The sequence below is a fragment of the Dipteris shenzhenensis genome, chromosome 27, assembly GCF_047967505.1.
Source record: "Dipteris shenzhenensis isolate YYH24624 ecotype China chromosome 27, Dip_SZ_1.0, whole genome shotgun sequence".
NCBI lineage: Eukaryota > Viridiplantae > Streptophyta > Polypodiopsida > Gleicheniales > Dipteridaceae > Dipteris > Dipteris shenzhenensis.
Genome location: NC_141622.1, coordinates 40,235,368 through 40,307,456, shown reverse-complemented (window position 1 = coordinate 40,307,456; position 72,089 = coordinate 40,235,368). Strand labels below are relative to the sequence as shown.

Below are 72,089 nucleotides of genomic sequence, written 5' to 3'. Positions count from 1 at the left end.
AATTGAGGTTGCTGGTGGTAAACATGATGCAAAAATGGTACTCAAAATGCTTATGAAAAAACTATTTGAATCAACTGCAATCTAAACTACTGTGATGAAGATAGAACTATAATATAATCCAATTTGATACAAGTCTTATGTGGCAATAGATGCCAGGAATAGCCAATAAGGCTTTACAATGAAGTCGGCATGTGAGTACAAAACCAAATAATGTGCAATCTGCCCACACTAGACAATCCACCAATACCTCTTCGCCAAGTAACAATGATTGTATTTCTTCCAATGTTGGAATTTGCCATTGAATGGCAACACTTTGGACCAGATTCTTGTATCCCCCTCCTAGTCCACTCAGGATGACTTGAACCATCTGTGCAGACTTTAGAGTCTCTCCTACTCTGCTGCACGTTAATTGTTGTAACCCTTGATCATCAGTTTTACATAAGCATGACCAATTTCATTGTTGTTTTGAAAACTTTGGTTCATCTGGTTTCTCAATGTAAGAATCCTAGATGTGTTCTTAGACTCATAAAGAGCTGCAAACATATCCCATGCTTCTTTGGATGTCATGATTGTAATAAAGCCATCCAAACATGACATCTTGCATAATTTGTTTGATTAAATGATATCCATATTTGTCTTTCTAGTCCCAATCTTCCTGTGCTCTAGTAATGGTAGGATCTACTACAGGTGTGGGCACAGTTGGTGTAGGTTTAGACCCTTCTACATGTGGTCTAGTAGTGGTGGGAGTTGCTGGAGGTGCACTAGATGGTCTAGGTGTAGACCCATCTGTATACTCCCAATGGGTTGCATTTGATATTTCCATGTGCCATAGTTGGAGTTATCTAACTTAGGAGATGCCTCCAAATTGAGGTTGTTAGTGATAAACATGATGCAAAAATGGTATTCAAAATGCTTGTGAAAACATTGTCTGAATAAATTGCAATCCAAACTATTAGTGAAGACAGAACTATAATATCATCCAATTTTATACAAGTCTTATGTAGCAATAGATGCCCGGAATAGCCAATAAGGGTTTACAATGAAGGCATGTGAGTGCAGAATGAAATGATGTGCAATTTGCCCCCACTGAACAATCTACCAATACCTCTTCACCAAGTAGCAATGATTGCATTTCTTCCAATGTTGGAATTTGCCTTTGAATAGTAACACTTTAGACCAGAATCTTGTATCCCCCTCCTAGTCCATTCAGGATGACTTGAACCATCTCTGCAGACTTTAGAGTCTCTCCTGCTCTATGGCAAGTTGATTATTGTAACCATTGATCATCAGTACATAAGCATGACCAGTTTCATTGCTCTTTTGAAAATTTTGATTTATCTGGTTTCTCAGTGTAAGAATCTTGGATGTGTTCTTAGACTCATAAAGAGGTGCAAACATATCTGATGCTTCTTTGGATGTCATGATTGTATTAAAGCCATCCAATCATGACATCTTGCATGATTTGTTTGATCAAATGATATCCATATTTGTCTTTCTTGTCTCAATCTGCCTGTGCTCTAGTAATGGTAGGATCTATTGCAAGTGTAGAAATAGGTTGTGTAGGTTTAGCCCCTTTTGCTTGTGGTCCAATAGTGGTGGGAGTTGATGCAGGTGCACTAGATGGTCTAGGTATATACCCAGCTATACTCCCAATGGTCTCTATTTGATATTTCCATGTGCCATAGTTGGAGTTGCCTAACTTAGGAAATGCCTCCAAATTGAGGTTGCTAGTGGTAAACATGATGCAAAAATGGTACTCAAAATGCCTATGAAAAAACTATCTGAATCAACTGCAATCTAAACTATTGATGATGATAGAACTGTAATATAATCCAATTCGATACAAGTCTTATGTGGCAATAGATGCTAGGAATAGCCAATAAGGCTTTACAAAATGAAGGCGGCATGTGAGTGCAAAACGAAATGATGTGCAATCTGCCCACACTAGACAATCTACCAATACCTCTTCGCCATGTAACAATGATTGTATTTCTTCCAAGGTTGGAATTTGCCATTGGATGGCAACACTTTGGACCAGCTTCTTGTATCCCCCTCCTAGTCCACTCAGGATGACTTGAACCATCTTTGCAGACTATAGAGTCTCTCCTCTTCTGCTGCATGTTGATTGTTGTAACCCTTGATCTCATCAGTACTACATAAGCATGACCAATTTCATTGTTGTTTTGAAAACTTTGGCTCATCTCGTTTCTCAGAGTAAGAATCCTAGATGTGTTCTTAGACTCATAAAGAGCTGCAAACATATCCCATGCTTCTTTGGATGTCATGATTGTATTAAAGCCATCCAAATATGACATCTTGCATGATTTATTTGATCAACTGATTCCATATTTGTTGTTCTAGTACAATCTTCCTCTGCTCTAGTAATGGTAGGATCTACTACAGGTCTAGGCTCAGTTGGTGTAGGTTTAGACCCTTCTACATGTGGTCTAGCAGTGGTGGGAGTTGCTGGAGGTGCACTAGATGGTCTAGGTGTAGACCCATCTATATACTCCCAATGGTTTGCATTTGATATTTCCATGTGCCATAGTTTGAGTTTCTAACTTAGCAGATGCCTCCAAATTGAGGTTGCTCATGGTAAACATGATGCGAAAATGGTACTCAAAACGCTTGTGAAAACATTGTCTGAATCAACTGCAATCTAAATTATTGGTGAAGATAGAACTATAATATAAACCACTTTGAAACAAGTCTTATGTGGCAATAGATGCTAGGAATAGCCAATAAGGCTTTACAATGAAGGCATGTGAGTGCAAAATGAAATGATGTGCAATCTGCCCACTCAACAATCTACCAATACCTCTTCACCAAGTAACAATGATTGCATTTCTTCCAATGTTGGAATTTACCTTTGAATGGTAACACTTCAGACCAGATTCTTATATCCCCCTCCTAGTCCATTCAGGATGACTTGAACCATCTCTACAGACTTTAGAGTCTCTCCTGCTCTGGTGCAAGTTGAATGTTATGACCCTTGATTATCATACATAAGCATAACAGTTTCATTGCTGTTTTGAAAATTTTGGTTTATCTGGTTTCTCAGTGTAAAAATCTTGGATGAGTTCTTAGACTTATAAAGAGCTACAAACATATGCCATGCTTCTTTGGATGTCATGATTGTATTAAAGCCATCCAATCATGACATCTTGCATGATTTGTTTGATCAAATGATATCCATATTTGTCTTTCTTTTCTAAATGTGCTTGTGCTCTAGTAATGCTAGGATCTATTACATGTGTGGACATAGGTTGTGTAGGTTTAGACCCTTCTGCTTGTGGTCTAGTAGTGGTGGGAGTTGATCCAGGTGCACTAGATGGTCTAGGTATTTACCCATCTATATTGCCAATGGTCTCCATTTGATATTTCCATGTGCCATAGTTGAGTTGTCCAACTTAGGAGATGCCTCCAAATTGAGGTTGCTAGTGGTAAACATGATGCAAAAATGGTACTCAAAATGCCTATGAAAAAACTATCTGAATCAAATGCAATCTAAACTATTGATGACGATAGAACTGTAATATAATCCAATTTGATACAAGTCTTATGTGGTAATAGATGCTAGGAATAGCCAATAAGGCTTTACAAAATGAAGAAGGCATGTGAGTGCAAAACGAAATGATGTGGAATCTGCCCACACTAGACAATCTAGCAATACGTCTTCGCCAAGTAACAATGATTGTATTTGTTCCAATGTTGGAATTTGCCATTGAATGGCAACACTTTGGACCAGGTTCTTGTATCCCCCTCCTAGTCCACTCAGGATGACTTGAACCATCTCTGTAAACTTTAGAGTCTCTCCTGCTCTGCTGGAAGTTGGTTGTTGTAACCCTTGATCATCAATACTACATAAGCATGACCAATTTCATTGTTGTTTTGAAAACTTTGGTTATCTAGTTTTTGAGTGTAAGAATCTTGGATGTGTTCTTAGACTCATAAAGAGCTGCAAACATATCCCATGCTTCTTTGGATGTCATGATTGTATTAAAGCCATCCAAACATGACATCTTGCATGATTTGTTTGATCGAATGATATCCATATTTGTCTTTCTAGTCCCAATCTTCCTGTGCTCTAGTAATGGTAGGATCTACTACAGTTGTGGGCACAGGTGGTGTAGGTTTAGACCCTTTTGCATGTGGTCTAGCAGTGGTGGGAGTTGCTAGAGGTGCACTAGATGGTCTAGCTGTAGACCCATCTGTATACTCCCAATGGTTTGCATTTGATATTTCCATGAGCCATAGTTGGAGTTGTCTAACTTAGCAGACCCATAGTTGGAGTTGTCTAACTTAGCAGATGCCTCCAAATTGAGGTTGCTAGTGGTAAACATGATGCAAAAATGGTACTCAAAATGCTTGGGAAAAGATTGTCTGAATCAACTGCAATCTAAATTATTGGTGAAGATAGAACTATAATATAATCCAATTTGAAACAAGTCTTATGTGGCAATAGATGCTAGGAATAGCCAATAAGGCTTTACAATGAAGGCATGTGAGTGCAAAATGAAATGATGTGCAATCTTCTCACTGAACAATATACCAATACCTCTTCACCAAGTAACAATGATTGCATTTCTTCCAAAATTGGAATTTGCCTTTGAATGGTAACACATTGGACCAGATTCTGATATCCCCCCTAGTCTATTCAGGATGACTTGAACAATCTCTAGAGACTTTAGAGTCTCTTCTCCTCTATTGCAAGTTGATTGTTGTAACCCTTGATCATTAGTACATAAGCATGATCAGTTTCATTGCCATTTTAAAAATTTTGCTTCATCTGGTTTCTCAGTGTAAAAATATTGGATGTGTTCTTAGACTCATAAAGAGGTGCAAACATATCTGATGCTTCTTTGGATGTCATGATTGTATTAAAGCCATCCAATCATGACATCTTGCATGATTTGTTTGATCAAATGATATCCATATTTGTCTTTCTTGTCTCAATCTGCCTGTGCTCTAGTAATGGTAGGATCTATTGTAGGTGTAGAAATAGGTTGTGTAGGTTTAGCCCCTTTTGCTTGTGGTCCAGTAGTGGTGGGAGTTGATGCAGGTGCACTAGATGGTCTAGGTATATACCCATCTATACTCCCAATGGTCTCTATTTGATATTTCCATGTGCCATAGTTGGAGTTGCCTTAGGAAATGCCTCCAAATTGAGGTTGCTAGTGGTAAACATGATGCAGAAATGGTACTCAAAATGCCTATGAAAAAACTAGCTGAATCAACTGCAATCTAAACTATTGATGATGATAGAACTGTAATATAATCCAATTCGATACAAGTCTTATGTGGCAATAGATGCTAGGAATAGCCAATAAGGCTTTACAAAATGAAGGCGGCATGTGAGTGCAAAACGAAATGATGTGCAATCTGCCCACACTAGACAATCTACCAATACCTCTTCGCCATGTAACAATGATTGTATTTCTTCCAAGGTTGGAATTTGCCATTGGATGGCAACACTTTGGACCAGCTTCTTGTATCCCCCTCCTAGTCCACTCAGGATGACTTGAACCATCTTTGCAGACTATAGAGTCTCTCCTCTTCTGTTGCATGTTGATTGTTGTAACCCTTGATCTCATCAGTACTACATAAGCATGACCAATTTCATTGTTGTTTTGAAAACTTTGCTCATCTCGTTTCTCAGTGTAAGAATCCTGGATGTGTTCTTAGACTCATAAAGTGTTGCAAACATATCCCATGCTTCTTTGGATGTCATGATTGTATTAAAGCCATCTAAATATGACACCTTGCATGATTTATTTGATCAAATTATATCCATATTTGTCGTTCTGGTCCCAATCTTCCTCTGCTCTAGTAATGGTAGGATCTACTACAGGTCTGGGCACAGTTGGTGTAGGTTTAGACCCTTCTGCATGTGGTCTAGCAATGGTGGGAGTTGCTGGAGGTGCACTAGATGGTCTAGGTGTAGACCCATCTATTTACTCCCAATGGTTTGCATTTGATATTTCCATGTGCCATAGTTTGAGTTGTCTAACTTAGTAGATGCCTCCAAGTTGAGGTTGCTCATGGTAAACATGATGCGAAAATGGTACTCAAAATGCTTGTAAAAACATTGTCTGAATCAACTGCAATCTAAATTATTGGTGAAGATAGAACTATAATATAATCCAGTTTGAAACAAGTCTTATGTGGCAATATATGCCAGGAATAGCCAATAAGGCTTTACAATGAAGGCATGTGAGTGCAAAATGAAATGATGTGCAATCTGTCCACTGAACAATCTACCAATACCTCTTCACCAAAGTAACAATGATTGCATTTCTTCCAATGTCGAAATTTACCTTGGAATGGTCACACTTTGGACCAGATTCTTGTATCCCCCTCCTAGTCCATTTAGGATGACTTGAACCATCTATATAGACTTTAGAGTCTCTCCTGCTCTACTACAAGTTGATTGTTGTAACTCTTGATCATCAGAACATAAGCATGACCGGTTTCATTACTGTTTTGGAAAATTTGGTTCATCTGGTTTCTCAGTGTGAAAATTTTGGATGTGTTCTTAGGCTCATAAAGATCTGCAAACATATGCCATTCTTCTTTGGATGTCATGATTGTATTAAAGCCATCCAATCATGACATCTTGCATGATTTGTTTGATCAAATGATATCCATATATGTCTCTCTTGTCTCAATCTGCCTGTGCTCTAGTAATGCTAGGATCTATTACAGGTGTGGACATAGGTTGTGTAGGTTTAGACCCTTCTACTTGTGGTCCAGTAGAAGTGGGAGTTGATGTAGGTGCACTAGATGATCTAGGTATATACCCATGTATACTTCCAATGGTCTCCATTTGATATTTTGATGTGCCATAGTTGGAGTTGTCTAACTTAGCAGATGCCTCCAAATTGAGGTTGCTGGTGTTAAACATGATGCAAAATGGTACTCAAATTGCCTATGAAAAAACTATCTGAATCAAATGCAATCTAAACTACTGATGAAGATAGAACTATAATATAACCCAATTTGATACAAGTTTTAAGTGGCAATAGATGCCAGGAATAGCCAATAAGGCTTTACAATGAAAGCGGCATGTGAGTGCAAAACAAAATGATGTGCAATCTACCCACATTGGACAATCTACAATACCTCTTTGCCAAGTAACAATGATCGTATTTCTTCCAATGTTGGAATTTGCCATTGAATGGCAACACTTTGGACCAGGTTCTTGTATCCCCCTCCTAGTCCACTCACGATGACTTGAACCATCTCTGCAGACTTTAGAGTCTCTCTTGCTCTACTGGAAGTTGATTGTTGTAACCCTTGATCATCAATACTACATAAGCATGACCAATTTCATTATTGTTTTGAAAACTTTGGTTATCTAGTTTCTGAGTGTAAGAATCCTAGATGTGTTCTTAGACTCATAAAGAGGTGCAAACATATCCCATGCTTCTTTGGATGTCATGATTGTATTAAAGCCATCCAAACATGACATCTTGCACGATTTGTTTGATCAAATGATATCCATATTTGTCTTTCTGGTCCCAATCTGTCTATGCTCTAGTAATGGTAGGATCTACTACAAGTGTGGGCATAGTTGGTGTAGTTTTAGACCCTTCTGCTTGTGGTCTAGTAGTGGTGGGATTTGCAAGAGGTGCACTAGATGGTCTAGGTGTAGACCCATCTATATACTCCCAATGGTTTGCATTTGATATTTCCATGAGCCATAGTTGGAGTTGTCTAAGTTAGTAGATGCCTCCAAGTTGAGGTTGCTAGTGGTAAACATGAGGCAGAAACGGTACTCAAAATGCTTATGAAAATATTGTTTGAATCAACTGCAATCTAAATTATTGGTGAAGATAGAACTATAGTATAATCCAATTTGAAACAAGTCTTATGTGTGAATAGATGCTGGGAATCGCCGATAAGGGTTTACAAATGAAGGCATGTGAGTGCAAAATGAAATGATGTGCAATGTGCCCACTGAACAATCTACCAATATCTCTTCATCACCAAGTAACAATGATTGCATTTCTTCCAATGTTGGAATTTGCCTTTCAATGGTAACACTTTGGACTAGATTCTTGTATCCCCCTCCTAGTCCACTCAAGATGATTTGAACCATCTCTACAGACTTCAGAATCTCCATTAGGGGAGAATTAGGGTCTCCAAATGGCCCCCAATTAGTGTTTCCTAATTTCAAGCGATTAGTGAGGTATTTGAGGTGTACTAATGGGAGTGCTCCTTTTTGTGGGCCAATGCCATGTTGAGGTGGAGGGTGGGTAGACATACAAACAGCCCCTATCGGCTACTCGTCTTACATGGCCATCCCCTCCCCCTCAACCCATGCTTGACCCTCCTCCCATATGTACCTCCCCCAAACAACCCTACAAGTCATTCAAGAGGCAGTGGGCCCTTTTGGGCAAAATTTCCCCCCCTCTCAACTTGTTATAGGCCTACCTCCTCCTCTTCTCTGGTCTAGGTCTATTCTCCCTCCATTTTTCAAATGTGGGAACTCATTTGGCAACTTCTCTACCCCCTCCTGCTCTGGTCCACTATCTTTCTCCCTCTCTAGCACCTCTTGTAGTAGCTGCTCATTCTCTCTCCATTCCTATCTATAGCACCTCCTACAGTAGTAGCAATTGCTCATCCCCCTCTACTCTTTCTCCCTCCATTTCTAGCTATAGTACCTCCTGTAGTGGTTGCTCATCCCCCTTTGCTTTCTCTCCCTCCATTCCTAGCTACAACACCTCCTAGAGTAGTTGCTCATCCCCTTTACTCTTTCTCCCTCCATTCCTAGGCTACAACACCTCTTGGAGCTTCTCTCAACCTTCACTTGCACCCTCTATACCTTCTCCCTCTCTCTCCCTCTATCGAAGCTGCTCTCTCCCTCCAAGCTGCACTTTCTAGTCCACTATTTCTATTGTGACCTCTATACAAGCATGGTGAGGAGACCATACATGTGCTCTGTGTCCCACAAGAGCAAAAATGCACTGGGTGAATGGGCGCCTTGCACCTACAGCTTGAATGATTGGATAGACAATCATGAGAGGATCTGCCAAGGGTCCACATAAGCTTCCCAAGAGCAAAAGAGGTGATCTTTTGCATGAATGGAAGGGCCGCATCATGAAGTTTAATCTTGGGAAGAAAGAATGTCTTGCAAAGGTGCAAGACATCTACATGGGGAAGGACATGAGCCTTCCTCCATCAAGCAATCAATCGACAATACCATCACATTGTATATCTGCATTTTGTGTAAGATTTTGAAGTGTAATGAGTCAGTTTGAAATTGTAAGCACCAGTGTAATGAGTCAATTTGAAATTGTATTTTGAAATAGCACTTGTGCATAGCAGATGTATTTCCTTCAAACTTTGAGGGGTGGGAACTAGTCAAGTGCTTCTTAGGTAAGTTTACTGCTATTCATGAGGATTTAGGAAGGCAAATGCATGTTGGAGAGAAGTCCTCTGCTTTGAAAAAGAGAAATATCTATTGGTATAGTGCCAAGTACATTACTCCAAGGATGGCATCAGGCTATGGCCATCTTCAATGCATTGCAACACCACAACTTGAAGACATGGATTGCAGCATGGCGGACACAAGAACAATGCAATCATACAAGGAAAATGTTGCAAAGGATGTGGGCATGGCCATGAAGTTTACATTTGGCTCTAAATGGGTAAGGTTGTCTTGGTTTATGCCTCTGCACATTTTTGCTTCTTGTTTTTAGAATACCCAGATGCACAGAACAAAAACAATGTGGTCATGCAAGTGCCTACATGAGAATTCCCTTGAGGAATTGCTTGGGGTGGATTGGGGAAGCAGGTCAGGTGAACAAAAGAGTGATCTGTTTCAATGCCATGTATGTAAGGAAAATTTAGTTGTCAAGTACCACATCTCCCACCAAATGTTATATTTTGCTTTCCAATATAGGCCCTAGAAGAAAACAGGTGGCAATTGGCTCCCCCTTGACTCTAACGACGATGATAATACAAGGGTAAGTTTATGTATTGGTTCTCATTTAGGAGATGTCAAGAATGTGACTATCACATCATAGTGGACTCTCAGGGACGTGCAGGAACACCTATTGGTCATGGAGGATGGCATGTCTGAGTCCTTTCACTTTACCTTAAATGGTGAAAAGGTAGGAAAGCGTGCAGAGAAGTGCATGCATAGTGCCACTTTTATCCCTCTTGCAATATTGAAGATTGTAAACAATGTGGGGTGGAACAATTGTGGATTTTGACATTTTCCAATTAATAGTGGTGCAATTAATTTTGATGTTTTGAATGGTTTTGTTTCATGTCAATGTCAAGTTTTTCCCAAAAAATTATAATTCCTTTTATTATCTATATTTAGAACATTTGGTTATATATAGGTTATAAAGTTACTTTAGTTTCAAAGTTTCACTATCATAGCCATAGTTCTCCTAGCTACCAAACTACCATGGATTCTGCTAGGTCTGCTTTCCACAATTTCATCACCCATACCCCATTAGTTGATAGAGAGAAGGAGTTATTTCTAGTCTTTGATAAGAGCATAGATGTCCTAGGCACCTACTTGGGAGCTCAAGATGATTTTAAAGACCTCATCAAGTACATGCAAGACCACATCACGAGTTTTGCATATCAACTTGATGAGTCTATAAAAGGATGGGTCCCAATTGATTATTTGAAGTACTTATTCAATCAAGAACCCAGGTTGATGAAGCATTTAGATCGCTTTCAAGCCCAGATCACACCCCTAGGGTTTAGGGAGGTGAACACTGATGACCTCCTAGCATGTGGAGTCATCAAAAACACATAGGATGCACTCCGATGATCAATGTAAATAGAAGTCCTTTCATGGCTCTTGTTATTTCTTCACATGAATATTACAACATAATAGGTTCCTATCTTGGGAAATGACCTTTATTTTCCTTCTCCAAGGAGGGACAAATGGAAGAAGAGGCCTTGACCTTAAGCCTTGCCCCTGTCCCTGCCCTTTCCAATCCTCTTATTTCTGTAGATGAGCCCAACATCTACAATGAAGAGCCCATAGATAAAGAAGCTAAGGAGTGGGAAGCTACATTGGCCCTAGAAGTGCTCCAATAACCTCCTAAACCCCATTCTACTTCTCAAATTCCATCCACCTCGGGCACCACCTCTATTGACCCTGCAACACTGATATGGTTTCCTACTCCCCTTCTTGTCGATGGAGAACAATACCTCTTTCTCGATGACATTGAGGTTATGTTTGGTCTTCGGGAGGATGAAGCTCTTGGTGTCCTGTGTGGATACGAGGTGGACATGACTATGCAAGAACCTGGGTTCTTGGGAGTAGATGATTCAATAGAAGAGCTTCTTGCTTTAACACTAGCCAAAATCAAAGATGCAGAGACATCAATCTACTCCGACCTACCTGATGTTCCAGAAGAAGCCTCCACATCTCACTCCGAATAGCAGGAGGCCTCTGGATCCATCCTCATTGACAAAGAGAAAGGGCTTCAACATGACGACTCCATAGTGGTAAGAAACTATGAGCTTTGAATTTCTTCTCTCTTGGTATAATTTTGCTTTAACAGAATTATAATGTAATGTTGGACTATTGCAAGAGACATTTGAGGATGACCTATTGTCATCCCGACAATGCCTTGTTCGAAGTAGCTTTGGTCAAGATCACTCACTAGCACATTACCTTGGCCAAACAAAAGGGGGCTTTGTGTGGTTATCAAAAAGTTTTCTCCACATGGCACTGATGACCTCCTGAAGTGCAAGGCCTTGTCACGAGTGATTGGTCATGCTGACATCAATCACAATGCTGACAAGGTCATTTTGGTGAACCGCATGGCTCACCTCAATGCTTTTGGAACCAACTTTCAAGATATGGCATTGACGGTAGCAGCCATGTCCCTAGCCAGCAATGACAATAGCGTTGACTCTCTATCAACTATGAGGCCCGGATGTTGAGATCCCACTCACACAGGAAATGGCAAAATGAAGACGTCAGAGTAGACAAAGACTTACCATAGCTTCAAAAGTTCACGGAACCGGAAGCAGCTTCTCAAGTATAAGTTTTGGACCACTTTGCATCCACTGAAAGTGTCAGAACTACAAATGGTGTCCTGAATATGGAGATCCAACACACAAAATCCTCGCAGGCAATGAATTTCGTCACTTTTTGCAGGAGTTGTAACTTTTCACTGAAAACTCGGATGATAGAGATGTTAGAAGTGAAAATGTAGCTCTCAATATGATCTACAACTTCCTTAAAGACTTCAAGTCAAAATTATATCTCTAACTCTAGATATTTACGCCACTACATATGTGTGTCTAAGAAGATTTGCTTATATCCCGCGCTTCAACTTTGCAACCCAGTAAAACAAATGCCCAAGAGGATTTTGCCCCTTTCTCTCCAACTGCTATAGAAGCTCCAAAATATATAGCTCCTCCTGCTGAACAAGGATCTTTGGGATGCACCACTCTCTCTCTAGGCTAAAGGCTGCACCGAGCTGCTCACGCTACCACCAGGCTCTACTGCCAAGCTCTGATACCAGTTGTGAGGACACAATGGAAGCTGAGAGGGTGAGAGGAAGCTTGAGAGACACAAGTTTTTGGTGGGTGCAGAACACCCTAATCTTCTATTTCATCCATATATATATGTGTTTGAGTATTTACATAACCGGGGTTAAGGTACAGTGGCCTTTAACCCCCACACTTGGCTCCCTCTTGAGGACTTCCAAGCAGCACATCTCCTTGTCTTCTTGACATGTTGAACCGTTTTTATAAGCCTTGAGACCTCTACCTTATCACGCTTGAGAGTCCTGGCCTCTAGACATCTATAAAACCAGTCGAACATTTCGTCTAGTGCATTGCTTCACGCGATACCACCCCTGTGCCTTGTATTCTTGAAGTATGCTTCCTTTGCTCTATAGTGCGATTTCTCCATTCCTTGAGTATTCCAAATGGACAGAGGGCCCCATTGCTCCATAAACCATGGTGCATGTGCATAAAGAATATGCTATAAAGAAAAGCATTGTATTAGAAACATAAACTGACTCAAATTTAAAGCACAAAATTTCAACCTAAGGAGGATTATCATGTTATGTGTAATATGTGACTCCCCCCCATGCTTCTACCATCAATGATATGAATTCTCCTAATGCTATCTTGAATCTTTCATAATATAAAATAAAGCTCATCTATTTGACCTTGTCTAAGAAACTTTATAAATACATCAAGCTTTGTCTACAGTTTTGCTCTCAATGTAGCAATTTGCAGATGTGAAGCTTGATTTGTAGTACACTCACACAAAGCTTTCCAGTACTCCCATGAAGTCCATTAGTGAGAGTAGTTCTTCAACTTTTGCAATGCATTGTGCAGATAGTTGCTGTGGCCTCAAATTTCAAGCATAAACTAGATGGAGATAGAGTAACTAATCAAGTATACGTAGTTCAGCATGCAAAGTACACACATGTCCCCGCTCCAATGGAATTGGTAGAATGGGGTTCCACTTAGGATCCTTTTTATGACGATCAGGGGCTGCACTTTGGTTGCAAGAAAGGATGCCATTTTTCCACTATAGGCTTCCCTTTTGCATCTTCTGAGAGTGGGTGCAATACAAGCATGTCCATTTTGCATTTGCACCTGTATCACAACCATACAAGCGCTTGAGGGTCTTCAAATCACCAGCTAGATGCCATTCAACTTGAAATGTTCCATGCCCATCCACTATTAATGTTTGCCCTGCCTCTTGTCTTTGAATAATCAACGGGATGCCTTTTCTCTCCAAAACCCACTTCAATGTCTCGTGGCACTCCTTTGGGGTCTCAAAGGTTGCAAGCCACCATATGTCATTCTCAGATTGGACTAAGAAGCCCTTCTCAACTTCCTCATCCCTTTGAGCAAAATGCAAGGCGTCCTTCATAATACAAATGCTCACTCTCTCTAGCTTGTGCTCTTTTACCAACTGAGCTTCATCTATTTTTATAACAAATACTAGCTTGCCATCGGTACAATGAAAGAGAAATACAGTAAGGATATAGAAATGAGAAGAAATAAAGTTGAATGCGAAGAGGGAATTTCTCTTACCTTCTTCTCTCATCCCATAGAATTGACCATGGCTCTCTGCAAATTATCTACATCCACGTAAACATTATTGAAAGCATTCATCTCAAACGTTTGGATGCCAGATTTCTTTTTACTCTTCCAAGTCAATGTGCCACTTACATAATGGTATCCTCCAAGCTTTTCTCTATCACATTGGTTTGTTTCTTGACATGCAAGCCTTATAGACCATGGTGTTGGCAATGGCATTATAGATATCTTATACTTTTCCTCCATAGCAGACTTGAAAATTTTAAAAATAGAGTTGTAAGCTTCACGACTTACACCAGCAGTATCACAAGCTCCAAGCACCTCCTTTGCTTGCACAAGGCCCTTGAAGTCCTTCATTACCTCTCTAGCAACTTGTTCACGTAGCCCTTTTTGTCTAGGGTCCTTCAACACTTCAATGACATCACTTGGATTTATTAAACTTCTTAGAACATATGAAGGATCACTATCATCCATTTCCATTGTTCCCATCACATCCTCCATGAAACTCCTAAAGTAGAGTACAAATGAGTCTTAGTGGAAACACTGCAACACCATGAATATTTTGGAGTAAGAAATTTCATTGAAAATTTGGGGAACTAACCTTGCCGCATGTATTCTCCTCTTTTGGGCAGCACTATTGGTTGACAATGCATCCATAGATTGCAATTGTCTTTTCCTCTCCTTCAGTCCTAAAGGTGTTCCCTTCAACTTTTGTACTCGTTCTATCGACTTCTCTCAATCCTTCTCCATAGCATGTTGAACTTAGCCATAGATAGAGCTTTCCAAATCTTGTTTGCTTTCAGCGAGCTTCGGAATTAATTCTTCTAATTCTTGTCACTCCAAGTCCAATGCGCATGCTTTGTCCACTGAGTTCTTTGTTTTGCAATTGGAGATCCTGCATACGATTATGCATTGCCACAATAGTAATGTTTCCCAAATGTGCAAGTTCTTCTACTTGGGCTCTCTGCACTTCGCTTGCTTGCATAGCCAATGTCTGAAAACGGTTCAATCGATTGCAATAACCGAGCAATCTAGCATATCCATTGCCAACAAACCGAACAACATCATGCACTATATGAAAAGGAGGACTCTTTTGGGTGGCGGGGTCTAAAGGATACAAGTTTCCATCCACCCAAAGGTCAAGATGCTTCTTCCCTTGCAATCAAAGACTGTGGGGCACACTTTGAGGAGTTACACTATATCCCAAATGGCGTGTGCTTGCATATTGTGCCGTTAGTTGTAGGTTCACATGGTACTTGTTGGATATGTCCTTAAATGGTACCATGAGTACTCAAAGAGAGGTATCAGTGATGTAGGCTAAAATGTAGGGGAGAGCTAGCAACGATGGAGCAATGAGAGGGAGAGAGTAGCAAGGAAGAGGGAGGAGGAGAAGCAGATCAGGGCAAGAGGAAGAGGAGGAGGAGAGTAGGGCGACAGGTGTAGAAGGGAGGGAAGGAGCTACTGCAGAAGGGAGGAGGAGGGGAGAGATGCTATAGGAGGGAGGAGGAGGGGGGAGATTCTGCAGGAGGGAGGAGCAGAGGAGAGGGAGCTTGGGCGGCTAGAGAAGAAGGGGAGAGGAAGGAGGGAGGAGGAGCCAAAAGGAGGAGGAGGAGGGGAGAGGGGAGGGAGGAGGAGGAGAAAGATGGAGGAGGGGAGGGGAGGAGGGAGGGGGAGGGGGAGGGAGGGAGAGGCAGAGGGAGGGAGGTGGAGGGAGGGAGGGAGGGAGGAGGGAGGGAGGAGGAGGAGGGAGAGAGAGAGAGGGAGGGAGGGAGAGAGAGAGAGAGAGAGAGAGGGAGGGAGGGAGATTCAAAATTTGAAATTCAAATTTCAAAAAATTGTCCCCTCTCCTCATTGATGGGGGGAGAGATGGGTTAAAACGTGGGCTTAACCCACCTAGGTTAGGCTTGTTAGGCCTCTTTGGGACCCTCCAAGCCCCTTGCATTAGCCCACTAAGCATTCCCTAATCCAGTCCTTATGAGACCCTTTTGAGACCCCAATTCTCCCCTAATGTCTTGCTCTGCTACAAGTTGATTGTTGTAACCCTTGATCATCAATACATAAGCATGACCAGTTTCATTGTTGTTTAAAAACTTTGGTCCATCTGGTTTCTTAGTGTAAGAATCCTTGATGTGTTCTTAGACTCATAAAGAGCTACAAACATATCCCATGCTTCTTTGGATGTCATGATTGTATTAAAGCCATCCAAACATGACATCTTGCGTGATTTGTTTAATCAAATGATATCCATATTTGTCTTTCTTGTCCCAATCTGCCTATGCACTAGTAATGGTAGGATCTATTGTAGGTGTGGACATAGGTTGTGTAGATTTATACCCTTTCGCATGTGGTCTAGCAGTGGTGGGAGTTGCTGCAGGTGCACTAGATGGTCTAGGTGTAGACCCATCTATATACTCCCAATGGTCTCCATTCGATATTTCCATGTGCCATAGTTGGAGTTGTCTATCTTAGGAGATGCCTCCAAATTGAGGTTGCTAGTGGTAATCATGATGCAAAAATGGTACTCAAAATGCCTGTGAAAAGACTATATGAATCAACTGCAATGTAAACTATTGGTGAAGATAGAACTGTAATATAATCCAATTTGATACAAGTCTTATGTGGCAATAGATGTCAGGAATAGCCAATAAGGCTTTACAATGAAGGCATGTGAGTGTAAATTGAAATGATGTGTAATCTACCCACTGAAGAATCTACCAATACCTCTAAAAACTCTAAAACCTACTCATAGATCCATATATCGTTGGGTTTTAGGACATGTTACGATGTGAAACCAAATGTGAGCAAAGGGAATGACTTTGAGTAGGAACTAGTCGAAAATTTTTGGGCATGGCTTTGATTGGATGCTTTAGATTTGTCTCCTCTATGTATAAACTAATATACGCTAATCTAGAGCTAGACCAACCGAGTGATGAAAAGCAAAAAATAGTTTCTTTTCTTTTAGGTGCGAGTTAAACGCGTCGATTTAGAGGCTTCAATATGTGAGTGGATTTGATGCCAATGCTAAAAACTGTGTGATGCAAGTGTAAAAATTTGCACCTAATGTGATGACCATGTAGAGCTCAAAAAATCTAGAGATTTTTGTTTTTAGAGTGCCCTGAAATTCTTCCTAGATCAAGAGATATCAGTTAGGTGGAAGGGCAAACAAGGATGAAATGGCACTATGGTGATGTGGGAGGTGGATGCACATGCAAAGTGCAAAGTGTGCCTATGAGGAGGCGGTTGGCACTGGGTAGTAGCTATATTGATGACATGGCACTGTGACATGGAAAAGGATGTGGCAAGATGGCATGGCTTGATGATGTGGCCGTTGAGTTGGTAGTGCTGATGTGGCCTTTGATGATGTGGCACATGATACGTGGATGCTTATGTGTCATCGAGGTCAGCTAATGATGTGGTGACATGGCACTCCGGCCAACTGTGCTAACGTGGCAATTGTGCCATTTGGTTGATGAGTTAGTAGATAAGGGTGAGGTGGCACTTGGGTTGCCATGTGTCCAATGGTTGACCAAGCCTCAATTGACCAAGTGGGTAAGGTGCCACGTGTTATTGGGAGGTCCAACCCTTGGTGATAAGGGGTATCTTTGAAATCTTAGAGATGGTGATGAAGATGGAACAGAATCTTTGCAGATTCTGTCAAGATTTCATCACAGGCTTTGTTTCGAATGCCCGTTGACCGCACCTTATTGAGTTTTGCCTCTAGCGATGGCATTTGCTTTGAGTCGAGCGCCTTGTCTTCATCGAAGTCCATGGACGGTAGCCCTTTGATAGTTGTTGTGAAGCCATTTCTCAAGAGTCTTGCCCATCCGTTGTGGAAGAAGATTTTTAATACAATCTCGGGCAAGACGATCGCCATTTTGGGAATTGCCTGTTGTTCCAGCCAGCTACACCTTCGAGCTCATGACTTCCATCTGTTGCGTAGTACTTAGAACTGCCATGTTAACGCTATTTTTTCTATCTACTCTCAGTTCGACCAGTTCAAAGAGTAGTTTAGATCATGACGTGCTTTACTATATGCACGTAAAGAAGTGGATGACCCAACTCTTACTATCAGTCGCCAACTCTGCGTATGGTTCGACAAGTAGATGGGTGCAGGAGAGGCACGATTAGCTACTATTTTCCGGCTCCAATACGTATGGATTACTATAATGATGCAGAAAAAGTGAGGGAATGAAGCCTAGCATGCTGGTGAGCAAAGCAGCATTTGCACCCAGATCGTCAGCCCCAATAGATCACCTTGATGCAGCTATATTTCTAGTTGTGTTTTGCTCATTGCCATGCACTCTGTCAACTCTTACAAATATAGACAGCTACTATGAGCCCCCGGTACATGAATTGAGCGAGGATGCACGTTTTCACTTGCACGTCGACCAAGCATACGGTCCATTTTTTCCACCTCAGAACCTCCTTACGAGTAGACTCCCCATGTTCGGACTCTCCTTGTGTTTGAGATCATTACTAGACTGACAATGCCCACTTTAGTTGTACACAGCTCCCACTTTTGTTGAGAAAACGTATCAACCATACGTTTTCATGCACAGTCTGGCTTCTTCCGGCTATGTATACGACTCTTTATTGATAATAGAAACGGGAACATTACGCTGATGATTGAAGAACGTTGCACTATAGTTGTGGATCTACAGAAGACAATATAAAAGAGGATGATAATGCTTTGTTCCCATTTTGACTTGAAGCTTCATCAAGCTCCTCTGCTGCTACATGAACATGGTGCCTTGCCGATGTGTAGTTCTATCCATGTTTGGGTTTGTTGCAAAGGCTTTGCCATTGAGAAATAATGCCTCGGGATCTCATGGGCAGGTAGAATTGGATGATGTTGGGCTTCCGATTACTAGAGGTCAATGATGTTGAGCTGTTGGGCTCTAACGTCCAAGCCAGATTGATTTTTACGTAGCTTTGTCCTTATCACAACCACAATATGCCTTGATTATGACGACACCAGGTCACACACATATATTCTGTTCCATATGTTTCTCTTGAATCTTGGAAGTATACTCTCTGAAACACGAGCCCGAGAAGATGTTTTGGTTACTCGAGCTGAGTCAAAAGGGTCGTTCTACACTTGATTATAGTTTATCATAGGACCAAGTCACTAGACACGTCCTCTTTGAATCCAAATGTTTTTGATTTCTACTTTGACGATGAATCATTGCATGAGAGGTTTAGAATTCCCTAACACTTTGGAGTCCTTCCCCTAAGGACTTACTACTATTTAGTTTTCTGCTATGCAAGTTTCATGAGCCTGTTGGGAGGCCTTATCTTCTTAATTGGTTGAATTTTTGGGCTTATGGAAGATAGAAGATTCATTAGGAGGACATAAGCGTTTAGCTTAAGCATGATTAGAATTTGGCTATTAATGATCTAGCTTCAGAACTACTATGTTGTAAAAATAGTTACTTTAAAGCTCTTTCCCTACAATAACTAGTTTTCTTTTTTAAAGAAGGACTTGCGAGGGACTTTCCCATTATAAAATAATCATGGTCATTTTTGAAGAGATCCTTTAGGACATTGTGGGGTAGAACTGATTAATATAATGACTAGTTCATCTCAGACTCGATCAAGTAGAAAAAAAGGTAGATCAATTGTATTACTTTAGATTAATTATTGATGGGCTACAAGCTTGTGTATATGTATATAAAATCTTGGGCTTGAGTCTACTCTATTCCTCGGTGGAATTGCTTTATACCGTCCTTGTAATTTTTTACTACAACGAATGGAAATGACTAGTACAGTTACTTTCTATGCTTATCATTGACTGGTCAGACTTGTCTATTGGTGATGAGAACTATACCTTTTCATGATTACTCAAGCAGAAAAATGGAGGAAGATCCCCCTTGAGAAATTTTACATTTGGGAATTTTTGACACTATGCTACACTTGGCATGTTCTTGGGCAATCTCCTTTATGGTTTGAGGTTGCTTCCTGGGGCAATCTCCTTTATGGTTTGAGGTTGCTTCTTGGGCTATTACTTTGTATACTTTATGCACAACACATGCATGCATTCCAAAAAAGTTTTTGCATATTATTTTATGTTTTTGGATTAATTGAATAAGATTTTGAACAAGCAATTGGAGTTTGGGATGCTATCATTTTTGTAGACTTGCTTTTTATTTCCTCAATGATTTTGTAGAAAATATGTTGCTTCTTACTAAGAAGAATTAAGATAATGAGGATTTTGCATAACAAGATTCTTACAATATGACCAAGTGCATGATCATCTACCTTTTAACCATTAAAAATCACTCTGATATAAGATATTTAATCTACCTAATGTTTGTCATTTTACATTCGATGAAAGTAAGCATGGGTTAGAATACATAAAGATTCTTTCACTACTTCCAAGATAAATGGGCTTGGAATCTTTTGCAAAGTGTGAATATAAAGCTTGAATTGAGTTTTCTACTATAAATAATGGTGATCTAGTTAGGTAATGAAATTTCCATTTTGTTATTGTAGGCATACTTAATGTCAATCATATTTCGTATCGATGAGGTAGCTACATATGCATACAAACAAAGTAATCGTTTCTTAACTTGTGTCGACATCAATTGCTATTATGAGCTAACAAAAAATTCAACTAGCAACTTGAAAATATTTATGCTCTTTGTTGGAAATATTGGACTATTATGGTTCATATAATACATGCATGTCGAGATAGGTTGGGTTAACTTAACTTGTGAATATTTTGTAAAAGAATTTATTTGATTATTATTGTCTTGCTAGTGGATATAATGAGGCTGTGGGGGTTAAAGGTCACTGTGCCTTTACCTCGGTTATGTACAATACTCAAACACATATATAAATGAATGAAAAGAAGATTAGGGTGGTTCTGCACCCACCAAACTTGTGTGGCTCTCTGTCTCTCTCTCTCCTTCTTCCGTTCTTGCTTCCGTTGAGAGCACTCTCAACTGGTATCAGAGCCCGGGTGATCTAGCTGAGCGTGCGTGAATGCTTTGAAGCTCAGTAGCTCTGTGGGAGGAAGGAGAAGCTTTGCGGGAAGCTTTGTGGGTGACTTTACTTGCATCCGAGTGTGTAGAGACCTTGGAGGAACCTTTGGAAAAGTCACTTTGGCTTTGCGAAGTGGTTTTGAGAGCCTGTTAAGAGCTTTCAAAGAAAAAGTTGTTTTTTGAGCTTTTTCCTGTTCCGTTCGATGACAGAGACTCCATATTGACTTGTAGAGGTAACTATTGCTTGCTTTTGGTGTCCACATTACTTCAGGAGCTTGGAAACACCTTCATTCTTGAATCTGGGATCATTTCAGTGGATTTCTGACTCACTGTGTCAGTTCCTGCGTTTTTTGCCTGGGTGTTGGAACTCAAGTTTGGAGCAACCATTTGCAGATCTGTCAGTTCCGGTGGACTCAGGAGGTCCTAAAACTTCTATGTTGCTCATCATTCGCACTCCGGTGGAGTTTACAAACAGCTCTGTTTCCAAAAACGTTTTACAGTCCGTGTGTTGGACCCAGTGATTGAGACCACGGTTTCCAAAACCGTCTGTCCCATTGCGTTTCGGACGCCCAAAAACCCCTACCTATCAGTTCTTGCGTGATTCGGTGGAGGATTTTCAGAGTTATAAATCTCTGTGTATTCGATTTCGTCTCTCTGTTATGCATTTTTCATACTAAGGTTTTGAAACCTTAGATTTATGCCACATGGCAGTGGATAAGTGTTGACTCCCATTTCTCACTCATCGGTTGGGATTTTGGAGTTCTGGCAGAAGAGAGATATTTGTAGATTTTCTTGCCGAGTCCGATTATGCAATGGCGCCCATGTTTTGAGGCATCTCAGGTTCTATTTTCAGTAGCGGTCATTACCGTGGGACTATGATTTCTTGAGCATACCTTATGCAGATCACTCTGGTTGCAGTTTGAGCAGTGTGTGCTCATTCGTGGTATGCATTTGGTTGCAATGGATGATTTATAGGCCATTTGGATGCATTGCGGTCCTTATTGGATGCGCTAATAGGCCCAAATTGCCTTGTGGGATGCTATTTTTTTATGGACGCTTTGCACATGGATGCTATTTTATGCTGAGGGACAGCTTTGAAACATTGCAGGTGATGCACTGATAGTGCTATGCTCTCTTGGATGAGACATTATTGATGCATATACCAGTGGACAGTGTTTATGCTTGAGTCATTTGGCACTTATTGGCATTTTCTTTTGGGCCAGATTTGCTCATATGGATGCATAGTATATGCACATGAGTCAGATGCTTTGAGCTTTGAGTTTTTTTGTGATATTTCAGTCTATTGTGGCATACACATTTGGGTGCACCTGGTATTTGGTGTGATTCTCTCTTGCAGGGACTAGCATTTGGGATTTTGTTTCATTTGCATCATGGCATCCTCTTCCATGCCTGAAAAGGAGTTTTTCAGCATTAAAAAGTTTGATGGGACAAACTTTTCTTTATGGAAAGAACAAATAAGGGATGTGCTTATTCAAAAGAAGCAGATTAAACCTTGGCAGGGATTGAAGCTAAGCCTGCAAATATGTCTGAGGATGATTGGAATGAGTTGGATGCATTAGCAAAGTCTACTATTAGACTTCATCTTGCAGAGTCAGTTTATTTCACAGTAGTAAATGAGCAAACTACGTAAGATTTGTGGAAGAAACTGTGTGCCACTTATGAAAAGGAAATTGCCTCTAATAAAGTTTACCTCATGAAGAGGTTGTTTGAGCTGCAGATGAAGGAAGGGGTCTCCATTGCTTCTCATTTGAATGAATTCAATATTATTTTCAGCCAGCTTCAGGCTCAGAAAATGAATTTTGATGCGGAGACTAAGGCAATATTTCTCTTATGTTCATTGCCATCCTCATGGGATACCTTCCGTACAGCTGTCAGTAACTCTGCACCTGGTGGAGTACTGAAATTTGATGATGTTGTGGGTAGCTTGTTGGCCGAGGAGATTAGACGGAAGTCTATGGATGGCAACAAGCAGGATGCAGCCTTAAATGTGCAAAGGGGCAGATCACAATTTAGGGGGAAGTCCCAAGAAAGAGGGAAGTCTCGTAGCAAATCCAAGGCATGGAACATTGAGTGTTACCATTGTGGCAAGAAGGGCCATATGAAAAAGGATTGCTACAAACTGAAAAGAGAGCAAAAGAATAAGAAAAAGAATGCAAATTGGGGTGCAAATCAAAAGGAAGAGAGTCCAAGGGAGGACAAAGGAAAAGTGAAGATCGAGGAGATCAATGCAGTCACACATGATAGTGACAATGACGTTCTCTTCATGTCTAGTTTATCTGCAGAGTTGCTTACCACTTCACATGATGCATATTCCCAGGATTGGATTTTGGATTCTGGTGCTTCATTCCATGTTACTCCCCATAGGGAATGGTTCTCCACTTATGATAGTGGAAAGACAGGTTGTGTGCATCTTGGAAATGACTATGCATGTGACATAGTGGGAGCAGGTGACATAAAGTTTTCTTTTGCAAATGCGTATGCATTTATTTTGAAACATGTGAGACATGTGCCTAAGCTAACCAAGAGTCTTATTTCAGTGGGTCAGCTAGATGATGCTGGCTTTCACACCACTTTTGGCTTTCAGAGTTGGAAAATTTAGAAGGGCTCGATGCTTTTGGCCAGGGGTGCCAAGTGTGGGACTTTGTATCCCTTACATGTATCAGGGGTATTTGATCATGTTGTTGCAATAACCGAGCAGCCAAGCACTTCTTTGTGGCATTGCAGGTTGGGGCACATGAGCCAGAATGGAATGAAACTCTTATGCCGTTTGGGTTATGTACCGCATTTGAGTTTCTCTGATTTTGAATTTTGTGAGCACTGTCTCTATGGGAAGCAGACTAAATCAGCCCATAAAAGAAGGGGAAAGAAAGAGTTTGAAAAGCTTGATTTGGTGCATTCAGATGTATATGGTCCCATGCCTACACGGTCATTAGGCGGGGCTGAATACTATGTGACATTCATTGATGATGCAACTAGGAAAGTGTGGGCTTATGCTATAGCTTGGAAGAGTGATGTGTTCGAGGTATTTCAGAAATGGCTAGCCTTGGTTGAGAATCAGTCAGGTAGAATGCTTAAATGCCTACGGACTGACAATGGTGGAGAGTATCTCTCTCATGACTTTCAGCATTTCTGTGATACACGTGGGATTAAGAGGGAGCTCACATCCCCTCGTACTCCAGAGCAAAATCCAGTTGCAGAAAAGATGAACCGTACCATTCAAGAAAGGTTGCAATGCATGCTTTCCAATGCAAATCTTTCTGGTGGTTTTTCGGCTGAGGCAATGAAGACTGCAGTGCATGTGATCAATAGATCACCTAGTAAGAGTTTGGATGGTGGTATTCCTGAAGAGGCATGGAGTGGCAAGAAGCCCTCTTACTCTCATTTGCGTATATTTGGGTGTGAGGCATATGCACATGTGCCAAAAGAGCTTCGAAAGAAGCTAGATCCTAAGTCTAGGAAATGCATCTTTCTAGGTTATGGTGAAAGTGGAGAGATGGGCTATTGTCTCTGGGATCCAGAAGCAAAGAAGATCATATGCAGCCATGATGTGGTCTTCAATGAGAAGAAGATGCATAAGGCACCCATGAGGGATGTGGAAATGAGGAGAATCACTTTCCAGGATGTGAATCCACCTACCTATGTTGATAGACAGCAAGCTGTCCATGCACCAAATGTGCAAGAAATGGTACCACCAAGTACTCCCACAGGTATACAATCAAGGGTAGATGATGGATCATCTATTGGTGGAAATGATGAGCCAAATGTAGCTGATATGCAAGTGGGACAGCAAGCTGAAATGCCATTGAGAAGATCATCTAGAGTGTCTAGACCGCTTGATAGGTTTGTTCTAGGGGTAGACTATGTGATGCTTACTGATTGCGGGGAGCCTTCTTGCTACAAAGAGGCTATGATGCGTGAGGATCAACGCAAGTGGGAGTATGCTATGCAATCAGAGATGAGTTCACTTATGAATGGGACTTGGTTTCTTTGCCACATGGAAAGAAAGCATTGCCATGTAAATGGGTCTACAAAATGAAGGTCACAGGTGATGATGTGCCTAGGTACAAGGCCCGTTTGGTTACTAAAGGGTTCAAGCAAGAGAAGGGTGTGGACTTTGATGAGATATTCTCTCCGGTTGTGAAGATGACCACACTTAGATGCATGCTTGGACTAGTGGCAATAGAGGATATGGAGCTTATGCAGATGGATGTCAAGACAGCTTTCTTGCATGGGGATTTCATGAGGAAATTTACATGGTGCAGCCGGAAGGCTTTGAAGAAAAGGGCAAAGAGCATTTAGTTTGCAAGCTGAAGAAGAGTCTCTATGGTCTTAAGCAAGCACCTAGAGAATGGTATCAGAAGTTTGAGGCTTTCATTCGGTCCCAGGGTTTTAGAAGGAGTGAAATTGATCACTGCCTCTACACTAAAAGGGCTAAGGATAATAGCCTGATAATCTTGGCACTATATGTGGATGATATGCTATTGGCTAGCAAGAACACTTCTAGATGCATTAAAGGCCAAGTTGCATGAGGCCTTTGATATGAAGGATTTGGGACTTGCAGGTCATATTCTTGGTATGCGCATCACGCGTGATCGGAGTAGGAAACTCCTTTGGCTTTCACAAAAAGAGTATGTTACAAAAGTATTGCAGTGTTTCAATATGGAGGGGGGGAAGGCAGTGAGTACTCCATTGCCTCCATATGTGAAACTGAGTCATACAGATAGTCCCAAATCAGAAGAGGAGAGGGCCATGATGGCCAAGGTTCCTTATGCATCAGCGGTTGGGAGTCTTATGTATGCTATGATAGCTACTAGACCAGACATTGCATTTGCAGTGGGAGTTGTTAGCCGGTATATGGCTGATCCAGGAAAGAGGCATTGGGAGGCAGTTAAGTGCATCATGAGGTACATGAAGGGTACCAAGGAGATGTGCATCTGCTTTGGTAAAGGAGACATGCGTGTACTTGGGTACACAGATTCAGACTATGCAGGGCATGTGGATAGTAGGAGATCCACTTCTGGTTATGTGTTCACTTTGCAGGTGGTGCAGTGTCGTGGATGTCTCGCGCACAGAAGTGCGTTGCTTTGTCTACCACAGAGGCTGAGTATGTTGCAGCCACAGAGGGTTGCAAGGAGGCTATATGGCTTGATCGGCTAGTGGGAGATTTGGGGATTCATACAGGTGTACCGACATTGCATAGTGATTCCATGAGTGCTATTCAGCTAGCACGGAATCCAGTCTTTCATGCAAAGACCAAACACATTGAGGTCAGGTACCATTTCATCAGGGAGGTACTTGAGGACAAGCGCATAGAGCTTGTCAAGGTTCATACAGATGATAATCCTGCAGATATGCTGACGAAGAGTCTACCTAGTCAGCGGTTTGAGTATTGTCGTGTATTGATGGGCATTGGATAGTATGCTCACTGGTTGTTCTCCCTTAAAGGCACATTGTCCTTTAAGTGGGAGGTTGTGGGAGTTAAAGGTCACTGTGCCTTTACCTCGGTTATGTACAATACTCAAACACATATATAAATGAATGAAAAAGAAGATTAGGGTGGTTCTGCACCCACCAAACTTGTGTGGCTCTCTGTCTCTCTCTCTCCTTCTTCCATTCTTGCTTCCGTTGAGAGCACTCTCAGAGGCCCCTTAGGCTTGAACATGAAATAGGGTTCTACCACTATCCATTATCAATTTTATTGATTCATGATTTAGTGCATATCAATGTCTTCCCATACAAGTTAAAAATGCTTTTATGGTTTGTCATTTAAGCTACCAGAAAAAAGTGGCACCAGTTTGTGATTGCATCTATCCATTATCAATTCTATTGATTTATGATTTAGTGCATATCAATGTCTTCTCATACAAGTTAAAAATGCTTTTATGGTTTGTGATTTAAGCTACCAGAAAAAAGTGGCACTAATTTGTGATCGCATGATCTACTAAGTTACTTTCAATGTTCATCATGATTTTTTTTTGCTTAAAGTGCCTAACTGAATGCTTATAGTAACTATAGATGGACGATCATGGCATAGTATTTGGTTGTATCACTTTTAATTATCACATTTGATCTTTTTCCCCACATTCAATAATTGGTCATGCTTTTCCTCCTTCGTGTATGCTTCCCTCTTCTTATTTCTTTTTACAAGTCCTCTTTTCAATGAGTCTCCTTCAAAAGTAGCTAGTATGTAACTCACTCTTCCAATGTTTTCTAGCCAAATAGATGACATTTGAGTGTAATCTAGAATAGCTTGATGATATTGTGCAACATAATTCTCTAAGATAAGTGGGAAGAACCATCTTGTATAGATATATATAATCCATAGATCATCCCTAATGACCTTGAAGAATATCTAGTCTTGGTTATGTGCAAGAAGGCAAAGATCTCGAGGATTTTGAGGAGGATGCCATCGTACTCCCATCTACACTAGGAGACCTCAGTTTTAGTCAAAGATGATACGATGTACATGCAAGAAGGCAGAGATCCTGGATCTCCAAGAGGATGCTATCATAATCCCATATACTCTAGGAGAACTCATCGTTAGTTAGAGTTTGGACAATGTGCATATTGGAACCACTGTCACATAGTATGGGAGGTTTCTATTGGACATGCACCACCCACGAGTTACTCATTTACAATGGGATACAATGATGGTCATGATTGAAGGGATATACATGTTGCCCTCATGCAGGTGGCCATAGTATGGTGGACTACATCATAAGATCTCTTCACTTCATAGATATATGATCTTTATCCATTGACTTGTTAATTCCCCAGCTTATTTAGGACACTCACAGGGATCCCTTCATCTACATGATATCAATTGGAGTTTTGACCACTCACTAGATCATATAGATGGTATCTACCTTGCCCCACTATCTTAGAGAAAATATATAAGAAACTCGACATAGATGCCAAAGGTCTTCTCCTTGACATCGCTACATAGCACTCTTTTCCTTGTACCATCAAGCACATAGGAAAGCCACTCATACCTCAAAATAGTTCGTATGTTGACGAGTGCAAATCAATGGCATGATTAGACCAAACAAGGACACTTTGACCAAGAACAAACCAAAAAATGTTATCATCTCCCCACCTAGAGGTAGTCCTAACATCGTCAAATGTCTATGGGAAGAAAGAGCATGCAACGATGTGCACGTTTGTGGTCTCTTTAGCCAGAACCACATATAATAGGCATGTTCATTTGTACTATAGTGACTTTGATTTATGTCTAGAGGTGAGAACCAAAAAAGATTGCTAATCCTCCAAACCCTCATACCCCTTCATCCAGACAGGTATCTGGCCTATATGTGGGTTTCCATGTGTATCCATGTGTTAACGGTAGCCCCCTCTCTGGGCTTTGTTGTGTCTCAATGTATACAACAAGATATTTTCCCCAAAAAGTCTTAGCAAAATCGACTAGTGAGGACTACTATGTCCCATTTACATTCCAAATCACGTGTCAAAGCACTAGTGGTCCAACATGCTGTGTACCCCTATTTGGGATTCCCTGTGGTGGATAATCACCCTCTCGTCTCTATACACTAGCTTCCATGACCTTGTTTATGCTTGATTGGTGCCTTATACGTTGGTTCTTTGTTTCAAGACATCTTGACTCATTTAAGCATCTTTGAATTTGAAGATGGTTGAATTTGAAGATGGGGACTTCTCCCACGAGTCTTCTTTCCCTACTCATGAAAGGTTTCAAGAAATCTTGTCTCATTCAAGCATCTTTGAATTCAAGGATGAGATAATTCTCCCATGAATTGCCTTTCCCTACCCTCCGTATGTTCTTACTTTGCGTTCCAAGTTTGGATTTGAAGATGAGAGGCTTCTCCCATAAATCATATTTCCCTACCCTCAATGCATTCAAAAATGTGTGTTCTAGCGGCATTTAAGAGATCTTTCACTATATGTAATGGGTTGATTACATTGTCTTTTTGCCCAACCATTTTTAGGTCCAAGGCTTCGTTACTCCTATTTTCTACCTTAAAAGTTTTTTGAATTACCCCTTGGGGTTTGTGACCATTTACCACCTTCAACCAAGTCTTGGTTCCTTTTCCATTTGGCCATCCATTTTCTTGGAATCCTCCATTACTTGCCCTTAAGCTTTCTTCACTTCCTCTAGAATCTTTTTTAAACATGTATTTTATTATTACAAAGAATCTAGAGTCTTTGATTCAAACTCACTCTTTTCTTGTATGTGCTTTGAGCTTGCTCTTTCACTTTGTTTTTAAGCTTTGCATTTTCCTCCACCATCCTGTGTCCATGAGGATGATCATCATCTCCATGCACAAGGTGATAGAATCCCTCATTTTGTTTTTTCTCAAAAAAATGAAGCTTCTATTAACGCTTGAAAAATACCATACAACTCAGTTGCCAAAAGGAGCTAATTACAAGAGAAAGAACTAGCTACGGTCAGAAAATAAGCAACCTGTTTCCTAGAGAACATAGCAAACTGCCTAGGGAATATTCAGAACAAGGGCTCACAACCAAGGTGGGGGTTTATACATCCAACAGATATCCTCAGTGGAAAGGGTGTAGAAGACCTCTGCATGCCAAGCCTTGCACAACCACTTACGTCTTGTAATAGTCACTCTCGATCCTGGAGTACCGTACTCTCAAACGGCACACAAAGTGAAGTGAATGTCCTACCAGATGGCAAAAAGGATAGCAAATGGAGTGATTTGCTGACCTCCCAGCACTTGACTGCACCATGTGACCCACATGTTCTAGGCAGTGATGATGGGTACCATCTCCCAAACATTGTCCTCTCATGAGGGCGTCGGGCGTACACGGAAAGGCAAACACTCTCGATCTTGGAGTATCGTGCTCCCAAATGAGCACACAAATTAAAGATAATGTCTTGCTAGATGGCAACAAGGATAGCAAATGGAGTGATCTACTGACCTCCCAGCACTTGATTGCATCGCACGCGACAAAGGCAGCAATGCATCATCAGTCTCTATCTAGAAGACCTGTTGGCCATAGACTCTATATGGTGGAGAGGCCGGGTCAATCGAGAAGGCATGCCTTCCCTCTGTGAGGCATGCGACCATCCCCCAAGTGAAGTCATGATGTATCCGTTGTGTGTGGGCCACAATCCTAAAGGATGCCATCCAAATCCGCTGGGCTATAGGACATCCCCATAGGCAATGGGGTATCATCTCCAGAACTCCCTCTGTGCAGCAAAAGCATCTACCATCTACACGCATTTGCTCTAGCCAAGGGCCAATAGGCAATCCCCATGGGCCAACAACCAAAAAAAAAAGATCTTTCATGGTCTCATGCTAGTCCAAAGACGAGGCCACGACTAAGAGACCACCTCCCAAGGAACCTCTTGCTCAACCCAATGACGCTCCCTTGAGGGTGTCCAAGCATCTACCTCTAGAAGACGATTGCCTATGCGAGTTTTATACGAGAAGAAAGGGCACCTGCTCTACCCTACTTGCGTGCCCTACTCTAGCTGGCCAAAACAACTCCCCTAGGTTACATTGAATATCACGGAGTGGCCGACCCTCCCATAGCCACAAATGCCAAAATGCTCCCTCCAAGAATGACAGGAATGTGTCCGAATCAATGTGACATCTCTTGCCTACCGCCCACTACTCTGATCCGCTGCCACTCCTAACCATCCAGACAATCCTCACCTATCTCAATCTGTAGCAGGTCTCCATGCTCTACTTTGTAAAACATGCGGTGAAAGGGAACAAGGGTTTCTTGAAAAAAGTGAACCCTAAGAGGTACCACTGTCTATGAATTGTAGACCAACTATGAGGGTTCAGGGACTGTGTAGCCCTTCCAACCAAGAGGTGGGAATCACTAAGTCAATCTTTGCTATTCGTGTACCTACCCCCCTCAAATGCGAGAGGTTTGTCCTCTAATCTCTACATCCCTATGGACCTAGCTCCAAACTCTAAAAGATCTAGCCACGCCATTGTCCCACTGCATCCATCCAATATGCGTCCGCTTGCCTAGCATACACCCCTCTTTGTCATGGACCTCTGGGTGCCAAATGATCAGCAGCCTCTCGAAGTCCTCCCTATAGGAGTGGCTGCACTAGATGAGCCCCCCAGCCAGCCACCACTGCTAGACTCTAAAAAGGCTCCTCATGAGGAGGGAGCCCTTCCTTGTCAAGAGCGTCTCTAAAAAGTGCCACTTGTGGGACTGCTGCCACTATCCACCCATGCTATAAGTGTTCTAGAAGCCCCCCACTGAAGAAGCTTCTAGGGCTGCAAAGTTGGGGTGAGACCACGTACCACCAACTCATCCAAGAGGGCTCTACTTTGCATCTTCTTATCAAACCTCCTCATGTCTGCCTTCATTTTATTGGTACAGTCCCAAACTATTAAGGTATATGCCTCGAGTTTAGACATAAGCTTTAATGTACTCGTGCCTCATTCCATTTGCCACTCTTGTCATGTTGCAATTGGAATAGAATCTTCTACAAGTGCAAAAAGCAAGGACACAAAAATTCAAATGTACCTCACTATGTTGAGTGAAAAAGGATCAATGTCTTACCTATGGATGAAAATCCACAATTCCATCATCTTTGGTTTAAGGGTTTTTATCAAGCTCTATTTTTGCCTCCTTTCTAATTCATTTTTTATATGGCTTTCTTTTGCAAGGAGGTACCCTGACGTCAAGTTGCCATCTTTGGAGCTCCAACTTGAGAAAGGATTGGCAAAAGAGATGTTGAGAAATGAAATAAAGAAAAAGGAGTTTGGAGAAGGGATAATGAACCAAATGATTAAAATTTGAGGGAAAAAAAGTATGCAACTCTAATGTGTTAAACCCTAGTGATGGAAAGCCATGATTCAATTAAGAAAGCAATGATACAAATTTAGGAAGGCTGGGCTAGATGTCAATAATGAACCATGGTTTCATTTGAAGTAAAACAATATTTTTTGCCACTAGAAAAGACTAGTGAGGAATGAATGAGAGGAGAAAAACAAATACCATGCTAAGGTGATTCAATAAGAAATAAAATGAAGGTATAGTGTAGGGTTAAAGCAACTAAGGCTTGACAAGGTTGACCAAATCTTTTAATGTAGCTAATTTAATGACTGAGGCCTTTGAGGGTTTTGCTTTCTCCCTATTCCCTTGAAGGTATTTTTTTGTTGGGTCATTAAAAAAGGTTAAATTGAATATTGGGATATATATTGCAAATATCGGTATAGTTGCTCATTTTTGTCTTACGCTTCAAGAGGATTGCGGTTTTGTGCCCCTCAATAAGTCACGGTGGTATAAAAAATTGTTTAAGATGAGTGGTGTATATATGCAACACGTTGACTATGTATGTTTTATGGCTAAGCCTATGGTAGATGAAACTGCAAGTAAATTTGTATGGGGGTATGGATGGGCTGAATAGGGACGATGCGGATGTGGTTGTCATCGAGCATGCATTGATTAGAACTAGCACGACATTATTTTCACATTTTTTAGCAAGCTAGTACAATTAAGCTGATTTGCAAAATAACATGTCAGCTTAAACATTGCGCTCCATTTTTAAACCACATCACCGCAGCCTTGTGAACCTTGAACTTCCAAAAAGGAGGTCTCCAATAAGCAATATAGGACATAGTTTACAAGATGTTCCTCTCAAACCTTTGAGAAATAAATTTTCCTTTCCCGATTCAATTCCATTGAAATATCCAAAGGAACCACTTGTAAGATAATAAACATTACAGGTAGTTCCTAAATTTTTATGGTCGTCATTACTTCCTAGGCCACATCTAAAAGAGGTGCAATATTCACACAGTGATATGCTTAGAAGTTAAACATATCTGTTACAACAGGCATAGAATGTACTCATCCCTTATCAAGCTACAGTATTAAAACTCTGTTTTTAACGAGCTTTGTTTTAAGAACCCAGATGGAAGCTTTTAATTCTTCAAACTCCACACAGCTGTTTGACTATTTGACCATTTGATTTTGTTTTGCTGTTTGTTTGTTCTTTTCTTAAGGAAGGGGGCAGAGAGGGTTTGGGTGGTGGTGGTGGGGGGGGACGAGTTATTTTGGTGGGAGGGGTGGAGACGACTTATTTTGCCTCTTGAGAAGCGCACAATCCTAGATTGAAAATTATACAACGCGCTCACTTCCTCCACTCAATTTTAACAGATACTAGAACGGTAAAATTGTAAGAATGCGAGAGCCAATTTTGAAGCTTTCGGGAAGTCTTTGACCAATATAAACAGACAGATGATTAAAAGGACTAGTGTGGTCTTTTAGCTCATTGTAACTAATAACAAAACAAAGTCATCGAGTCCAAGAGCCAAGAGCCGCAGGAGCTTGGACTAGCTAAACTGTCATGGATGTCAAGTTCATCAGCACCTAGAGTTGGGGGCAGACAGAAAACTAATCAAAATGTCAGCTCAGTGCAACTTTCGTATTGGGAAATCAGCACATCCACTCCTATGGCAGAAACACTTTTCATTAATATTCAGGAAAAGTTTTAGAAAAAGGCTTAAAAATGTCCACATTATCTACATCAAATGCCTCAATGTGAAAGGCAGTGACAATAGTAGCAGCTTGCCAGCGCAATTCTGATCTTTGCAAAATACATTAAAATGTGGAAATGCTGGTGAAGGCAAACCTGATTAAGTAGAAGATTAAAGTGAAACACTGGGAGCTGAAAGTATGTAAGTCTTGTCATTTGAGTATGTAAGTCTTGTCATTTGAGCTGCTGTTTAGCTCGCTTTTAAAGAAAGTGGTTGGGTGCCAAGGAGGTCAGGATCAGGTATAAATCCATACGGTGTTTTGGAAGGGTCCATCTTTCGAAATGTGATAGAGATCCTGAAGCCAAATCCCTTTGTTAGTACCAAATTAACTTCATGACATCAGCACTACTGGAAGAATAATTACCCCCCTTTGCCTGCCCTTGCTTCTCCTGTTGCCTCCTCTCTGACCCTGCCCGCAGTCCCATTAACGAGTGTACCATTGCTAATCTTCTTTCCACATTCCTTATCTGCCTTCTTGTCTTCTCTCACTTACCTTTCAGCCTCGTCCATTCCCTTGCAAGAGGTTCACATGCACAAATGCACAAAGTAGTGGTATTAACATGCACATATCCTCTTCCTTCGTCCTCTCTGCCCCTCTACATGCCCACGGTCCTTTAAGCCTCCCATGCCCCCAGTCTTACCATTGCTAAGCTTCTTTCTACGTTCCTTGTTGGGTTCGCCTTCTTGCCTTCTCTGATCACCCTTCACCTTACCCATTGCCTTCAATCGCTGCACCATGCACATATGAACAAAGCAGAAGCAAGTATTCATCCCTTGCAAGAGATAATATGCACAAAGAAGAAGCGAGTATTTATAAGAGTAGTTACAAACTTTAAAGGCCAACGATAGATGAAACAAGGTAGAGAATGCACGATGCTGCCCCAAAACAGGTGGAAGTATAGAACTGGTGGTTTCCCAATCCACACTATCCTTTAAGATGAATGAAATAGAAGGGGTCCATATAGAAACATATGCAATGGTATGGTTATGTAGGCTAGTCCTAGTTTGATTAGTCTAGTCTATTTTGTTTCCTCACATCTCAGTTTCATAGATCCCAGGAGTAGTACTTTCATTCACAGGAGCTTGTAGGATCGAATGAAAGAGAGAGAGTGCAGGTAGCAAAGCGTCGCACAAGTCTTAGCCGTCACGTCAAACTTGGATAATAGGAAAAAGAGAAGTACAAGTTACAAGTACCTAGACCTAGGACTAAGTGTCCTAGGTGTCACATAGGACTAAGTCTCCTATGTGGCCTAAAAGACACTAACACTACAAGTGCCTTTATTTATACCTACAAGGCACATACCATGGCCTATAAGACATCACTAGAACCACCAGAAGATGGCCTACAAACCCCCCTCCATGGGATGGGCTGAAGTACTCTGAAAATGTCTCAGCATACCTGGTATTTTCTGGTCATGGTGGCACATGTTCATCCAAAAGGATCAAGGGATGTCAGATCATGTAATAAAGGGAACCAAGTGTAAAGCCTGTCAAAAGACTTCGAACTTGGGACGAGGAAGTGCCTTTGTAAACATATCTGCTATGTTGTCCTCTGTGGGAAGATAGGACAACTCTCTGCCTCCTGCTGACAACCACTCCCGGAACATAATGATAATGAACTTCAATATGCTTGGCACGCGCATGAAACACTGGGTTACGCGCAATGGCCAAAGCACTCTGGCTGTCAGTGTAGACAATAGTGGAGGTTGTCTGGCGTATACCAAGATCTGTAAGTAACTGTCGAAGCCAAACACACTCTACTGTAGCGGTGAAAGCTGCCCTATACTCAGCCTCACAGCTAGATGTGCCAACTGTTGGTTGCTTCTTGCTGAGCCAAGAGATACATGAATTGCCAAGCAAAAAACAATCGCCAGTATGTGACACTTTGGTGTCGGAACATCCTGCCCAGTCACTATCCGTGTAAGCATGCATGGTAAGTGAACCCTGATCACCATAGAAAAGGGCTAAATCCTGAGTGCTGAGATATCTGAAGACTCTCTTCACTGCCTGCCAATGCTATGAACTGGGCATGTGCATGAATCTGCTAAGCTGAGCATGGTTGTAAGACACGTTAAGACACGACACGTTAGACACGCTTCAGACACGAGTGTCTAAAGTGTCTTAAAGATAAGACACGTAAGACACGCCATTGTGGTTATAATAATAAATATTTAATTAATATATGTATAAGTATACAAATGTACATCTTGCTAGCATAGCTAGCTGCTAGATTCTAGAAGTACAATAAGCTACACTTAAATAATGCAAGAAGAAACAATGCACTTGTACAATGTAGTTAAGAGTCAAGACTCATCACTCAAGACTTAAAAGTTAAGACTCACGACTGAAGAGCTCACAAGTTTTGAGTACTTAAAGGCTTAAACTGACAATTGAATCTTGTCACATGTGACATGAATGAAAACTGCATCTCGATACATATAATTGAAAGGAAGCTTTCGACTCTCAAGACTCAAATCTCTGAAGATTCATCCTAATCTCAATCTACGAGGTCACTGCCACTGCTAGATCCAAAGTCACCATCAATGAGTAGCCATCAAAAATAACTCTGAAACCTGAAGTGGCAATTGCTGAAATTGAAATCAAGTTGACTTCAATTCCAGGCACAAAAAGAACATTTGTCAGAGTAACAGGATGGCTTGAAATGGATGTGAGCTACACATCTCCAATTCCTTTTACAGCATATGAAGCATTATTAGCACATGTGACAGTCCCCCCTCGAGGTGCATCAGCTAAAGAATGAAACAACTGTCTGCAAGATGTGACATGTTTGGAAGCACCACTATCAAAGTACCAGGACTGAGCATCATTAGCAGTAAAGAATGCATCAGCTTTGGAGGGATCAAATGAGCAATGGACAGCCCATGCCCAATCATCCTGAAGAGCATGTGCATGTGAAGCATCTTCTGGCTCATGGGATTCAATAGCATGAGAGGCATTAACTGTCAATCTTGCTTTCTTTTTCTCCGAAGCAATGCGCTTCCTGCATTCTGAAATGTCATGTCCAGGCTTGCAACAATAGTTGCATCTTTTCTTCTTTGACTTATCTGCTGTATTTTTAGATGCATGGGAGAAATTGCAGCTGCTATGCGCAGATTTTGGCTTGCCCATAGGCTTGGAAGCCTTGCCTCTTCCTGTATGGAAAAATTAGAGAAAATATTTAAAAATACAGATTTAAGAAAATAAAGAAGATATTAAGGAAAATAAGGGAAACTTAGGGGGGTTTTAAGGAACAAATAAGAAAGTAAGGAACAATGAAAAAATCAAAAGTTGAGAAAGAAAATTTAGGGAATTTTTTAATAATTTTCTTTTTGAAAAAGGATTATAGGGAGAAATTGGGAGAAAGTGTTAGTAAAAGGGAAAATAAATAAGGAAGATTAGGGAAAATTAAGGGAGGTAGGAGTGAATAGGGAAAGATGGGAGGGGGGGGGAGGAAAAAGGGTAAAGTGAAAGTAAAGGGGGAAAGGAATAGGAAGTGTGTGTGTGTGTGTGTGTGATGTAAGAAAAAAATACGTCTGTGCTCAACAGATAACAGGATCACGTATGCAAGAGAGAAAAGCTGATAGTATGGAGAGTGATTACTGTAAAACTGATACAATAGATGGCGCTGCCTCCCAACCATGTGCTCCTATGTGAGAAGCTTCGATGGCATGCTGGAAACAGTAGTGGACGGAGGCTGGATACTAAGGAATCAGGGTTGCTATAGCCAGTGATGAATATGGGCTTCACGGGCTTGCTCTTATATAGCCACCAGTCGTAGTCAGTTAGACCCAATTGGGAGATCGAGTCCGCCCAAAATGGTCGACTGGAGGTCGATCCTGAAATAGGCCACTGACCACACGATAGAACCGTGGCGTGAAATAGAGCAACTAACCTACGGTCTCTATTCGGCGGCCCAGAGCCATCCGGCGCCAAATAAATCCTGATTGTTCCCAGCCATAGCAAATGTGATACCCTGAAAAAGACCTGAAAACCCAAAAGCCTCAAGGCTGTCACTGCAAAAAGCTGGCTGTCCAAAAATGACAGCAAATACCGACCTGGATCAAAGGGCAAATGCAGATCTGACCCAAATGTGACTATGGCAGGCAATGTTCACTGCAAAAACAGCAAATCTGGCAAAAGCCCCAAATTTATTGAGGGCGAATAGGCCAAAAAGAGGGCAAATGTAGAAAAGCCCCAAATTTTGCTGAAATTTTTGCAAATGTGACCCACTGTATGCAAATCTGACTCAAAGTCTTCCAGAAAAGACTCAATGTCTGAAAATCCGACTCAATGTCCTGCAAATGTGACTCAATGTTCTCCAATCAGCCCCAATGTATTGCAAACAACAAGAGATTGCAGACCAAATCCCAAAGCCCCAATGTTCTTGCAAGAAATTGCAACCAAAGAAGGTGAAATGAATTGAAAGCCCCAAAAAATACCAATGTCCTGAATGTGACCTTGTACGTGCAACACCTGTATGGAGATCTCGAAAGAAGTACTAGCTGTACGGACAGCTCAAGTACATTGTATAGCAACTGTACGATCAAGTACACCGTACGATGTACTGTGTACGGCTGTATGGCTGTACGTTGTACAGAGATCTGAAGTACTTCAGTTATATGGATGCTCCCACATGCAGGTACGGAAGATGTACGTAGTGCAATACGATGATCAGTATGGACAGTACAAGTACTGATCTGTACGGCGGCGCAGGTACGGTGGCTCTAGTACGGAACAGACATGTACGGCGCATGTACATGTGTACGGATCAGGTACGATGTACAACGCAAGTGCAGCGTATGGAACGCATGTACGGATCTGGCTGTAGGTACAGTCGTCGTACCGTACGACTATACGGATGAAGGTGCGATTGTACGGGTGAAGGGCAGTAAGCCCCGCTCTAATACCACTGTAGGATCGAATGAAAGAGAGAGAGTGTAGGTAGCAAAGCGTCGCACAAGTCTTAGCCGTCACGTCAAACTTGGATAATAGGAAAAAGAGAAGTACAAGGTACAAGTACCTAGACCTAGGACTAAGTGTCCTAGGTGTCACATAGGACTACGTGTCCTATGTGGCCTAAAAGACACTAACACTACAAGTGCCTTTATTTATGCCTACAAGGCACATACCATGGCCTATAGGACATCACTAGAACCACCAGAAGATGGCCTACAAAGCTTTCCAGTTGAGTCAAGCTCTCTTGTGGAATACACTCTCGTGTTTTGCAACAACTCTCCAACAACTCGTGGCCATTCGAGCTCAGTTCATGGACACATTTTGTGGGTTCATCCGCGGTCAATTCAAGCACATTCTCTGCTCCAGACAAAGGTGATTCCATTGTGCATTGATGAGACCATTGAGGACAAAAAATTGGACTCACTCACACGCAACAGTTTAGCTCCTTCATATGGAGTATTTGTTACTTCATAGAAAATTTCCCTAAGGGCAGCTCCTACCTCATTTGATGAGCCGGTGGGTTTGTTGTTACCTCATTTGATGAGCCAGTGGGTTTGTTGTTGGAGGAAAGGGTCTCCGATTTTTCTCATGCCTCTAGTTACGGTGAGCAATCGGTCGCTACCCATGGCAAGGGAAAGTTTCACAAATACAACAATGCCGAAAGGGAACAAGAGTGATGCACAAAAGGATGGAAAGTTTAAAAATGGCAGATGCAATTACAGCAATAATGGTAAAAAATGGCAGATGCAATTATGACAAACAGCTTGGTCTATTCATTGTAGAATCTCAGAAGAGAATTGCAAATGAAAAACACATGGGTCTTTATAAGCTTGATGCAAAACCTCTTTTACAATGGCTGTGTCAAAAACATCCCAAAGTGCTCTTTGGCATGCTCGTTTTGGTCATGTCAATTACATAAGTTTGGATTACTTGTTCAATCACAAAATGGTTTAAGAGGATGCCAAAATTACAGCATCTGAATGAAAAAGAAGATTTTGGATCATCCTCTAGAGGACAAACTCAAACCCCAGCCTCCAAGGGATCCATGAGGAGTTAGAGATTTTAGAAGAGAGTGAGAATATCATTTTTCAGAATTGATTCTCAGTAAGAGAAAATTTGCTCTCGTCTCCCCACACAGATGCATGCATGCACATGTACACACATTCTGAATCTCCTTAAAATCACAATGTCTCTTAAATCATTTTTCTTGCTAGCCGTCTTGCCTTTCTGTAAAGGATTCTGGAGTCCGTGGCTTGAAGACTCGTGACTTTTCTTGAATCTATCTATGTGTGCATCCGTAATATGTTTTAAAACTTTTCATGGATCCTGATCCTTGCAAGTTGCAGTGGGAAATCTTAACTACAAAAGACTTGATTATGCTTCAAAGACTTGGGAGTAACAACTCGTCCACAGTGTTGCGGACCTCACGGACAGGTAACATGGAGCTCATTGGTAGCATTATGGCTTCACAGATTTGGGAGATGAGGTGGTAGAGCTAGGACATTCCTCCTCATGTCTCTCTTGTGTGGACCTAGATTGAAATCACCCACACCCAGGCATATGTGATAGGATATGTCCGATTTTTCACATGCCGTTGAGGGGGGCCATAAGAAGAGTCTGAGGCATCCCCCTCGCTCCCCCGTAGAATACAACCAATAAATACAACAGCAGATTAATGGTACAACAAAATGCTTCAGAGAAAATATTTGCCTACACCAAAAACATTTGATAGCTATCCCAGTCTATATATAAGAAGAGTCATGTCGAAAACTAGAGTATTGAAGACTCTTGTCCCTACCTTTTTTTAGGCACTGCTGGGATGGCATGTTTGGCCACATCTGCACCATGACCATTCAGCACTAAAACCGACCTGCATGGTTGCACCAGATTGGTCAAAATACAAAAAAGAAGGTTCAAATGATTATTAAACCTCCTTGTTGGCACAGAACAGAACCATATTTGTGATTCTCAATAAAGTGCACATCTTTGCAGCTTTATAGCAATGCAAAGTAGGAGCTAGGATGTAACCCAAAAAAACAGAAGCTGCACTTACCCCACTGGCAATGGAAGTGAAAAGGACCCTTCAAATTCACCTGGCCCAACAATGTTGAGGGCTGACCCAAAAACGATCTTGCATTCACTAAGTAACGACACCGTGCAAAAGGGACGAACAAAGTCATGACTATCAATGTGTGGTGGAATACAATCATCCACATCATAAATATTCACAATACAGCTATCTGGCACACAGTTGCAAGGTAAGATATGCCACTTCACTAGTCTTTTGATAATCATTCGGAAAAGTGGAGGGATTTCATCCACTTCCTCATCACGCATAATGCCAGGTGGATTCCCATCTCTATCCTGACATAACCAACACAAAACTTCAGTTGTTAATGAGTAAATCCTGCTGAAGACAAGACTTGCTGAAAGTGCAGTTCATACCACAGCATAGTTATAGCAGCAACCAAATTGGATCGTCACACGACCCTTTCCCCGCATCCATTTTCGAGGCTCGCAATAAGTACGTTCTGAAAACAAAAAATCTATTTTGTTCAACACAATTTTAGCATTTGCTATACCACTCGCCCCCTCTCCATGTATCATTGGACCACACAGACTCAAAAGTCTTTAATTAAGCAGCAGATATTTGTTCAATAGGATCGCCTCAGCTATTTTAGAAGTTTAACACGAAGACACATCAATGACCTTGAAGACAATCCCTTCAAAATGCCCCCATGCTAGCTAACATAAAAGTAGCCACAAGATGCAAAAAGTGCCCCAAATAACATATGATAACTTCAGGCATCTCCTTGGAGTAAGTATGTCACAGAGGATCAACCTGAACATCACACCATACACTTCACATGATTTCCTGATTGATTTTGTTGTAAGCAAATTTTATCAATCAGATTAGTTCAAGTTTCGTTCATAGTACTCGAGCACTAAGAAATTTCATTGCAGGACAGGGTAGCCACTCTGACCACAACAGCTAGCCACTCCAACCACAACAGTAAAGCTTCGGGATCTCAAGAAAGCATCAATGTCTTGAATGTACATGGAAGAGGACCATGAAACCAGGGAGATTAAGGAATCGCTTGACGTGAAAATACTCCATACAAATCATAAAAGAACAGATGAAGATTCCAAGATGATATATTAGTATATTGTACTTAGGACAAGGATTAGTGATTTCCTTTTGTCGTTGGACTCTTCCTTATAATCTTATCATTGGGCTCCTCCTATTTTTCCAACACATTGTGCTATATCCAAACTTTATTGGAATATTAAAATGATTTATAGTTATTACTTCTTATAAAGTAGTGTAGCGGTTTCTTGGGAAGATATCAGAGCTCATATTTTCTGGAGTATGCCAAATCCAATTTCTTCAAAGCATTGCAAGGGAACCAGAACATTGCATTAGTTTATGCCTTGCACTCACTATTTCACAGGAAAGCTCTTGAATACATAAACAGAAACCTAAAACAACAAATAGTGAAAAGAAAGTACCCCTTTCTACTACGCGACTTTGCGACCCAAGAAAGAGCTTGCTATTATGGCCCCCCATCGAATTTTAAAAAAAAAACAATCAATAAGTCTCCCCCCCCACACACACCCTCCCCCCTTTTCACTAATTCATTCGTTTAACCTAAGTTAGTATGGCCCCCCTCCCCCATGAAAATTTAAAATTAAAGGCCCGGAACTAAAAATTAATCCTTCCCCGTCCCTCCCTCCCTCCCCTTCGCAGTGCCACCCCTCGCCGCTCTCCCTACCTCTCTCCTCTTTTCTTCCCCCCTCTCCCTGCCCTTCTCCTTTGCCCCTCTCCCTCCTTGCCCCTCCCCCCCCAAAAAAAAAAACACACACAACACACTTTTCTCTCCCTCCCAACCATCTCCCTGCCTCTCCCATGCCCTTCACCTTCTCCCCCCCTCTCCTTGCCTTTATCCCTTGCCCTCATGCTCCTCGCCCCTCAGAGCCCCCCCTCCCCCCCCCCCTTTCTCTCCCTTCCAGCCCATCCACCATGCCCTCCCCCTTTCTGTCCCTCCCAGCCTATCCGCCGACCCCTCCTGTGCCCGTCCCTAGCCCTCCGCCTGCTCTGACCCTTCCCTCCCTAACCCTCCCCTTGGCGAACCCTCCCAACCCCTTCCACCGCCGCGCTCGCCCCTCCCTTGTGCTGGCGCTCCTCCCCAGCCCAACCTCCAAGCTGCCACCCCTCTCTAGCTCTCCCAACTGCACCCCCAACCCTTCTAGCCTCTACCTCTACCCTCGCCTCTCCCCAACCTCTCTCCCCCTCTCCTCCTGTCTTTCTCGCCCCTGTCCATCGCCTCTCTATCCCCTTTGTCAGGCAGAACTACACTAGGTCCTTTGTCAGGCAGAACTACACTAGGTTAGGTTAAGTTATGCCAAACTACGCTAGGTTAGGCTAAACTACAATAGATTAGGTCAGGTTAAACTATACGTCTAGATGAACCCACGAACGTGCCCAAACTCATCCTCTAAAAAAACAACACATAGTGCAGTTTCAATGTCATCAGCGCACAACGGTGGGTGTAGACCAACATATAAGCATATGCTCTCACACATATAAATCCACACACCCACACACTTAAGCATCCATTTATACAAAGGTCTTTGTACTGAGTTTCTATGGGCATTGTGGAGTTGAAGGGCAGACTCAGGCTAGCACTAAAGGAGAATGCTAATCAAAAAGTAGTCCACATTCTCTTCATTCAAGCTTGTGAAGACTATATGATGTCATTTTAGTCTCTCCCAAACGAGCATCTAAGCAAAAAAATGCTTAGACAATCTAGCTAACACGGCAGCGCACCACCCAAGATAGAAAGAATTTATCATATTTTGAGCAAGCCAAAACTATTAGAAATCAACCAACCTAGGGTACGCACAGCGGCAGACTGATAGAATCCCAGGAGTTCACACAGTGTATGTGGTGGATGGAATCACAAATTTCTTAACTTTATGTGCTTCAAATAGATGCATGATCTAGCCAGATATAGAAACCACCACAAGAATCTATTTCAGTCCAAAACTATGGACACAATACAAAAGAGATAGGTCTGAAGTCCCACCAGAGCGTGGGTTAACCTGAAAAGTCTAGCTTGAGTTATGGTCCTAGCAAGCCTAGGACACATTAATTGTTCTAGGCCCATTCGTGCAATTAATTGTGTGTCATGGGGCAAAACTTTATAAAGAAAGATTAGAAATATTTAATTAAAATTTTATATTTTATTCCCTAGTTATTTAGGTTTGAATCTTTACTTGAAATAAATCATCTTTACATTAGGAAGCTGTTTTTAGTTTTTCAGTTGATTTCATAGCTTTCTAGCTTTTTCCAATTAAAATTGTATAATTTATTCCCTATTTATTTAGGTTTGAATCTTTACTTGACATAAATAATCTTTACATTGAAAAGCTGGTTTTATCTTTTCACTTGATTTCATAGCTTTCTAGCTTTTTCCAATTCCCATTATTATTTATGGACATTATGGCATCTGTCTCTGTGGGATTGTTTGATCTGGGATGCTGATGATGATTACAGTTGACAGAGTAAGAGGGTTGTGAATGACCAAAGAGTGACTCGTGAGATCAGTTAATGGGAGTATATATCTTGATCAAAACAAGAGTGGAGGATCTCATAAGAGGGTGAGAAGTGTATGCCCTTGTTCATTCTTGCATGTTTTGTGTGAGGGATGCCATCTCTAGGCATTCAGCTTGATTTATTGCTTGCCAGCCACAAGCAGACTTGCCATTTCTTTAAAATATATTATGCAACTAATGCATGCATGTCAAAGAACCTGAAAATTACAAGAATGTGAGCATTTTTAGTTAAAGGCATTATTCTAAAGGCCACAACATCTGCACAGGGATCTTACCTCGCAACTCTTGATTCTGTCCCTGTTTTTGTAGGTTGTAGATGAACTCCACAATACGGTTTTGTTCTTTACCATTAAAAACATTGGTATGTAGCTCCAATCCTTCCAAAATGTTAAGCAATCTGCCATTTATGTACTCTGGGAGTACAAAGTCCTTTTCACACCTTACTACTTTTAGCAGTCGAGCCTTCTCTTTGGCTTCTCGTGACTGGCAGCATTCCCTTGCATTTTCGGCAGCTAAATCTGTCTTTCTACATGACACAGCAGCAACTGTCGTAGAAGTAGAACCAATGTAGTGCCCAGGAGTAACCATATCACTTTATCTCCAGATTTACCTCATTTGGAGTTATTTTCATATTTTCCCTTTGTGCTCATGCAATCCATCACACCTAAGAGGTTGTCTGCCAAAACAAAAAAGGAATATGAATTGGACACCCTGTCATGATTCAGGAATAAATAAAAAGCAGCAGCCTAGAATAAAGGAAAGCCTTATTTTGATAGTAAGAATATAAGAATTCCCAATTAGATAATGCATGTCTTATAGGGGTACAGGTATTTGAGAAGAGGATGGCCTCCAGCTTTAGATCATACAAGAAACCTTTATGAGTATATTTATAACAAAATAAAAAAGGCAGTAACTTTCATACCAACAAATGTGTAAGTATTACTGTGCAGGTCAAAAGTCAAAAGTTCCAGGCATAAGGTCAGCTTTACTCCTGGAGATTGAGATGCCCCTCTCACTTGACCTCCCACCCCTTCCTAAACCGTGCAGACCTTATACTTTGCCTGCAGCCCTCTCCCTCAACCCTCTTGCATCCTGCAGCCACAATGTTGCTCCCAAACCTCAATATTTCTCCTGCATTCAGTCCTCCCCTTCTGCTACACTCCTTCCACATTCATGCAGTCAATCGGCCTGCTTCCACGGTCTTCAATTCCGTCCCCATGCGCTCCTGCTATTTCATGCCCCTGCTTCTAGAGCTCAAAAGCAGGGGTCCAACTCAAGATGCTCCAGTCCACATCCAAAATATGCCTTATTTCTTTAAGACCAGGGGATCAACCTAGGACTGCATTGGAATATTAGGGTCACTTCCCCACTTGTAAGCCCCCATATGAGGATGACATGCAGTATAGGATGGGATAATAAGGTTTCGTTTAGGGCTGCCATGTGGGCAGCAGATTGGCTGCCACATGGGCACAGCATAGACATCCTTGTTGAAACAGAGTTTGGGGCTGCATACCTCACCTCAGTGGCTGTTTACTGAAGGTGTTCCAACATCTGTTGGCAGTTTTTGTACTTGGTATCTACCTTTATATACATTCCCAAAAAATCAATATTGCATACTTTTTAAGTACAAAGATGTTTTCATGTTTATGGCACTCCTTGAAGTATCCTTTTCAGCTGTACAACTGAGTTGCCTTTCAGATCACACAGGTGAGTTGTGTCTTTCTTGCCGTGCCTTCTAATCTCCGGGCAAATTTTTCACCTGACAATAGGAAAAGGAGAGTCTGTTAGAAATCACCCAACAGAGGGTACACACAGCGGAAGACTGATAGAATTGCCCAGGAGCTCACACGGTGGTGTGTGGGGTGTGGAATCATAAACTTCTTAAACTTATGTGCATAGAATAGATGTGCAGACTCATCAATAGACAATGAACCAACCAGATAGAGAAACCACCAAAATAATATATTTCCGTCCAAAGCTAGGACACAATACAAAAGAGAGATAGATCCAAAGTCCCACCAATGGTGTGGTCCTTTGATCTTACCACAAAGTACTCCTCCTATTTGCTGGCTATCTAGCCCACGTGCTCCACCTTGAGCGTAAGTAGACTTTCCGTCCAGATCCCTTCCACCTTGTTGTCTTTGCACCAGCCTAGGTGACACGACCCCGCAGGATCTGACCCTATCACTGACCTAGAATCTCGTCCTCGATACAACTAGAATCATAGCGCAGGTGCCTCGATCCTCCCGACCACCCCCGAGCATGTGGGCTACAGCTCGACTCATCCATAGGCCCGTATCTAACCCAAGCGTCCCATACCACCTGAGCCCGTCCAAAGGACCTTCGATACACCACCTATGATCCACCATAAAGATGGCCAGAGTCCCGGCCTCGGTCCAAGCCCCATCCATCAGTTGAGGAGCGCTCAACCGATCTACACAATAGCACTGGCCCTCCCTCTATATAGAAGGAAACCCGCTATAGATAGCACAATGCTATGAATAGCTCCCTCCATATAAAGCGAGCACTATATATTAATCAATCTCTATATATAGCAATCTCGGTTCAAAATAGCCATCCAGCCCTATGCTATCCCGTAGCCCACGTTAACTTGCTATCCAACCCTAGGTACACCATGCACATGACATACTCCCCTTCCTCTAAGAACTCACTCCTGAGTTCACCAGAAAGCCCGAAAACTCTCTATGAAGATGAGTCCATGCCAATAACTATACTCTGACTATCAATTTGAGTGTGCTATACTTTCCATGAGATTCAAATCAAAGAAAATCTAAGGCCAAAGCCACAATCTTTGATAACTAACCCAAGGAAAGTAAATCTCTCAATCTAAACAAGGTTACGTATCGTCAAGTATTCTCCTCGAGAAATCCAATATCGCCTGAATCCACAGAGTTAATTCCGTTGACATATCCGTACCCAAGTATGGTAAAATCCGTACCTGAAGGTGAATGATTCTATCAACCTTATCTATTGAGTATCCTTGAACTCAAAATCTTAGGTTGAGATCGAGGAATCATTGTTCGAACAACCCCATCAATTGAACCCCTCAAGGTCAATTTTTGGGTTGCAATTTCTATCAACCCTAATTCGTGAATTACTTAGTATTCAGAAAATCCCTCAACGGAATACCCTTGTAATTCAAATTCTTGGGTCGAAATACATGACAAACTTTCCATCGCATAACAATTAGTTATCAGTTCATAACTCATGATGGAAGAATCTTCATGGAAAAGATATGGTCCCCTTGATCTATCCTCGAAATGCCCCTACATGAGGATAATCAGTAAAAATTCAGTTGGCTATATCCAGTCAATGGTACTGTTCTAGACATGTATATAGTCAACCATCATAGGAATAACATCCTATGTGATCCAAAGACTACAGAAACATACAATCCGAAATCTCTTAAAATAAGATCCACTACCGAATATCCTGTATAAACTTGTGCACAAATAACCGCTCCGATCATAGGATCATCCAGTTCTTAGGATCTCTTATCTAGAAACATCAAGTTCCAAACAAGGCACTGACATACCGTCATCAGAAGATATGCGGTAACGCTCCCTGAGATTGAGTCTAGACTATGGAGCTCCAGGGTTGAACAAAAAAAAATACATGGCTTCGCTCAGGGTAAAGAATCTTAGTCAGCCCTCGTAAAAAATCTAATCAGGTTGCCCCCGATTCAATTCAGCCTACTTGTACTTCACCCTAGAGGTCCTTGGGTATTATTTCACGCTAGATTATACCACCACATCAGAGAATCTTAAATGTAACATACCTTAGTGTCCCATACCACCAAAGTATACTGCAAATAAAAAACTCAGTGGACAATATGAGTAAATTAGGTAGCCAATCCCTCTTCAACTCAGATGATCCCAGATTGAGTCAGGGTGGCAAATCCGTTCTCAATGCTTTTCTTAATGTGGTTTCATCACCCCCTTGTGTTACAATACCCCAACCAATAGGTCAAAGAAGAAAACCAGTAGGTAGCATCCCTAACAACTCTTGAATCCTGACTATCCACGACCTCGGACCAAAAGAGTGAGAATCAGAATGACCCCACCTTTGGACATGATTCAAAGAAGGTATCCAACAAGACTCATCTTGGTCTAATCAATAAGAACCTTCATATGTCCAAACAGTAACTCGAAGAAACGCCATAACTCACAATCACATCGAGATCAAAACTTCAAATAGAAACCAAACAGAAATCTACGCACCAAGATTCGAGAAAGGGAAATCTAATTGTCTTAGTTAAGTCCAGTTTAAGATGTAACAACGTCTCAGGCATCCTCAATGTACCATATATCTAAAAAAGTACAAGATATATGGAACAAAAGTACACATTATATAATTTGAAAAAACCAATCAAATTATAAATGCCACTTAGTTACAAATCAAATCCAAATTAACCAAAACCTGGTTAATTTAATAACAAGACAATTTAGAACATAATTTATACAGAATTGGGAAGCTTCTTGAACCAAAAGTGGCTCAGAGCATCCTCAATGTACCATATATCTAAAAAAGTGCAAGATATATGGAACAAAAGTACACGTTATATAATTTGAAAAAACCAATCAAATTATAAATGCCACTTAGTTACAAATCAAATCCAAATTAACCAAAACCTGGTCAATTTAATAACAAGACAATTTAGAACATAATTTATACAAAATTGGGGAGCTTCAAACTGATCGCGGGTAGCAAAAGAGCTGCTGCTCCTCCCCGTTCCCCTGCTGCTCCCCCTCCCTCAGCCCGTCTCTCTCTCCCCTCAGCCTGTCCCTCGCCCCTCCCTGCTGCTCCCCCCCCTCCCCCCCTGCTGCTCCGCCCCCTCCCCCTGCCTGTCCCTCGTTCCCTCCCCCTGCCCTTCCGCCCCCTCTCCCTGCTTCCGCCCCCTCCCCCCTGCTGTCCCGCCCCCTCTCTCTGCCTCCGCCCCCTCCCCCCTGCTGCTCCGCCCCCTCTCCCTGCCTCCGCCCCCTCCCCCCTGCTGCTCCGCCCCCTCCCCCCTGCCTCCGCCCCCTCCCCCCTGCTGCTCCGCCCCCTCTCCCTGCCTCTGCCCCCTCCCCCCTGCTGTTCCGCCCCTTCCCCCTGTCCCGCCCCCTCCCTTGCTTGCCCCTCGCCTCCCCCCTGCTGTCCCGCCCCCTCCCTGCTTGCTCTCCCGCCCTGCTGTCCCGCCCCCTCCCTGCTTGCTCTCCCGCCCCCTCTCTTCCTCTCACTCCTCTCCTTCTTCTCCTCTCCTTTCCCTCTTAGCCCTCCCCTCCAACGCCCCCTCCCTCCCTCTCAGCTTGCCCCTCTTCCCTCTCATCCTTGCCTCCTTTCCCCTCCCTTGCCCCCCACAGCTTTTTTGGAACGGAAGGAGCTTTTATTCTGTTCGAGTCGGCCTCCTCACCTTGATTGGCGATGGATACCCCGTCAGCCAATCCTACTCCATCTCCACCGGCCGCGAAAACTATCACTTTCTCTAGAGACGAGTTGCAGCAGCTCAAGAAGGATGTAGAGATTGAGTGCTCTACCACATTGCTAGCACGCATCTTCGGGTCTCACCCTTCCAGATCCCAAGCCAGAGACTGGATGCTTGCGGCTCTCCCCCCAGACCTCACTCCTCGATTGTTAGATGTTCGCCTTCTGGGACGAGGTTTTTTCCAGACACTCCAGAGGTTGCGAGCACTATGCTCAAGGCCGAGTTTTTACACCTGGGACACAGGAAGATCTTCTTTGAAGCCTTTCACCTTGGTTTCGACCCAGTAGAGGCAGATAAGAAAATCTTCTCGCTATTCATCAGGTTCCCCGGGCTTCCCCAAGTTTACCATCGACTTCTTTCTGTTATTGGGGAGCATTTTGGCGCAGTCGCTGAGATCCCACCCCTCCCTGGGTTGCCATTGACTGCAGCAGAGGCAACCAAGGCTGATGGGGTTCCTAGAGTTAGGGTCCTTTGCAAGGATCCTAACCTCAAGATGGACCACGTCATGATCCAGCGCCCGGATGGTTCCTTTTTTCGCCAGAGAGTGGAGATTTCAGGCAGGCAGGACCAGTGCAGGATTTGCAGGACCTCGGGACACTTTGCCAGGGATTGCCCCAGGAAGAAGAAAAGGCCTAAGAAGCCCTCTGGTACAGCTACCGCCTCAGGGCATCGACAGGGGGGACAGGGGGGGGGATTAGACCCGGCACTTGCCCCTCGACCTCGACAGAGGGGTGGTACAGGTCCAGCTCCTGCTCCTCGTTCTTCACGTGGCGGTCCTGCTCAGTCAGGTGGTGGTATAGGTCCAGTACCTTTTCCTCGGCCTCGACAGGGGGGTGGTACAGGTCCTTCACCTGCTCCTCGACCCCCACCTCCCTCAGGCACACGCGACGCTTTACAGTGGGTTCCAGTACGTGTGCAGGTCCCTCCTTCAGTTCACGAGGGTACCTTAGTAGACTCTGCTTCACCTCGAGCTGTCCTTCCTGTCTCACCTTGCACAGTCCGAGACGCTGAAGCTTCGACCTCCTCCCCAGTTGCAGCTTCTTCCTTAGATCCACCAGTGCCAGATGTTCCTCTTGAGGACGGAGAGATCTCCGCGGCTGGGCAGACACAGGGTAGAGAGCATTCCTCACTCCCTCCCTTGGATAGGGGGAAGGGGATAGCTTACACTGTTGATCCTCTTCCCTCACAAGGGATCCTTCGTACTCCGGTGTCTGGATTGCTCCACAGGAACTCGTTTTCAGCCTTGGCAGAGAGTTCAGATTTCCCAGAGGAGGAGTTTGTGCCCGCTACTTTTGGGGAGCCAGTGGTTGGGTTTCCTATTGACAAGGCTTCTTCTTCAGGTGCCGGGATTCTTTCCCCTATTGACTTTCCACCACTGGGTTCCTTCCCTCCCTCCTCGAGCAGGAGGTCTTCCCCTGTTGAGGGGTTTGTTTCCGCCACTAGGTCGGGTAAGGTGTTCCACTCTACATCCTCCCGTCGATGAGGATTATCAGTTGGAACATACAAGGCCTAGGTGGCATCCCACATCGCCGCCGTAGACAGCTGATCCAGGATCAGCTTCATCCAGGTGTTACTGGGGGTCCCATTGATATATTATTTATTCAAGAGCACAAGCTGGATTATAGAGATTGTGCCAAGTCAGGCAAGTTGCTTTCAGGCCATACTTTTTGGTCGCCTGCATTGGGCACTAGGGGAGGCACTTCTATTTCAGTTTCGCAGTCGGTTCTCCCGTTAGTTGTTGGGCACGAAGTCATTATCCCCTCTAGAGCTCAGTGGATTATTCTTTTGATTGGAGGGCGTAAGGTTGGCTTCCTCAACCTATATGCCTCCAACATTAGAGGGGAACGTGTCCTTATGTGGAAGACTTTGCTCTCCTGGGCCCCCATTGTGGATTCTTGGGTGATTGGAGGTGCTTTAACATGGTCGAGTTACCTTCAGACAAAAAAGGGGGTAGAGAAGGCGGACTTCACTCTTTGGAGAGAGCAGCTTGGGATGCCTTCCATTTCCATTTCTGTGGCAGAGATACTTGGTGTGATGATGCCTTTCTTATTCAGCCACAGTCCCTCCTGTTCTCTTGGTCGAACAGGAGGCAACAGATGCCTATTCATGCACGCATTGACAGATTTTATGTAGATGACTGGGCACTAGACAGAGGTGGATTGGTATGCATTGCTGCGGGGGTTTCCACCTCAGACCATTTCCCTGTTGTTCTGGCTATCTCAGAGCCTCACTTGAGAGGCCGATCTGCCAGCATCAGGATTCCAGATGCCTTTTACACAGAGGAGGACCTTACGGAGGCAGCCCTACGGATATGGTTTGCTCATGTCCAGGGTGGGCAGCCACATCCATCACATTTAGCCGCTGCCCTCTCTGGTATTAGCGACTTTTACTGCTCAGTTGCTTCTACCAGGAGACGAGATATTCTTAGACGTGAGATTGGTGTTCGCCAGCAGTTAGCAGCTTTGCAGAGGGAAGAGCAGAAACGGCCTTCAGATGCTTGGATTCAGGAGCGCCTTGCTGCAGCGAGGGCTCATCTGCAGTTATTGCTTGATCAGAGAGCAGAGTATGCCTTTCATGCACGGGAGTCCTTTTGGATTCAGATGGGTGGTAGAGTCAATAAACACTTTTTCTCTACTCTTGGCCCTAGACATAGTAGAGAGAGTGTATCTCAGCTTATTGACTCACATGGGGTTTTACAGACAGAGCCAGATGACGTCTTACGCATAGCTTCAGATTTCTATGCCACCCTCCTTACTGCTGATCCTGAGACACACGATATAGAGGATGCTAGACAGGCTATTTGGCAGAGTATCCCAGTGTTGGTGAATCCGGATATGCATGTTCTACTTGACGCACCTTTCACCAACACAGAGTTCAGGACTGCACTTTCAGCCCTTCACAAGGGCAAGTGCCCAGGTTTAGATGGCCTCATCCCGTCTTTTTTCATTGCATTTTGGGATATGATTGGAGACTTGCAGGCCATTTGGGACTTTGGCGAGATGCCTGAGTCGCTTACAGAGGGCCTCATCCACCTTATCCCAAAAGGAGGTAGCAGAAATTTATTGTCCCAATGGAGGCCTATCACACTTCTGGGGACTTGTTACAAGATTCTGGCCAAGGCTATCAGCCTCCGATTGCAGCCACTTCTCCCTGATCTTATTCATGACACTCAGACGGGATTTGTGCATGGCAGAAGTATTTTTGATAACATTTTTTCTTTCTGGGAAGCTTCAGAGTGGGCCATGCAGAGTGGCCAGAATCTTGCCATTCTACTCTTGGATTTTGAAAAAGCTTATGACAGAGTAGATTGGAGTTTTTTGGAGGGCACCCTTCTACGCTTTGGATTCACTGATGTTTGGATCAGAGGTGTTTCCTCTTTGTACAGATCAGCCCATAGCCAGGTACTTATTGGTGGGGTAAGGGGTGAGAGATTTCAGATTTCGAGATCAGTCCGTCAGGGATGCCCCCTTGCTCCTTTCCTTTTTTTATTCGTGGCCGAAGCTATGAGCATCTATGTTAGATCTCAAGCTGACATCTTTGGGCTGAGACTTCCCATCAGAAGAGAAGAGGAGCTGCTTGACAGTGAGTTGGCTGATGACACAGCGATTTATTTGGATGCCTCTCCACAGACATTGACTTCTTTCAGGACAGCATTGGATTTATTTTGCTTGGCGGCAGGGGCGCAGATAAATTGGCATAAATCCAATGGCTTTTGGATCAGTGATGAGGACACTCCAGTTTGGGGGCTTGACATAGGGTTCACTTGGGTTCAGAGGGGTGTGCCTATCAGGTATTTGGGCTGCCAGGTCGGCTTGGGTATTTCTACCACGCAGCAGTTTGCTCCCGTGTTGGAGAGCATCAAAAGGAAGCTTCTCTTTTGGAGCTCAGCCAAGCTGGATCTTGCCTCTAGAGTTGTGGTGGTCAACCAGGTCCTCCTGGCCACTGCCTGGTTTATTTGTTCATGTTGGTGCCGTTCTAGGGACTGCATCATTCAGCTCAGAAGACCGATCAGGAACTTTCTCTGGAGTGGGCTTGATGGCACAGCAGATGCCTTAGCCAGAGTGGCTTGGGAGACCCTCATCCTCCCTACACAGGATGGGGGTCTCAATATTATTGATCCAGATTTACAGTGCAGAGCTTTACTTTGCAAGATAGTGGTGCGAGGACTTATGCCAGGCCAGGAACCGTGGAAGGACTTTCTTATCAGCAGCATACAGAGGTGCACACCTTCCTCAGGAGGAGACTGGATGAGCAGTGTTAGATGGATCTTCACCACAGCACACCTCAGATCACCTTCATCCCCTCTCATGGTTGCCATTCTGAAAGCTTGGGCTAGTTTCAGAAGCTCTCTTCGGAGGATTCCTCCTTCCTCCCGGGAAGAGATTGATAGGCAGCCCATCATGTGGAACGACAGTATTTTAGATGATCGTGGCAGACCACTGGGTGCCTCACTCTACATGCAGTGGGCCAGGTGGGAGAGGGGACCTGCTTCTTCTTTGGGATCTTGGAAAGCTTTCCGTAGGCTTCCAGAGGAAACCAAGTCAAGGTTGACAGGACATCTCAGAGGGAGTGCAGGGAGGATCTTGCAGATTGAGACAGCCCTTCCAGAGGCTTGGATAGACACAGATGATATGCCTCTCACTTCCTCCACTTGGGCAGGTACTTTCTCGAGAGGCGGGGTTCCACTTCAGGTCTTAGCCTTCCGAGATGCACAGGAGGATGCTTTGGTTTTCAGTGTCCAGGATGGTGGCAGATTGCTCAGATCTACAGATGATATCTTGCTTGAGTCTGCTTTTCAGCCTATCAGGGTCGTAGGCCTTTTGATGCAGGGATCAGATTCAGAGTGGTTCTTAGACCCTGACCCCCAGTTACTCTCCACCGGGTCTTGGAGACTCTGGCTCTATGGAGGAGTTCCCATCACGTATTTACAGTGGGACCCCGGAGAGTGGGAGTGGATTGACGCGGGGCATCGAGAGAAGACCATCCCCTTCTTTCGTTACACGGTCAGTAATGCCAGGAGATTTCAGCTCAGTAGTAGAGGCTGGAGACCCCCAGAGTTCCTCATTGGGAGACTTTTGGTATTACTGCGGATCAGCAGAGGTACTTCTGAAGGAGGCTCTGGAAATCCCACAGGAATAGAAAGATCACTATCTTCTTTTGGCTTTCTATTCATGGAGGGATTGCAGTGAACCTTTGGAGGTCCAGATTCGGAGCCGACCCTACTTGCCCTCGTTGCCTTTCTGCTTCGGAGTCTATTCAGCATTGCTTATGGGATTGCAGACAAGCGAGATTGATTTGGATGGGGATAGCCAGGATCTTCAGTCACTTTGCCCATTCCCCACTTTTTATGACTTGGGGCTCGGTGGCTTGGCTTTCTCTTACAGGACCTCAGGTTTTCTATGAGGGACTTGACTCCTCTCGGGCCATTTCGGTTCGACGTCATCGGGTTGAGTTCTGCTCGTTGGATGTGGTTCCACACCGTCCTTTTACAGCTGTACATGCCTCTGTGGATACTTCTTGGGAGATTATAGCGAGCATAGCAGCCTGGCATATCTGGAGAGCCAGATGCACAGAGGCTATGGAGGGTACTCAGGTTCATCCCTCGCACACATTGGCTAGTATCTGGACAGACATCGTACACACTCTGATGGCCGTGTATGGACGGGTATGCAGGGGGACTCCCGTGCAGCCTCAGCTAGGAGGGCTTCTTTCTTCAGGGAATGGAAGGATTCTCCTTTCTTCTCTGAATCTACTACAGGGTTGAGATGGCACTTTCAGCCTCAGCCTTGGTTTCTTTCCACCTCACTCTGAGGGGTTTTTTTATTATCCTCATGATTTCATGATGTATTCCGCTTTGAGCTTGCTCTCGCGGGTTTTTGTTCTTACTTAATAGAAGTCTTTTTCATGGAAAAATTGGGGAGCTTCTTGAACCAAAAGTGGCTCAGAAGATCCAGTCGAGCCAAAAATAATTGGATGTCGGTTAAAACTAAGGATTTCAACCTCTTCATCGCTTCTCAATAGCACGGAAGCGGTATAAAGACTCTAAAACAAGCTTTCTACATTTAGAACAGCATGAGCCTTCTTCAATATATTTATGGTACTGAGGGGTTTTATAGTAGTGAAGAGCTGCCCAGAGTTCATCCATCAAGGAATCCATCTCTCGTAGCAGGTCATGAGGTCTACGAGGAATAACCTCCGATGTAGCCTCATCCTCCATCTCAATAAAACAGTAATCCAACTTAGGTGTCTCATTACTTTGATGTCCTTCCATGGCTGGAAAATATCTCGCATGGGAGAGGGACTAGAAGAAAAACAGCTACGTCCAAACATGTGCTCTTCACACTAGCAAAGAGAATCAGGTGCTGCATGGAATCAAGGAAGAAGGCGAGTAGAGGACAGCAAGAAAGATGGCGGAATCTAATAGGCTGATCTCAGATGGAAAGAGGGTGGGAAATTCGCCTTCATGCGCTGAAGTGCTGAAGTGAGAAAGAGAGAGAAATCTCGGGTATATAAATAGGCAAGAAGGGCCGTCAAAAGCTAGGCGAATTTAGGGTGGGTGCTTGATTTACAGCAAGTACTTTCCTTGCTAGAGAAAAACAAAAAAGCAACCTGCTTTTTTTTACCAAAAAACAGTCTCGCTTTTAATAGATCTGGTCCCACTTTCCTCCAGCCAGCCAAAAATAGCCACAACGCGCTAGATTTAGAGCAAGTGCTTTCCTTGCTAGAGAAAAACAAAAAAGCAACCTGCTTTTTAACCAAAAAACAGTCTCGCTTTTAATAGATCTTGTCCCGCTTTTCTCCAGCCAGCCAAGAATAGCCAAAACGCGCTAAAATCAGGCCATACGCTCCTTCCCAAATCCAAGCGCCTACCCCAATCATATCGCCCCTGTCTCTAATGCCCGAATCTCCTACACAAGCCGTTCTCTGGCTTATGAACGCCCTCTCTTTCCTCCTACTTCTCAACTGCAACAAATCTAGGTCTCTAGGGTAGGAATCTCATCCTTGAGAACCTAGAGCGAATTCTTTCCCTAACCAGCCCACTCTCACGCATCCCCACACAACCAATCACATCAACAACCCAAGCGTGGGTAGTTATAGGTCAGAAACGATCCATCCTCATATCTCTTGCTGAAAGCATCAAGTCTTCTCATCGCCTACCCTTCTGAGAAAATCACGATTTCCAAACACGTAGCAACCGAGAGAGCACACAGCCTATGGACTACTATTTCTTCCACAACTCTCCCAATCATGAGCGCACATCATCAGCCAACGATTCAGCCCATACATGAGCGGAAATTCAGATTTGCAAAAGCAATCTCAAAAAGCGTACCTGGAAGACATCTTTTCTGCATACCTCGCGTTGAATTCAATTGTGATAGGACGGCTCTGATACCAGATGACACGACCCCGCAAGATCTGACCCTATCACTGACCTAGAATCTCGTCCTCGATACAACCAGAATCATAACGCAGGTGCCTCGACCCTCCCGACCACCCCCGAGCACGTGGGCTACAACGCGAGTCATCCATAGGCCCGTATCTAACCCACGCGTCCCATACCACCTGAGCCCATCCGGAGGACCTTCGATACACCACCTATGATCCGCCATGTAGATGGCCAGAGTCCCGGCCTCGGTCCAAGCCCCATCCATCAGTTGAGGAGTGCTCAACCGATCTACACAATAGCACTGGCCCTCCCTCTATATAGAAGGAAACCCGCTATAGATAGCACAATGCTATGAATAGCTTCGTCCATATAAAGCGAGCACTATATATGAATCAATCTCTATATATAGCAATCTCGGCTAAAAATAGCCATCCAGCCCTATGCTATCCCGTAACCCACATTAACTTGGTATCCAACCCTAGGTACACCATGCACATGACACTAGGTGGGCAGCACCCTCATCTATGTCTGCAGCTACTGTATGCTCTCTTCTCCTCCAGTGATGAGGCCCAAGACAAGCTCCCTGCTGCTCCTTTCTGATGGGGGTTTTCTGCTGCTCCAAGTGATGGGTAATGGAGGCCCAAGTGCCCCCTTTTATAGGCCCAAAGGGCCCTGAGAAATGGCTGACCCAGCAAGGGGATGACCCAACCCCCTCTGGCCGACTTGGTTGGCTGGCCCAACCCTAACCAGCCGACCTGCTGGTTGGCCTGGTTGGCTGGCTCAACCAGCCCTATATAAGGGGGCCCTAGCCAGGCCCTTTTGGGCTGCTGCTAGGCTTCCCTTTGCTGCTGCTGTCCTGCTATCAACAGGCTCTTGTGCAGGCCCCACACCTGGCCCGCATGTGTACGCCTTTGATGGTGAAGTACCCTGCCATGTGCCTCCTTCATACAGCCACTCATTACCTCTGTCTGGAGCTCCCAATCGCGTCATTACCTCTGTCTTGAGCTCCCAATTGCCTCTGATATGCTCCTGGACCTGTTTCTGCCAGTCGACTTATCCATGGTGCTGATCCATATACCTAGATGAATCCAGGAACATTCCCAAACTCATCCTCTAAAAACACAACATAGTCCCAAATGGCTCCATGTACTTCTCTAGATGTGCTGCCCACATGACAACCATGATGCTGTCCATGTGGCAGCCCCTTTCTCTCTTTTCCTGTGAGGTACTGCCCATGTGGCAGCCCCCTCTCCATGTTCTTTCCTCTAGGCATGCTACCCACATGGCATCCAAACAGATGCCCATGTGGCAACTCTTGCCCTAGGTCTCCCTCCCCCATGCTCTCCTCATATGGGGGCTTACAGATGGGGAGGAGACATTTCCAACACCCCCTCTCACTGACACATCTTAGCCCAATGCCAACATGTCGATGACGATGCTCCAGTAACTTCTTGGTCGGAGACCTCTGGAACAATTCGATGTCGAAATCTTTTCCTGGCTTTTCATCCAATGGCTCCTGCTCCACCAGGTCTGGTTCCGCTTCCGCACACCTCCTCCTAGCACCACCACCTTCAGTCACATTCCTGCCTTCGAACTCGATCAATCCAGCCGTCACAAACTTCTAGTTGTCCCCCTCATAATGAGTGAACAACCTGGAGTCTTCCAAGCACCATGCTCTAAGGGTCTGTCTCAACCCATCCTTCCTTGGGCAAGGCCTTCAACAAAAGAATATCTCCAGATAACCTGGATCACGAACTCTCACTGAGTTCTCAAGCAGGTACTATTCAGGCTTCAATACATATCCCCTTCCAGCAATCTGCGTCCGAGATTGGAAGAAGCACACACACTTCCCCTTCTACCTTCGAAGACGGCCAATTCCTTCCAACCTCGCATTACCTGAGATAAATGAAGAGCAGAGTCTCTCCATAGCATGCTATAAAGGCTCAAATGAAGCACATCAAGTACATACCAAATCGTCGTACCGCCTGTGTGCTTGCTCTGAAAGCAAACCATGCACATCATCAAGGCACATACCAATAGCCTGTGTAATCCTGTACTGTCCCCTTCTAAAGTACAGCATCCATCTGAACATGAGACCCCAGGACACTCCATGGAATCCACCCTCGTGTCAGTGTCAACAGCCACGCAACTAGAAGATACCAAGCACTCCATGCTATCCTTCACCTTCACAAAGGCATCTGACTCCTCGTCGACCCACACCTCAATGTCAGACATCATTGCTGTGGTTTCTAGGTCGGCATATCTGACCTTAGTAACACTCGAAGATGTCACCAGGAACAACTCTTCGATTACCACATTTGCTTTGGCCTTTCTATCACCCTCTGAATCTGAGTCGGACTCCTTTCTTTTGTTTTTCTAATCTGCCTTCTTTTTTCAGCAGTCCTTCGCAAAATGTCCTGACGTGTCACAATAGAAGCACTTCTTCTTCAATTTCCTCTTGGAAGTATCCTCATCATCAGAGTAATCTTTCTTGGACTTACCACCGTTAGGCTTGCCCTTTCCTTTGCCAACGTAATCCTTTGCCAACAATGCAGTGTCATTTTGTCATTGTTGTAGAGCTTCTTCCTGTAGGAGTAATGGACCCAACTCCTCAAAAGTCAGAGGTTTGGTCCTCTGTCCTGCTGTCACAGTCATAACGAAGATTTTGAAACTCCAAGGTAGCCTCCTCAGTACCATCAAGGCCAAATGGCACAAGTCCACCTTCTAACCAACTCATGCTAGTTGATTCCTCACCACCTTGACCTTCGTCTTGTGGTCATGTACCGAATCTCCCTCATCCATATCAAGGTTGTAGAGCTCATGCTGAAGAAGCAAGATCCGAGATGTGTTGTCTGTCTCGTACAGATCCTTCAGAATGGCCCACGCCTCTACTGACGTCTCGACCATCTGGATGTGAGAAAGCATAGAGTCCGCCGTAGTCCCAATGATCAATGCTAGGGCATGGGCATCCCTGCCTTCCCAAGCTTCGAGCTCCTCTCCGTCTACAGGCATGAGTATCTTCCCCTCCTTGTTCACCATATTCTCCAGCCTTGCCTCCACTCCTATTGTCAGTTTCCACAGCTTCCGAGCCACTAAATGACTCCGGATCTCACCTTCTAGATCAGGTAATTTGACCCATCCAGTTTCCCAGACTCTCCAAAGTTAGGGATAGTGAAAGAAAGAAATCTGGAGGAGGACGAAGGAAGAGCAGGGGCTGAAGAGGCTAAAGAGATCAGCATCTCTACTGCTAAACCACACAACAAAGTCGAACAAACTCAACCTTCAGTAGACCAGAACTCAGAACGCACCTGACTGAACAAACTCAACCCTCCTTCTCGCAAGGGCACTATCCTCCGACCGTTGAAGTCGATTCCCAAGAGCTTTTGAATCAGGGTTGTCCTTCAGCAAGGTCCCTGCCTTCAGGCTCCCACACCTGTGAGCCTCCTACTTGGGTTCTGATACCATGTTAGAAAACACCCAACGGAGGGTACGCACAGCAGAAGACTGATAGAATTCCCCAGGAGCTCACACAGTGTGGTGTGGGGTGTGGAATCACAAACTTCTTAAACTTATGTGCATAGAATAGATGTGCAGACTCATCAATAGACAATGAACCAGCCAGATAGAGAAACCGAGGATCATTTTGGACGGAAAGTCTACAGACGCTCGAGGTGGAGCACGTGGGCAAAGACAACAAGGTGGAAGGGATCTGGATGGAAAGTCTACTTACGCTCGAGGTCGAGCACGTGGGCTCGAGTCTAGAGATAGCCAACAAATAGGAGGAGTACCTTGTGGTAAGATCAGAGGACCACACCATTGGTGGGACTCTGCATCTCTCTCTTTTGTATTGTGTCCATAGCTTTGGACGAAAATATATTATTTTCGTCCCACCTTGCTGTCTGGAAACCAGCCTAGGTGGGCAGACTCCGATGAGCTAGGTCTGCATCACGAGGTACTTCTTTCTCCTCCTGAATGTAGGCCCAAAGGTAGCCCTGCTGCTGCTCCTTCTGCAAGTGGATTGGCTGCTCTAGATGATGGTTATGGAGGCCCCTAGGGCCCCCTTTTATAGGGCAAAGCCCTACTCAAAATAGCCGACCCAAACTGGCCGACTTCAGGGTCTGTTTGGGCCGACCCTGGTCTGTAGGAATACATGCTATAGGCAGCCCCTTTTAGGGCCCTTGTGGACCCCGCCTAGCCACGTGGCTTTCCGCCATTGGCCCAGGCAATGCAGCCCTATATCCCGACCTGCAATGGTCCTCTTTTGTTGCCCAAAACCTGTGCATCTGTTGCGCCTCTTGCCTCTTCTGGTTCCGCCTCTGTTCAGCCTCCTTCTGGCCCTAGAGTCACCTGCCCGTGCTCCGTACACCCTGCTGTGTGCACCCGTACTGTACATCAGCTGACGTCAGTGCCACCTCATTGCAGCCTTTCCAGCCTGCAAACCCTGCTGGATTTCCTGCGCAGTCTTACTCCAGCCAATCCCCGCTGGCCACTTGGCATACCCGCAGTCCTGCTGCCTTCCATGGAGGCTGATAACTGCCAGGTACTGTCTTTGGCAGCCCCCTCTCTTTGTTTTTCTCTCTGGGTGTGTTGCCCACATGGCATCCAATCAAATGCCCATTTGGCAACCCTGACCCTAGGTCCACCTCCACCACGCTCTCCTCATATGGGGGCTTACAGACGGGGAGGTGACCTTTCCAACAGGTCTGCAGCTACTGTCTGCTCTCTTCTCCTCCAGTGATGAGGCCCGAGACAAGCTCCCTGCTGCTCCCTTCTGATGGGGCTTTCCTGCTGCTCAAAGTGATGGGTAATGGAGGCCCAAGTGCCCCCTTTTATAGGCCCAAAGGGCCCTGAGAAATTGCCGACCCAGCAGGGGGATGAACCGGCTGCCTCTGGCCGACTTGGTTGGCTGGCTCAACCAGCCCTATATAAGGGCCCCTTTTGGGCTGCTGCTAGGCTGCCCTTTGCTGCTGCTGTCCTGCCATCAACAGGCCCTTGTGCAGGCCCCACACCTGCCCCGCACGTGTGAGCCTTTGATACTGAAAAAGGGGGGGGGGGGGGGCGGGGGGATTGGGGGGGGTTGGAGGGGGAGGGGGTGTTTTGTTAAAATTGTACTGCTGTAGTCAATCGTGGACTTAGGAGGACACCAAACTGACAGGGATCAGTTCGCAGCTCCTCTGGTAGCAATTTGTAGATCTTTGAGTAGTGTTCTGCTGAAGGTTGAACCCAGACTAGGTCAGTCCAATTCAGAAGGTAAGGATAGGACAGCCAGAAACAGAAGCGATCTGTTGTAGACTTCATCAGGGTCATGGCCAGAGGCCCAGGTGCAAGGAAAGGTGCACGCTTTGTTGCAGAAATTCCATGCGAAGTCATGGTAGCAGCAGATAGAGGCATACTAGGGATTGGCCTGGGTCATTCATCGTTGATTGCTCCAGCAGGGTGCAGCAGTAGATAATTGTTTTGCGGGCTGGAACACGGGTGACGTAGGGTTTGTGATCGCTTCAGACAGAGTCTCCGACGGACTCGTGGCTTGAGTCTGCTTTGCTGTAGGAGGTCGCAAGTGTCTCTTCCTCCTAAAAGCTTTTGGCTCAGAGTTTGTGGTAGCCTGTGGCTTCTGTAAAGAACTCCCCTTCACCATGGTATCATCATAGACTTTGGCGTATCTAATTGCGTTCTTACTACTGTTCTTCTTCACTTGGACGGTCCCTAAATTTATGCAGATAGGTGTGGTATTTTGTCCATGTTCAAGTGCGTGAACTTTGTGAGGAGATCAAACTCATCCTCAAGTTGAAGGAACTCTTCTCTAAACATTCTTTTGAATTCAGCCCACGTCACTGGCTTTTCTTTCTTTCAGTCTCATAGACTCCTTGGTCTTTCGAAGACTTTTAATAAACTTTCTTTCTTTCTTGATTTTGGGTTGAACATTCTCAAAGCTTTCTAGCTTTTCCAAAAGCTCCCTAACCCTGATTTGGGTTGGGCTTTTTCCAAAAGTTCTCTAGCTTTTCCAACCTCGCTATTCAGCCTACAGCCCAAATTTCACCAAGGAAGGCCGCTACTTTAATTGCAAACAAAAGGGCATCTACGAGGACAATGTCCGAAGTTGAAGGGTAAGGCAAAGACGGCAACTTTGACTGAAGTCAAAAGTAACACTATCTCTTCCGTTCATACCACGGTAGCATGGTTGTAACTTTAACATGAATGTATTTAAACCCAATGATCTCATACGTACGTGCAGGACGACTCATACATACGTGCAGGACAATCATGGGTAGGACAATGCACATTTTGGTTGGCTCTCAGAATTCTCATAATTTCCTGAACACTAACCTTGTGCAGAAGTCGGAATTCCAATGCAGTCGAATGACTGTGTCTACGAGGTAGACATGCCAGCAAGAAAGCAAATATGGGGTTGTCTTGCGACGTACTATCTAGAATTACTCTGAAGATCTAGATTTCATGCTTATGAATTTAGATAGAGTGGATGTAATTCTAGGGAAAATAATGGTTGCAAAAGTTAAACGTCCAGACTGACTGGCAAACTCACAAGTTAGCTTTTGTCAAAGGGGGAGTACCCTATGTATTGCAGGGTGATTTTTTATGTCCCACTCTGCCCTCTCATAAACTCTTTGGAAGTATATTAAAGCAAGTTCTGAGTATGAAGTGTGTCAATGTGTTTTATGTACTTTTGCATATGAGGTTAATAATGTAAATGAATCTTCTAAGTTAGATGCATGCAAAAGACATGCATTGCTGAAATTAAAACATAATTTGCTGATGTATTCCTTCTACGTTACCACTTGGTTTACCACCCATTAGGACAGTAGATCATTGGATAGAGTTAGTTCCAATAGCTCAGCTTGTAAGCTTGACGCCTTACAAAATAAGTCAAATGGAAGAAGATAAGATATCCTGATAGTTGTTGGAGTATCTACATTTGGGCTAGATTAGGAAAAGTAAATCTCCCTGGGGTACTACGTTTTAAAGCACAAAAAAGGACAAAAGTTTGGAGAATGTGCGTACGTTACAAAAAGTTGAACAAAGTTACAATCGATCTCCCCTTCCCAGGACGGATGACTTGATTGATAGGCTGCAGGGAGCTGCCTATTTTACGAAGATCAACCTTCATACTAGCTACGACCAAATACGCATAGCTGAGGAAGACGTCTATAGCATGGGAGTTTGGACTAGGTATGGCCATTATGAGTTCTTAGTACTCTCTTTTGGACTCACAAATGCTCTTGCGGCCTTCTAGCATATAATGACTGATGTCTTTCGTGTATATCTTCGAAAATTTGTGACAAGCCGATGGGGACTTTGGCTCAATAGTCCTATCTCCTAGAATGATAAACTTAAAGAGGCTTTTCAGACTCTCAAGTTTGAGGTGAAGAAGCACCTGTATTGGCCTTATTGAAACCTAGCCAACCATTCATGGTCGAGGCTGATGCCAGTGATTTCGCGGTAGGCACAGCCCTATTCCAAGAGGACCACCCAACCTGTAGCTTTTGAAAGTAAAGACGATATCCAGGTTCGGTGGCTGACTCAAGAAAAGGAATTATATGTGGTTACTTATGCATTAGAAACTTGGAGACATTATCTATATGGAGCAAGTTTGAGGTTGGCATTCAGTGTGTTGACACAACTAGAAGGTTTGGTCTAGATCACGAACCTAGACTACTCCCTCTACATGGCAGATCACAAGATACTATGGTGAAGTTTTCCCTAACGGTTCCCGTTGTATGGGATGCCGGAGCTATGGGCATAGCGTTGTGGGTGACCTCTAGCCCGTGTGCTCAAGGGTGGCTGGAAGGTGAGTCATCTGCTGAGTTTAACTGATTATGTTTGGACTATGTCATATGGAGAGAGGCGGAGTTCTCATTATGGAGGCATTCAGGGCCTGTACAAGATTGCCTTAGAGTTTGGTGATGCAAGGGGTTTGGAACGTTGACCAGTACAGGTGATCAAGAGGCTTCACCATTGTTGATCAGTTGCATTATGTTGGAAGGACTACGTAGAACCACCTCAAGTGCAGATTGCTGATTCGAGGGCCAAAGGAGCATGCGTATACCTGCCAGAGATCAAGTGGTCTTTTTTCGATCAGTTTACAGATGGTGTCAGTTCATAGATGGGTTGAAACAGAGCAGGTGCAGAAGGGGTACAACAGGTACGGAATGTCATCAGCAGCAGGTATGGCAACTGGAGCAGCAGAGTCAGGGCTGGTGCAAGAAAGCCACAACTGGGTCGGCTGGCAGTCTGCCAGGTCGGCCAGTCTGTCAGTCTGGTCAGCCAGATCGTTGGGCCAGTGCCCTTAATAAGGGCTCCCATTAGGGAACTCCAATATTACAGTGCGCTCAACGTGCAGATCATCCCTAGGGAAGAAGAGCAGTGGCAGCCTGTACACAGAGGCGTGTGGCAGAAGAGGGGTCTGTTGCTCAGTCTTTCTTGAAATCACGGTAAATCTTCCACTACGATGGAGGTGGCATCCTATGTTTTTTGCAACAGGCTGATGTAGCTTTGTGCTTAGTGTTGTTCCAACGTTAAGCTTGCAGTTGAGAAAGACAAGCCTATCTTTGGCTTTTAGTGATTTCTTCACATTTTTGTGGATCTTGATATATTACTAAGGGGTAAATACTAGAGTTTCCATCAAGAAGGCAACCTTGATTGACCCTCATGAGACTCGCTCACTTCATGCTAGCTTAGCTCTAGAGGATGGGGAAATTTATATTCTATAACGAAAGCTAGCTTGAAAAAACATGAAAAGAAAAGCCAGTAAGGCTGCTTCTGGATGAAATCACAATTTTCCGTTAGTCCCAAGACAAAGCTCGTCACCAACCATCGAATAGAAGCAAGCGGACAGGACAATCCTATGGTGCGCGCAGGCCTTAAATTTGAAGCCTTGTGAGCTCACCGGGAGGCATTTTACTCTTCAAAGAACGGTAAGGCTGCTAACAATAGGGCTAAGGCAGTTTTCAAAATTTCGCCTTTGGGACATACCTTGCAGAAATATTAAAAGCTCGACCAGATAATTTACGTAGTGCACCACTTCAGTCGATGACCTGATCTGCCCTAGGCAGCAAAATGCTTGACAAAGGAGATGGAGCAAAGCGCAAAGCTCGAAGTTTTTACTGTTGCGAGGTCGAAAGGTGTTATTTAAGAGCCTGTGGAGAGGGGCACATCTTTAATAGTTGTTCTTACAAAGGATTACGTTTCTGGTTTTAGGGTTTTGAAACAAGAATGGGAGCGTGTCAACTGAGATAACTGCTGTTGATTGTGTTCGAGCACAAATCGTCTAGCCTTTATCTTTCAACTTTGCATGCCTAGCTTAAGACCCAAATAACCGATCGTGAGAACGTGAAAAACAAGAATCCTCGTGAGCACCTCGTTTATTTTTTGGCCTTCCATATATGGAGGCCTAAGTAAAGCAGATGGGCATTTGAAAAGCTCATTTTTTTTCAGGGATTCCAGCAGGGTGGGGCCACACCAACGCTTCAAATCCTCTCTCTTTCTCCCTCTCTCCCTCTCTCTGCCGATTGTTTCTCCCCCTTTCTCTCCTCCTCTCTTCTTCTTCTTCTTCTTCTTGTTCTCTCTCTCAGCTTCCAAGGCAAGCCTTTTGAATGTATTCAACTTGTTTCTTTTGATTTTTTAACACTTTTATCGAGTGTTGGAGTATGTCGATAGAGGATGATGATCCTGCTGAGTTGATTGGGGGGCGGGGGGAGTGAGAGAGAGAGAGAGAGAGAGAGAGGGGCGAGTAGCTTGGGCATGAATAAATTTAGGAGAGAGAGAGAAAGTGAGAGAGAGAGAGAGAGAGAGAGAGAGAGAGAGAGAGAGTACAAGGTTATTATTTTCTTTGGTCTCATATGGTAATGTCCATGTCGCTCTAATCATTAATGGGTGGTACTCTACATGCAAGTTGAACCCGTACATGCATTCTTGCTGCCTCTTCTCATTTGCTTGCCACCACTAAAGAATATGGTCTTTTATCATTGTTTTATGTGTTGCGAAAAGAGCTTCATGGAGACATTGTGCATGATTTTCTTTCAATAAATATATATTGGGAAGTAAAACTGAACAATATTATAATGAACTTACCGCTTTTGAAGTGGGCATTTCGAAAGTTGAGTATGGTGATTTAGAGTGTGTAAAGGACTTTTAGTTTAGATATTTCTATGCATGGAAAAGTCAAGTGGTGAGCTTAAGTCAAGCACAGTGGAGAAGCACCACATGCCACCACTTTCGCTATGGGAAGGAGGGGGCAACATGCTCGTTAACGAGTATAGGAAGGGCAAATTGAGGCCGGATTTATAGGCTTTGAAGGGCCTTTTTCAAGGCTGGGACAAGGTGGATTCCTAATGGGTAGGATTGTAGAGGATGATATGGGGATTGTTTATCCTATAGTCATTCCCTCACTTCCTTTGGTGTGTGAGGTGCCATATGTTGCTACATAGCTCGAGGAGTAGTAGCTTTCATATGCTCAAAAGTTGGAAGGAGAATGAGAGTTGTCAAGCTTAGTGCAATCGTCAATGTTGAAGGGATGCGCTCCGAGTCAAGAGAGGTGAGCACCTAGACATCACATAGTAGCTGATAACCCTCCACAGTTGGAAATGATAAATATCTAAATCATGTCTTGCCATTTGATTTGATATGCTAGATGACCCAATTTCGATTTGTTAATCAAAAGACATAGGTTGTAAAAGTTTGTTGTTTTGGTGATGATCAACATAGATTTTTTTTTTTAATGAATGCCATGGTCACTTATCTTTTTGTCCCAAATCCAAATGAACACCTAATTTTCTAAAATTTTCCTTTAAAAACACTACATCCCTCCCACAATCACCCCCACTTTCCATAGCTCCCCCACCCCCTCACTCTAGCTTCTCCAGCTTCCCAGCATCCTCCTTTGCCCTCGAGCCTCATGGCTCAAGGCATGGTTCATATGATGTCAGCATAGGAGACTCCCATGGTTTTCTCTCCACCTTTGAGAACCAAAGACTCATCTCCAAGGTAGCCCATCCCACATGATTTTTGGTGGTTGGGACCATGGAACTACCTCAATGTTCCAGATGAATACCCCATTATATTGGAGGTGTAAGTCCTATCTCTACAAGCCCAAAGATGGGGTTCTATTGGTGCAATCAAGAGCCCCTCGTGTCTTTTCTAGAGATTTCACTTTGTAGACACAAGAGAGGAGTAGTGGACCCCCTTCTCTTTGACCTTATGATGTGGGACCAGATGTTTTGTGCGATGGAGGAGTGGATATGATAGAAGGGGAAGAAGTTGTATATCACCCACAATCACATTACCACATTCAGCTTGCTTTCTTACATGACAGCTAGGGCTTAGGTCTAGCAATCAATGATCCATTTGGATCTTGAGGAGTAGCTCAAGTGGATCCCACATTTGGTCGCTGAACTAGTCTACCAACATGCTAGGAGGGAGACCTCTTTCCTAATGCAGTGGGTTGAAGGTGGGCATCGATCCAATTATGCCTTTGGGTGCATTGCTAAATGGACATGGACTATCTTCTACCCAAAGCACCACCAAAGTCATAGAAATCCACAATTTTCACACATGCTTCTACACATAGGAGGGCCTTATTTGCCACCCCCTATCGCCATGAGTTGAACCATGGTGAGTTAGAACACACAAGTTCTTCATGATTGGTCACATCAATAGCCTGCAACAGTACTACTAGCTAATTGTTTGGCTAGAGCCATAGTAGGATTTGGTAGGATGGACAATGGGAATTGTCATGATTCAAGAGCATATGTTCCCATCTTCAAATATTTGACAATGGTATTTTCTCCTCCCTAAGAGAGGTCCAAAGATTTGGTCTCTAGTAGTGGGTAGGAGTGGAGGAGTGTGTATCCTAGAACCTGGCCCCATTTGTGCTTGATCAAGGGGAGCTCATTGGAGGGTGGACCAAATTGAGGATGGGAGACTCCATAATTAAGATATTGAATGTATATGCACCCGTTTGTCAACCACCATGACATGCCCTCTAGAGAATGCTTACTAGGAGCCCCCAGATGTGGACTTGTGGATTGTTGGAGGATACTTGAACAATGTATAGTTTGAGGATGATAATTAGGGTGGAGCCTCCTTCTTAGTGATGCCTTCATTAGAGCTCAACAGATGGGAGCAATTCATCTTCTCAGTGGGGTGAGTGGTAGCATTTGTGCGCATGAGGCAAGTTCTCTAGATTCTTGGGCAGTCTTTACTACTCTTCAAATAGTGATGGCATGATGGACTAGTTGAGAGACTTGATATATTTACATGGGGGATTGGGTGGGTCTAAGCCATTGGCATTCTAGTAGGGATAGCCATTCTAGATGATTCCTCAATCATGCTTCACTTGGAGCAACCCTGTCTTGGGACTCCCTTAGAAGGAGGTGCAAATCCTTGATGCATTCCTACAAGAGGAGGTCTAGCAGGCCATATTAAAGATTTGTCAATAGAGGAAAATTCCCCCATAAGATGGTTGCACTAGTTGGGTAGCAAAGGCAATCCAAAGGGTGGTGTTGAGCTTCAATCAAAGGCACTTTAGAGACACTTCTAGAGAAAAAGAGAGCACTAAGACAAGATTCGGCATCTGTAGAGAGACTTAGCGAGCAAGATCCCCGGCCCCTCAATGGCTTGTATATAGACATGAGAGTGCATGGCAACACTTGTAGGCAGAGAGATCCACAGGGTTGGAGTTATCCTATCACTCTTCTAGAGTGTAATAGGTTCAGCATGGGGATAGCAGGACTAGGCCATTTTTCTAGACTACTAGCCCTTGCTTAGCAAGGACACAACTACAGGACATTCTTGAGATGACCACTTCATTCTATTAGCATTTGTTTTTGTCCACAGGTTCTCATAGCTTGAGGCAATTTGGGTACACACTCTTACAGTGGTCTCTCTATGCATCAACAAGCAAGTGGATGCCCTATTTCTTGATGAGGAGCTCTTACGAGACCTCAAGGCCCTCCCATCACAGAAGTACGTAGGTAAGGATGCTTGACACTATTTTTCTCTAGGTAATTATAGGAATGCATCTATGCTCCTCTACAATTGGCTTTTTAAGAGATCTTTGACTCTAGATTGCTCCCCCAGTTACTTAGTCAAGGCTAAATTTGATTAATGCCAAAAGGGGGAGATTAAGCGGATATTCAATAGTGGTGACCAGTGACCCTTTGGACACCACCTATAAGATCTTAGCTAAGACATTGAGTTTGAGGTTGCCCCCCACTTCCCATCTCGATGACAATATCCATGACACACATACATGTTTTGTCCAAGAATGTAGCATCATAGACAACAATACCTTCACCTTTTGGGAGGTAATTGGGATTTGGACCAAGAGAAGTCTCTACCTATTGTAGTCCTCTTAGATTTGAGAATAATTACAATAGGTGGAGTGGCCTTTTATAAAGGGCACCATGAGCAGGATTGGATCCTCAAATCTACAGATTCTGGGAGCCTCTACCTTGTATTCAAGGAGCACCACCTAGATGATTATTGAGGGCCATAGAGCGGATCCCTTTTCTCTTTCTCACTTAGTGTGCGAGGTTGTCGCTTACTCCTTTAGCCTTACCATTTACAAGAATTATGTATGATTTTGTGCACTTTTTGTCTAATTTACATTTGTGAACATCTTTTGCACAAAATGATGCATGCAATAATGGTGAAACTTTGCCGATCAAACAATATAAGAAATTGGCAATTTACTACTGATAAAAGGTCAATATAGCACTAGTAAATAGACATTTACCACCAAAAGGATGTGATATGAATGCCAAGAAATGTGATAGTACCATGATAAATTTGGTAGGATATTAATCTAGTAGTACCATTGGTAACTATCACATTACTATAAGTAATGTCTCTATTGCCAGGTAAGGAGCCTGTTGGTCTGATTCAAAAGGTAACTTCTCCTCTCTATTATTAAGCCCCACCCTAGGGTTTGGCTTGTGAAGTGCTCCTTAGTCCTAGTCCTCGGGTGTCAGTACTTGGAGAGAGAGGTGGCTTTTGTGATTTTTCCTTTTGCATGTTGTATCATATTGCATGCATGCATGCAATCCTTATCATGTTGCATGCATGCATTCTATATCACATTGCATTGTATTCGACATCATGTTGTGTTCATGCATTATGTATGATGTTGCATGCATGCATGTTACATTCATAAGTGGTGAAATTTTCTTGTAATTGATTGTATACCTATCATGTAGCATTGTCAGGCATTATATCATGTTGCATCTTATCATGTAGCATTGTCATGCATACTATCATGTTCCATCTTGTCGTGTAACATCATCAAGCATCATATCATGTTGCACCATGTCACATTACATTGCGTTTTGCATCCTATCACATAGCGTCATCAAGCATCACATCATGTTGCATCCTCATGTATCATATCATCATTGTGTGTCATCCTATCATGTAAAATGTTACATGCACTCATCATTGTGTTGCATTCTATCATGTAAAATGTTACATGCACTCATAATAAATGTTACATGTACTTGAATTGTTTAATGTTACATGCTACATCATTGATATTAAATTTGTCCATGTCTTGGAATTTATGCATGCAAAATACCTTGGCTACTATCTACAATTCACACATGACCACAAATACACATGCCCCTACCTTCACATAGCCCATTCAAATTGTCAAGACATGAGTCACATCATGATGAGGTAGAGCTTAAAGAGTAGGCAATAGACCACTTATATGAGAGGAGGCTCAAGAAGAAGAGGAGCTTAAGCACCTACAAAGGAATGGAATTGCACCTCTTCAATGCATGTGCTAGACACTTTCCAATGAACCTTTGCAAGGAAGATCCTGCTAGCAATCATTGGAAGGACATCAACAACTTGGTGACCAAGGATGATGTATTGTCCATCTCGCTACTACTATGGAAAAGGAGCAATTCAATGCAGAAGGAATTCAAATAAGGAAAAGGCACTTAACCTTATATTCTCATCCCCTTGAGAAGCATGGGAGATGCAAGATCATTAATTGTTAGCACCCAGAGACCTAAGCTTGAGCACACAACATTTACATTGACATATGCAGCAAAGAGACCCACCATGGGGATGTGCCT

The 72,089-nt window shown here is 43.5% G+C and overlaps 1 protein-coding gene across 3 annotated transcripts; it reads right to left on the bottom strand.

Annotated features, from left to right (window-relative positions):
* Positions 1 to 33,717: 33,717 nt before the first annotated feature.
* LOC147884297 (RNA demethylase ALKBH9B-like) lies at positions 33,718 to 66,282 on the bottom strand. 3 transcript variants are annotated; one of them, XM_087398359.1, is made up of 7 exons: positions 65,986 to 66,282; positions 45,743 to 45,884; positions 44,401 to 44,801; positions 40,955 to 41,040; positions 40,563 to 40,873; positions 40,308 to 40,379; positions 33,718 to 33,848 (listed from the first exon to the last, which is right to left on the bottom strand). In XM_087398359.1, the coding sequence occupies exons 3-7, from the start codon at positions 44,711 to 44,713 to the stop codon at positions 33,743 to 33,745; spliced, it is 888 nt and encodes a 295-aa protein (XP_087254485.1). In that variant the 5' UTR covers positions 44,714 to 44,801; positions 45,743 to 45,884; positions 65,986 to 66,282; the 3' UTR covers positions 33,718 to 33,742. The 3 variants fall into 3 exon arrangements, with proteins under 3 accessions (XP_087254485.1, XP_087254484.1, XP_087254486.1); XM_087398358.1 differs by lacking the exon at positions 45,743 to 45,884; XM_087398360.1 differs by lacking the exon at positions 45,743 to 45,884 and having other exon boundaries at positions 66,048 to 66,282.
* Positions 66,283 to 72,089: the final 5,807 nt, after the last annotated feature.

Excerpts from the sequence above, each read along its gene's own strand:
- LOC147884297 (XM_087398359.1), bottom strand. The coding sequence starts at position 44,713 with ATGGTTACTCCTGGGCACTACATTGGTTCTACTTCTACGACAGTTGCT. Across the intron at positions 41,041-44,400 it reads ACAGAATCAAGAGTTGCGAG|AACGTACTTATTGCGAGCCT; the intron begins GTAAGATCCCTG and ends TTTTGTTTTCAG. Across the intron at positions 33,849-40,307 it reads CCAGCAGTGCCTAAAAAAAG|GATCTCTATCACATTTCGAA; the intron begins GTAGGGACAAGA and ends ATTTGGCTTCAG.